We start from the raw sequence: 72,089 nt of genomic DNA, 5'->3' as shown, positions 1-72,089 counted from the left end.
TAATGTAATATTTATTCAATTCGTTTCATAAGAATAAACAGAGAAGCCATCCTCGGATCGTAGCGGCATGAGATAAACGGTTCAATTTCCATCATGAGTTTAATGAATTATATTTCATACGTAACGCGGCGTGGAATACATTGCTGAGAACACCTATTGAATCATGTTGCTTAATAACACCCCGGGGTATGGAATCTTCGAATTCAGCCTTCAGACTGTCATCAATATTCTTGAAGAATTGAACAAAATACCTACTACTACCAATAAAAAAATAATAAAATACTACCTTCAATGGTGTTGCTTTGAAGGCTTTAACTGTGTTTAGTGACTATATTTAAATCTTTTTAAGAAGAGTTTAAATTTAGAATGGTGTTGCTTTGAAGGCGTTAACCTTGTTTAGTGACTATATTTAAATCTTTTTAAGAAGATTTTAAATTTAGAATGGTGTTGCTTTGAAGGCGTTAACCTTGTTTAGTGACTATATTTAAATCTTTTTAAGAAGATTTTAAATTTAGAATAGTGTTGATTTGAAGTCTTTAACTTTGTTTAGTGACTATATTTAAATCTTTTTAAGAAGAGTTTAAATTTAGAATGGTTTCATTCGTGGGCTATGGAGCTGTGAAATACAAAAATTAAGACAAGATGTCATATTTCTACTATTTCGACGTCACTACACAATATAGGGATACGATGAACGTGTAAATTCCGGTAATAAAATTAGATATTTACTAAAATGCAATAGTGTTCAAATCATCTAAGACTTCAACACATTGCTGAATCGGCATTTTGTCTAATTAGTATTGTTGTAATTTGGTTTAATGCTAAGGTGACATTTAATTTTTAAAAAATTCTAAGCATAATTTTGCTTTTTATAGTATTATTACGCTAATGTCTGCCGTACCCACTTGCTCCGCGCCCGGATGCCAACAGATGTGGCGCCACCTATAATTTAAAAAAATAAGTTTTCATAAAATATTATAGTATTATGTAGAGTGACAATGTTCTGTAGGAATGGATTATCTGATTACTGATTAGGTGGGAGATGAAATCGATTCTAAAGTTAAAATGTCAAATTTCTAGGGCCATATGGAAATTCTTAAGTTCTTAAACGATTTGGTTCATCTCCGATCGTCTCATTCCTTGTACAATGTACACTACTAAACAGCAAGCCAAAAAGAAAAAGATGAACGGCGATGATGTGTGGCACGAGATAGATTTTAACGTGTTTTAACCCTTTCAGACCGTGTGTATATTCGAAAGTACATAGATTTCAAAAATTTTTCCTCACTATATTGAGCGAATTAAAATTGTCAGTTTTCGTTTTCTTCACGGAAAAAAATTATCTTGTTAAAAAGTGATGCAAAAGCATGCCAATTTAAACTATTAGTCATTCGAAATATACCGATAATACGTGTTCTTTTCCTAGTAAATATCATGAGGGAATGCGGGAATGTCAGTATGTCGTTATCAATATCAGTACACGTGTTCCGCCGTCCTTATCTCTCGCTTTTAACTGATACTTTATTGCTGCAGTCCCGCTTTTAACAGAAAAAAATAATAATTATACCAGATTTGAAAAAAATGAATAGTATTTTAAATCGGTAAGTTTTCTCCATATAATTGCTGGCATAACTGGCTTTGCACACTATTTTGTTAATGGATTTTAGCTACTAGTTCAGTTGGTAGCCAATTTTATATTATTTCAGATTTTTCTCACGATTTTTTTGTGATTGATGGTATTTTTTTAATGTTTTATTTTTACGTTTATTTAAATTTAATAAAATGTTATATTTTTGGTAAACAATTTAAGATTTGTCATTTTATGTGAAACATACCTATCCTCTGAAACCTGATTTTTTTTTAAATGAAAGAACAATTACTTCTAAGCTTTTAAATAAAATAACCTGAAATATTCCAATAATATCTACCAATTATTATCAGGCATCAAAACTGTTCTACCATTGCCAGTTTTAATTCAGGTCTGAAAGGGTTAAAGTCTCAAATTTGTACCACGACCCAGCCTCTTAATCTGAAATCAATACCCCAAATCCTTTGATACAAATGTGCCGTATCATTAAGTCTATGAAACCTATCAATGATTCGATCGTATTTCCTCTATAGACAATGAATAATTGTTTCTATAGTAGCAAATTTAGTTTGTAACGTACGTGATCCAGATATTATTTAATGATGCAAAGTCTTATTATTTCTAAATGGGAACTCACACGGAGACTAAAATCATAACTGCGGGAGATGTGTGAATGAAAAAGAAATAATTTTGAAAGCATTGATTTGATTGATCATTCATCAGTTGCGATCAATGATCAATAAATAAAATTTTATAAAAATTAAAATGTAATTATTATTTCGTAGAGCGCAGTTCAGTAATTAAATCTCCCCAAAGGCGCTTTCCATTGTTTTGCTCTCGTGTAAGTCGTGTAATGATTGTGATATATATATGAAGAATATAATTGTTAGTAAAAAATGTTTTTGTTTTAACAAAGATGATTCGCTCATATTTACAAGCATTCTTCTTTAGGATCGGGTTATTTTTATATAATTGAGCTTGCAGAGCCATCCTTAATTATTGGTGTCCTTAATTAGCAGGCGGTAATAATAATAGTTCTGACCTTGGTGGTAACGGTATTTATCTTTATCTATTTCATCAACAGCTCTTCTTTACTGTTACAAAAGTCATCTGGTAATATCTTCTCAAACTAATATCTAGGATACCAATGCGATTTAGTTAATTTCTGTTAGTACGTACCTTAACAGAATATCTATATATATTGCTATCATTGAAGAATAAGATAATACTAATAAATCTAAACAAAACATGAATATAGAACAAGACACAGAAAAATTAAAAGATAACGATCACAACTAGGAATCGAACCCTCTCTGATCTCTCGTCTTACCGGGACTTATTTGGGACCTATTTATTAAACTTTATATTTGTCATTAATTTATTTTGTTTAATTTAAATTTAATAAGAATAGTACAGTATTAAAAAGTCACAACTGGATTCGTATAAATACGTCATCTATAAGTGGCCTAATCATAATTTTAAAATACTTTGAACGCCCACAGCTGCCATAAAAGCATTACTCCAACCAGCAGAACCCAATGAAAACATTTACTGATTTACTAAAACAATTACAAAACGTGCTTAAGACTATACATTTTTAAGTGGTATTACACCATAAATTATTGAGAAAAATGGAAATATTAAAACATTTATTAACAAAACTGCAAAAAAACTTTTGAATTATTATTTTCAATAACTAAACAAACTTAATCACATATATATTTGATGATAACATAACTTATTTGATACATTATGCTGTCGAACCGATATCCATTATAAATTCCAAATAAAATTCTTCTACTCGATAATATACAGAGCCCGCACTCGTTGACAATGGCTTATTTAAATAAATTATGGAAATCGGGATAAAGGTGAAATTGTACCGCCAAGAGCGAGCTATTCTATATATATATATATTACAAATATCTAATGACACAACAGCTATTCAGTATTGATTGAATTTCACATATTCTTGAGAGAATCAGGCTAACGATTTTGGGTAGAACTTTATCTACGTGAATATGAAATCTGCTTCAGCATTATATTTTTTAATAGTAATTATGTTAATAACCTAACCAATCAACCAGAATCTGTTTTTCTGTCCTTGCACAATCACATACTCCTCGCTTCATCAAAATCAAACATCGTGCATCGTCTTATCCATTCGATTCAATCTATCGTACCATGTCTTTTTCGGGTGCCTCCGACTTCTTCTGCCGAATACGAGTATATTATTCTACGTATTACATATTTACAGTTGTACCAATTTCAACGTCTTGCCAAAACATCCAGTCATTGTCCTGTTGATTATTTTTGCAATCATAATTATACTGAAATTCTAGAATCAAGTAACTAAATTTATCCGTGTTTCCCCAATTAATATAGGACCGCTTGTCTATAGCTTCGTCCAGACAATCAACACACACACATGAGCCATCCCCAACTATCAAATTCATAATTAACCAGTCAAAAGGACAAAATGAAGTATATGAAATCAATTGTGACTATAATAATGTAATTGGGCCTTTCCATCAATGTTCAGGGTTTCATTAATCTTAGACATTGTGTAGAGTGTCTGGATGAAGTGTATGAATAACAGAGTTCTAAGAGAACATGCAACTTATCTTGATCGGTGGTACAAAAATGTTGCATTGAAAAATTTGGATTAATTGAACAGTACAATTCGGGAGGCGGCTATGGGTACCGACTCGTCGGGAATTATTTATTTGAAACAAACGCCTCTGCCGTAGGTCGCCCCAAGTGGTTCGCTACGTTTGGGGAGTTAGCAGGAGTTCTCGTGTTCATGGAGTGAGGTTTTCTAGGTCTTGGCGGGGAATGTGTCTGCCATGCTGCGTGACGGGCTGAATCGGGAGAGACTGGTTGAGGGAAACCATTTGACCTCTCCATCAGGATTCTCTCGTACCTTTTTCCTTCCCTAAACTACTTCTCCTACCTTTCCTTGAAAACATCCTCCACACAGCATCCCCAAAGATGACATAGGCTCTGATTAAAATTATTTTACTGGTTGCCCTTGAAAAGGTGAGATATGAGATATGACGGGAGATCGATTGTTAAAATTTATTTTTGTAAAAATTAGTGTTATGTTTGCATTGAACACTTTTTCACAATAATCGGCCTTATATATTACAGACGATTATAATACATCCAAGCAACAGGGAACCCTTTATCCAAAAGTGAATGAGTAAAAAAATGTGATCTCGACATTGAAACTAGCGCAGAGTCAGGTGAGCATTGAGTTGAAAAGATAGATAATGTGGGTTCTCATCAACCAATGTCACAGAATAACTTCCAAATATTACAACATGAAACCTCCAAATGTGACTCGTTGGGCATGTGAACTAGCGCCAAGTCAGGCGAGAACTAACACTGTGATGAAAAGCTTGAAAGTTTGATACGAACCTTAGCAACCTATAATTTCACTGAGTTACCTCCAAATGGGACTTCATGACTAGTTTTGAACATAAACTTTAGTATTCTTCAAAATACAACCCAAAAACATAGTTACAGAGGCAAATAGACACCTCAATCAATCCACAATAGACTCGGTAAAACCTTCACACGTCCAGCACAGTAATCAATTATTCCACCAGAGGTAGTGACTCGCCCCCCCAGGCAACAACTATATTAGTTTAGCGTATTTTAGTGCCGGGCCCAGACGGAGTCACGGAGTGAGTGAGTACGGTAGTCAAAGGTCGGAGGCTAACGCAGGTAACACGAGAACACTGTAACAAACATAGGTAACGAACGTCTAGCGGCTGCCTAGCTGCCCGGTTGGTTATAATATCTCCATAAGGTGCTCGCGTACAAAAGAACACTGGTGTGTGACGGGGCAAGTCAACACATAAATTTAAAAAAAATATATGTTAAAACGTTTTTATGTTAAATCGATGACGGGTGTGGGGAGCAAATGGGCGACAGTTTCTGTCTGGGTAATTTTAAACTTCGAAAACTCGGCTAAAAATTGATATATCGCTGTCATCTTAGTCTCTTTTTAAATAAGATAGGTAAAACTTTGCTCTACTACTTATCTTACATTCGTGGCGGTGGAAGGTCGACAACTGCGCACGCGCAAAGCGAATCCACGATTTTCGACTTACGGATTCGACACGTATCCATAAATAGGTTGATAATTATCATTTTGTGTTACATTCATCTTGATTCTTCTTTTTACATTTGTCTGAAGAATGTTGAATAATTATTAGATATGATTTTTTCCAAAAAATTAAGTTAGTTTTACAATAATCTGAAATAAAATATTCAGAAGTCGGGGACGCCCGAGGAAGACATGGCACGATCAAGTGAATCAGATACTCGAGTCGGGCCATGTCAAGAGTCAGAATAATAGAAGAGTATGTATGAGACGATGTATGAATGTGAATGAGGCAAGGAGTGTGTGCCAAGACCGAGTTGTTTGGCGGTCCGTCCTCTCTGCCTACCCCTGCGGGGAAACGGCGTGATGGTTAGTTAGTTAGTTAGTTAGTTAAGTCGAATAAAAAAAATCAAGGGCGTGAACCGCTACAATCCAGCGCATTCTTACAACAATCCGTAATTATAACGAGATAAATCTCGGAAGTGTTACCTCTCACATAATTACATAACATTATCATCGCCAAGGGTCGGAGGTCAAATTGGATTGAATTTGAAACAAAGGGGGGATTGTCCCGTCGCGGAAGTCTGAGCGGGAATCTCTGGCTTTTGTAGTTCGACTTTCTACCTTTGTGGTTTGGCTTCGGGTCATTTGGCAAAAGGGGTGGGAAGTCGTGACCGCTTTCTGAATTTATGGAATGTGCCATTTATAATATAATTTATAATATAGGACTCTGTGCGAGATTGTAATCGGTTGTAAATGCGATGAACAGATGGTTATCGTGTGTACAATAGATTGTTAATTAAGGTTAATCGCTATTCCAGAGCTGTACCGTCCTTGGTTCGAAAGTTGAGGTTAAAATCTTTTTTTGTTTTTTTTTGTTTTAGGCATTTCACCCTGAAAAGAGTGCTTTGTGCCGGTAACAGTTAAAGTGGATAAAAAAATTCGGTTAATCTATTGGGAGAATAATAAAACAAATTAAATATTGGACTCATTTAGATCACTAAAACAAATTAAATGTTGAATTCATTCAGGTTAATAAACTTACTTAAAGCTATATGAACACGAGAATTGTTAAGAGATAAAAGGTATGAAATGTTAAGGGGGGACTGGTGTGTGATTTTAATAAGCCGGCGGTATATGTTCTTGAAAGATGAATGGTTTTTACAGTTGAAGAAAACGTGGTCGAGGGTTTCCTCTTCCACACCGCACTGGCAGACCGGATCATCCAAAACTCTAATTCTAGCCAAGTGAGATGCAATTGAACAGTGACCAATTCTCATTCTCCAAATACATGAAATGAATCGTTTTGGAAGTTTTTTACCATGAAATCATGGCTTAGCAGGGATATGGTTTTGAATTCCAGCAAAGAAAGATCCAGTTCTTATTTTGGAGACTGCCCAATTTTCTTCCCAGGCACGGGTCATGTTGGATTTAAGATTCGGGAAAACATCGGAGATAGGAATTCTAAAATTTAGTGGGATAGTTCCGGAATCTGAACCAGATTTGGCGAGAGAATCGGCCATCTCATTACCCTCGATACCCAAATGGGCAGGGACCTAGGCCAATATCGTCTCAAACCCAGATTCACTTAGAGAATTGAGAAGATTTTTTATTTTACATATAGTATTGTCTTCCGGATAACATAGAATATTTGACATAATTTTAGTTAGAGCACTTGGCGAATCAGTACATAGTAAGGCTCGATGAATGTTGAGAACCTGGATTTGATTTAGCGCTTGTTCAATTGCAAAGCATTCAGCTGTAAATATGGAAACTTCTTTCGGTAATTTATAAGTGAGATTGATGTTGAATTCTAGACTATATATATCGATGCTCCACAACTTTTATTTTCAAATTTGGAACCATCTGTGTAAAGGATGGAAAATCCAGGGAATTTTGAAGCCACAATGCTTTTAAAACAGTCATCCACATTTTGAAATTTATTTGGGGAAGATAAAATATTCTTCCGAAAGACTGATGTTATTGTGTTCGGCATAAAAGTGATTGCCTTAAATGGAATATTGTATATAGGAAGATTGGGAACTTCTTGAAGATATTGGAGGGAAGATGACAGAGAATTATAGAGATGAAAACTTTTAATTAAGAGAGGAAAACATATTTTTCACTCGATCTTTTGTTAGAATTCAAATTAACACTTAACCGATTAAGAGGTTAAAATCTTAAATATCCTTGATATTAGTGTAAGAGCTCACCCGAAGATGGCGCTTTCTGGACATGTGAAATATTTCATTTATAATATAATGTGTAATGCAGGACTCTGTACGAGATTGTAATCCGTCGTAAATGCGATTAACAGATGGTTATCATGTGTACAATAGAGGTCAACCGCCATTCCAGAACAATACCGTCCTTGGTTCGAAAGTTGAAGGTTCAAATCGGCAATATCATTGATATTAATGGAAGAGCTCACCCACAGATGGCAGTAGATGTTAGTGTATTAGGTTACCTATTGATAACATTTAGCTGTCGAGTATTGTAGGGACATACTCTATAATAAATATGGTGGGAACCTCAAGGTCGTGTCTACATTATTTCAAATCACCTGCTATTGAAGATATCAGAGCCCATTGTCAATCTATCACATTAAAGTTAAAGTATTTTGATGTGATTAAAAGAGTATATGAGAAAACCCGGAGATACAAGAAAAGGTATTAAGGAAACGCCCTTAATATAACATTATGCTGGAGTAGATTGCTCAGGATTCCATAGACAGCCTGTTAATCAATCCATCCTGGAAGAGCTTGCATCTGCTAGATAAGCTACCATAATATATTTCAATGATGGGAGAAAAGATAAATCAAATATTAACAGGTTATTCGTAGCACGGAATGTTTGCGTGACTTTTTTCAAACTAATAAAAAAATTGCTGTTTTTCGTTGCTGGAAATTTGCTAAATTATCAAAGTGTATCTAATTATGCATATTGCAGTACCTGCGTTGAAAAATTACTTTATCTTCTTCTAAAATTGACCCATCTCAGCATTCCTTGTTAATCTCTATCTGCATCTCCAGCCAGTGGACCATGATGGATGGCTAAAGAGCCTGGGCGTTCCTATTGCTGAACAACAATGAACCGCTGACAGTTAACAGATAAAACGTCATGTTCATTTCATGCTTACCTGCTGCTTATTCTTGTATTAAGGGGGTCTTTTAGTGAGAAGAGAGAGGGAGGTATCAATAATTATGTTCTTTGATAAATCGCAAAGTTTCCATTAAAAGCCATTTTTTAATAAAAGATTTTAAATTTGTTGTAGAATCTAAAAGGTATTCCTCTAGCAAAAAACAGCTTTCGCCCAGCGACACTTCTCTTATATTGATTGTTCCCAAATATTCAACTCGCTGATTATCAATACCGGGAAATGTATATTTGCTCAATTACATTTTTTTTGTAACTTGGCAACGTATTTACAAAGCCTATAACAGTTCGGTCACGGTGACTGATGTGTAACATTGTTTGGGCAAAATCAGTTAGGAAGCCTAATACCGTACATTTCATTGGCGGCTTCACGTGGTGGACACTTTGTTTAAACCACTATTTAGCTTAGATTAGCTTTTGTTTGTGCAAACTAATCTAACTTAAATAGACTGAATCAGACTAGACTTGGCTATCATTATTTAGTAACTTTAGATCATATTATTAAAAGACTGTGTGTTGCATCGAAACTGCTCACGAATTACAACTTTAGGTAAACATTAATGTGAACTGTAAATTAATTAAAACGAGAAGAAATGAATTGGTTTTTTCTGGAATTGGGTGATAGTACATGTAGGAATGAACAATGTACAGAAAGAAGGAAAACAGGATAACCAATCATTTACCAATATATCTCTGCAAAGGAGCACACAAACCCAATCACAATATCTCGAAGTAGTTATCACCACAACAAAACTAATGAGTACTTAAAATGATATTAAGCACTTACAAAATAGTTTATTTACTTTACAACGAGATTATTTATGTGCACGAAAAACACCAACATCTTGTTTCTCAGGTATTCCCAATCCTTCTTCAGTTTTCAAAACAAATGCGCTCGAATTTGCACTATGTTCTTGCCAGTGTTTCAAATTTTAAATACTTTTCCAGCAAGGTGTTGGTTAGGAATGGGTAGGAACTAGATAAATGACATCCCGGTAGGAACTAAGCATATTCTCATTTAAAAACCAAACACTATTGATAACAGAAATCAATGGATCTTTCAAAAACCAAACCTATTATATTATAGTCGTCAATCGTTACCGTGACTGAAATGATTTATAGGCTTTGCAAATGATTTTGCAGGAACATAGCTACTCGTCGTCAGCGTGACTATAATGGTAATTGAGGCTTTGTAAAAAAACCTGCAAGTTAAAGCTGCGCTATCATATTCGTCACTGTGACCGAACTAGTAATGGCTTCGTAAATACGTAACCACAGGAGGTGGACAGCTAAATGCAGTTAACCCTTTCAGACCGTGTGTATATTTGAAAATATATTAATTTCAGAATTTTTTCCTCACTATCTAGAGCGAATAAAAATTGTCTGTTTTCGTTTCCAATTGTTGGTATGACTGTCCTTGCACGCTAATTTTTTTATTGTATTTTAGCTACCAGTTCAGGCGGTAGTCATTTGCATATTTTGAAAGATGATTTCGTGTTTACTCTCGACTGAATTTAATATCCCGTTTTTTGTGAATTATCAATATCTTTTTTTTATTATTGTATTAAATGATATATTTTTGGAATACAGAGTAAAAATTGCCATTTTATGTGAAACACACCCTCTGAGAACCAAATGTTCTTTCAAATTAATGTAACAATACCTTCTAAACTATTGAAAGCCTTGACATTAATAAGGCGAATATCCGGGGTTCAATTTCTAAAGCGACCATACCTTTTTCTGATTTATCTGTTTCAAATTATTTATAATACTGTATCCATTATTTAACTACTTACTTTAGTGACAGTCATCGAAATAAGATCTTTAACCCTTAACTTGATGTTGTTCACTGTGGTAAACTTTCTGAATAATGTTTTTGTGGGAATTTTTTAAATAATGTTTATTTATCCTTGAAAGTTCGTGAGTAAAAAATCTTGTTAGTTACAACTCTTTTAACTATCATTCCGAAAGCACAATGTTTGCTCGCCGCAGGTCATCTGTTCTTAGCAAAGTATTTTTTTTTTTTTGTCATTAAAATGTGTTTTTGTTTCAAATGTTGGTTTTGTTTTACTAAATTACGTTTGTTTAGTGGTTGTAAAATAGTTATAGATATTTTACATTTATATGATTTTCGGGTGTATAAACACTTATAAAGTTGTTTGTTGATCACTATAAACACTGTCAAATCCCTATAAAACAACCTCAGACTCGATATGTTCACTGTGGTCAACATTGCCATATGGTGTACACTCTGGTGCTTAGATTATTTTTTTCAACTGGACATTTAACATAAGGACGGGCCGCGAAAACATTAGACCTTGTATCAAGAGAGCATGCGCTATCGGAAACTGGGAATATTTCCGATGCTGACAATGAAAATTAATTGCATGGCCCTCTTTCTTAACTTTTCTTCTACTTCACGTTCTCTTAAATATTTTATGTAACGTCTTCTTCTACTCAGCAGTTCCGACTTTGATTTATGTTCCAGATGACCAAATTTATTATTATGACATTCAAGACGAGCCAAAAAATCAAACCAAAGCCGTTCCAGTGACTACAATTTTATAGATAATTTTACCCTAGGGCCATAACCCAATTATGATCATGTTCCTAAACTGTTATCTTAACCATCTCTTACATCCTTATCTTCTCAGGCTGAGACACCAGTAGGGGAGACCTGTCCAAAACCGTATAGCTAAGGCAGAAGCTCTGTAGTTCAGTAATTAAAAATAAGGTAAGGTTGATAGTAATTATTTTTATTGATGAATTTAATAAGGAACAAAACATAATAGGAAGTTTTACGAAAATCTTATTCGTAAATGTATTTAAAAAAAAAAACAAAACCTCTAATTTTTCCGGTTTTGCCCCGGGGGGTGGGTAAAACCGTATACCATATACAGTTTCTTAGTTTTGTTGAAATTATGCAATATTTTGTTGGATTCCGCCAACTCGAATGCTAAGCTTCGAGGATCTTTGTAAGTTATCCCAAATAGGCGACGTTCCATGGTAAGAACGTGATCAACGAGTGATTTCGGCACTCCGTAGATTTCCGATGCTTTTAGGTAACCCATAGTTTCTTGGACGACACTCTTAATGGCTTTCCTAATTTTTTCCGTATTCTAGTCTTGGCTTGTAGTTTTTCTTTGGTAATTACGAGGCATGATGATAACGTCTGTAAACACATAAAAAAATTCTTCAACGAAAATACTCCTGGTCAAAATCGTATACTGGCCGGTTTTACCCCGTACGGTTCTGCCCGAGAAATTTTTATTCACAAATTCTTTCACAAATGTTAAACTTTTAACGAAAATCACCCAAATGTTTTACTTAATCAAATTTAAAATATACATAATTATAGTATGTGATATGTCACTCACCTGGAAATGATATAAACTTCACTATTAATTATTTCAATAACCGTAAAATTAGATCAGATCACCGAAAAACTTAATAAGCGTATTATCTCGCCAGCGGGCAGGCTTGTTTTGACAAGTTTCTGCTGACTTGCGTTGATTTGGGAGCTTAACATAGGCGGAATGTGTGGCGGGAATATTTAAAAAAATAAAGCTTTTATAGAGAAATACGGTTTTACCCCGGTATACGGTTTTGTACAGGTCTCCCCTACCAGTTATACAATCAGCAAGGAAAACAAGATCCAGGAAGAAGATTACTTCGGCCAAAAGAACAAAAAATTCTGAATAACGTAATAATTCGGTGAACATTGTTTTTCTAAAAATGCCAGATTTTTAGAAAAAATTTCCGCTACTGTTTTGAGACCGCAAACCCAATTAAACAGTCAAATTTTTGACATCCTTGGAAAACTAAAGGTTAAGCATATATTCATAAAATACGGAAAAAACGCACGTTTAACAGTCTTCAATATAACAGTTTATTATATTATTTCATTTTATTTACATCAGCTTATAAAAATTTTTAACATTAAAACAACTATTTTCATTAAAAAAAAATCGTAACAGAACGAACAAAATAAAATAACAAAACACAATAACAAAACAAAAAACAACAAAACAAAACTGTAACAAAATAAAATCTCTAGAGTCCCTAAAGTTAAACAAACTAAAAACAGTAAAAAAAACTAATACATTTATATTGTTTTATATTATTTTGCGTTTCAACCTAATTCATTCAGATATTTTTATTTATTTTAGAACTATTTAAAATGGTTTTATATGACCAGATCTGAGTAATCAGATATTTCCCAAGCTTCCATTACTCCTTACATCTCTTCTACATTTTCTTTAGCATTACAAAATTCTCATAAAAAGCCGTTCGCATAAGGTCTCCCATTTCAAAATTTTAAAAAGCATTTCTTAGAAAAAAATTACAATGGGATAGCTGAAAACCTATTTAGAATTGGTAAACAAAGAAACACTCTTAATGATTGAAAAAACAAAACAAACAAACAAAACATTGACATGAAAAACATGGTAAGTACTTGACAATTATGAAACGACATCTAAATTATTATAGAGGCTTGTTAAAAGTATTAAAAAAGACAAAATATTTATTGGGAACTTAAGTAAGAGTATTATTGCACTTTCGGCCATTGGGATGTCATATTATTTACAGATTACGTTATCCGATAAAGCTAAAACTATTGATTACACTAACTCGACGAAACTGTGTAAGTTTCTAAACATATATTCTGTATATAAATCTTTCTACAAACCTAATAAAAAACATCGGTTATTTACAGAAACAATGCAATATCTTGAAAAAGATACTCGTTCATAAAAAAAGATTTTCACTTGATGAATAACTATGAATATACACATTATTAATCGTTTTTGTGTATAATTCGTAGAACTAGTATTTATTTATTTTTAAAAATTTGATGTAAATCAAAACAATTTTTTTTATAATTTAAAACTTGTTGTCTACGTTGAGGTGACTTTTTTATATGATTCCACTAACCCCGTCCAATTTCAATTTTGATGATGTTTGAACTGATTTATTACCCCTTATACTGATTTACTGAGAAGGTATCTTTTTAGAAAATGAAAATTGAAATTGGGCGGGAGTAAATAGAATCATATAAATAAGTTGTCTCAACACCGTAACAACAATATCAACTTCGTGATAACAACTACAATACTTACAGAACTTAAGAATAAAATTATTAAATTTGATTTTCATTAAATTAAAAAAAAAACTTTAATATTGTTAAAAACCAAACATTATTCATGGGAAAAAGCGGTATGTTGAAAAGTGAGTTTTAGATATCAACCAATTTTCACCTACTATGCGATTTTCTATGAAAAGTGCATGATTGGTTTTGCTGAGGAAATTTCAGATGCATTTCCAGAACATCAATAATATAGATCTTGACGAGGTGTCGTAAATCAATTACTTTTAATTTGCTGAAAGTAGCGTTCTGAAGAACTCTGTTTTCTAAATAACCCCATATAATGGTAGAAAGAGCAGAAACATTTTAAAAAAGGGTTTAAAATAAATCCTTTAGAAACTTTCAACAGTAAAATTGTGTCTCGAATGGTGAGTAATTTCTTTATAGAAAAATATTTTCACTTCTTCTAACTCAGCAAACTTATTTTGTGGCACCATTTTAATTAAAAATTAATAAAATACTTCGTTTTAACCACTTTTATTGTTTAATTACCAACATGTTTCATGAGCAACGCTCACTTCTTCAGGGTTTTTGATAAAACTTTGCTTTAAAGGGTTGCTCATGAAACATGTTGGTAATTAAACAATAAAAGTGGTTAAAACGAAGTATTTTATTAATTTTTAAGAAAAATATTGTCTATTGATTAGAACTTAGTATGTCATATTATACTATTAGCAATTTTACTACCCGTGTATCATCCTCTGGAAAACGTTTCATCATGAATGGTTTTGCAATAATTTGTAATACTACTACTTGATATTGTTTAAATGTATCTACCGATATATATATGAGTATTATTACGCAAACTATGAATTATACATTATGATCTTTGAGTAGAACAACATAATAACACCTATTTATAGTGGATAAGTTAGTATATTATGCCACAATAAGTATGCAGGTTGGAGATACTTTTTTTGTTCTAGTTGGTAAAAAGGTACGCTCAAATTCTCACAATATAAATCTGATGTGTTCACGAAAAAGTAAATTTTATTTACAATATATCTAAGTACCTACTCTGCATTTTAGCAATAACATCAAACTAAACATGTTGACAGAACACTTGGTACAGTTGTAATAAATTCAATATTGATATTATTTTCGATTCTTATCATTAATTTATAACTAATAGGGGCTTAATACATTTCTGAAAAGGAAATCGTATTTTATAAGTCATCAAGGGCGGCTAATCTTCCACGTGGAGAAATGATTGAGATGACGCTTCTCAGTTCCTTTTCTTCTTCTGTTCTTGCCAAAGTATCGTTGCTATACTCAGAATAGTCCTCTTTACCCATTTTCTCTTGCAATCTCTTCAATGCTGAAACTCTCCTAAAACTCCCGAAGAAAACCGAATTAGTTTCGATGCTTTCTCCTCCCGATTCGCTCCTTGCATCTCCCAAAGATTCAAGATCATCTGTATCGGTCACAGTTTCTTTTGCAGTTTCTCTGACTTGCAGGACGAATCTACTCTTCTGTCTAGACTCGTTTGAATCTGAACTCAAATATCCCGAGTCTTCCGTTTTATGGTGTTTCGTTTGCTGACCTCTCTTTTGCCTAGTTCTTGTCGACCTTCGAAGTGGTCTTTTCATGCTGAAGTTACTGTCTCTATCTTTAGATTGTTTGGGACTCTTACCTACACTTTCATCAGCTTCTTCAATTGATCTACATGATTTTGATAGGTAAACTTCATCATATTTTGAGTAGTTTTCATAATTGGGATCAGATGGAGTGTAAATTGGTTCTTCTGGTCTGTTATAGGAATAGTCTAAGCTGGCAAACGTTGTATAATTTCGTATTGTTTGTTTTGGTTTCGCTAAATGGGTCTTCGGAAAGTATTGACTGTCTTCTCTCACGTTATTGTTTTTTAGCGGTGGTTCTGATCTCGTTATTCTAAAATTCATTCCTGCAGTACTTATGGCTTTATTGTTATTGTAGTTACTGTTTTGATGATCTCTGCTAGGCAAATGCACTCTGTATGTATTTTGAGTATTCCAAAGGCAATTGTTTTGTTTTCCAACAACTGTTTTAGGGGGAAGAGAAGGCTTGACTTCTTCCTTGCGTTCTAGGAATATTTCACTCAAAGATCGTAAACTTTTTGTATTTTTACTTTCAGAATTCACAACACAGTTTTCATAATTGACATCTAGTTTATCTGAAAATGTGCTGTACCTGCTACTATTTGATTTGGAATACGGAACCGATTTGTAAGTTAAATTTGTAATGACTTCGTGTGATGGGCGATTGTTCCTCAAGTCAAGAAAACTTTGAGTGAATCCTTTTTCGTTTGCACAATCTTCAAATCCAGTTAAAGATTTGGTTTTAAAACTGCCAGCAGATTTCAAGAATAACTTGTTAATACTCTTTGAGTTTGGTTCACTATAATTCATCTGAATATTACAGTGTATTTTAAGTTTCTCCGGTTTTCTGTCTAAAGTGTCTGCGTCAAAGTCGTCACAAATCTTATCCATTCTTCTTTCTACGGGATTGTCTACTTCTATAACCAATTGTCCTGGCCTCGATTCTGGTTCCGCATATTTAATCTTAACACTTTTATTTGACACAGACATATCAGAATCGCTTGCTGAAGACATTGTATTGACATAATCATTAATGTAAACCTCACTGACTAAATTGGTTCTTTGAATTGCATAGCTTTTACAATTGCTTTTACTATTGTCTTCTTCCAAAATTCTTTTCTTTATATTTTCTAAAGCATCGCTTGTGGAATCAATACCTTGGTAACTCCTCGATAATCGAGAATTCATTTCATAGATTTTTTTCATTGGTTCTAATTCTTCCATGGCAATTATTGATGATCTTCTTTTGTGATTACGATGAGCCTCGGGTTTGACTTCAACAAAATCCAAATTTGAAAGGGAAGCCCGTCTTTTGGATCCACTTCTTTCTAAACTGTCAGCTTCAAAATTGCCTTTATATCCCAAGAACTGAAGTCTTGTTTTAATTTGGCCATCTTCAGGTAATCTTGAAAAGGGTTGCGCATCACCCTCGTTTCTGGAAGAGTCGGGCATTATGACTTTTGGAGTTACAGGAATTACTAATTTAGGTAAGAAAGGAGTTACTACTTCTGAAACAGGAGAACAAATACTCGGTAAAATTGGATCAACCCTCCGGAATTTCGAAAGCTCATTTATAACAGCGTTCATCTTTTGCTTCAGCTCTGGAGGTATTAGTATGACCACAGCATCTTCGTCCTTTTTTTTAATTTCTGTTGATGTCCTATTGCGGGATTCTTCTTCCTTTGGTAATTGAGAAGTATCTGCAAGCACTGAGCTAAGTCTTTGGGGAGGAGCTGGTGGAGGAGGCATTTTCTTCCGACTCTTTATGGGTTTTGTTTTTTCAGGCACAGTTTTGGAAACATTAATTTCAACCTCTATTCTGTTTTCCACCGCATTACTATTATCTGATTTATTTGTTGGTTCAATGGATTTTGGAGTACCATGAATCTTTGAAACAGATATATTAGGTAATCTATATGAATCATCTTCAATATTTTCTGTTATAGGAACATCGTCTAGCCATTTTTTGACAATGTTTTGTTTAAGATTGCCAGATTTGCAGGATTTGCAGAAATTTTTTTCTGATAGTGTTTTTAGGTATATATTATTGTATTTCGTAGACATACAGCCAGGACATCCGCTGCAATAACTTTTTCTTCTGCTGTTTTCTCGTTTTAGACTAAATGCTGTGTACTTGGGGTTGAAGATATCATCTGAGAGATTGAAGTCGATGGCATGACAAGAATGTTCTTCAGTAATCGTAGGAAGTATTTGCACAAAGCGTTTGGTCTTCATCTTCTCCGTTGCAATAGTGATGACTTCTCTTATTTTGGTCAGGAATTCTACGGCAGCTGGCGGAGGAATCTGAAAATATTATTTAACGAACTTTGAATAAATATAAAAAAATTAACGAAAAAAATAAGAGCACGTATTGCTATTTAATGCCATTAAAACTGAATTTAAATAAATAGAGATAAATAGGAATCAATTTAACATATTTTACATTACGCATTTACAATTTTATCAACAACATACTAAAATTTGATAATAAAACTGGTCACAAATTTATTTAAAGTAAATCTTGGTTATTCGTTGAAATATAACTCAACGAATTATCTTCGAAAAGTTACTAGTGCTAGTGATACCTACCACGGAGTTACATCAAAAGTTTTGAAACAAGTGAAACTTTACTATTGCTTTAGCGCCGTTCAGAAATTAAATATGCATATTTGCAATTATTTTTTCTGTGTTTTGAATGCTTTCATTTTCAATTACACTCTCCCACAAAAAAAAATTATAAGTATTAATCGACACCGAACAAATATTGAACATGTGTGACGTGCTAGATATACGCCAATTATACTTACAAATACAACTAAACTACATTTTGACTAAAAAAAGAAACAAATTTCACCAAACCATCATTAATAGAACAGTTAGACAAGAGTATAAAAAAAAATTTAAAAACTCTTACGGTAAACACAAGCTTTGGACAAAGACACCACAAATACCACACAATAAAAGCATTTAATAGGCTTTCACTCGATACAAAAAGCGAGGGAAACACAAACAAATTTTAAAAAAAAAAACAAAAATGAAAGATGGATTATAAAACAAATAGGCATTATTATAAAAAATCTTGTAACGTAAAAGAATAAAAAATTATAAGTAATTCACAATAATATTTGCTGATTTTTTTTCATCACCGCCTTTATTATTATATTTTATTTCATCTCACTTTTTAATTTAATTTATTATTCCATATTATCTTTTTATTAAATTCTAAAATGTGGACCTCAGCACGGGTTAAGCGAAGGGTCACATTATCAACAACATTTTATTTTTAAATATTTATAAGGTGTTGTGAACAAATACTAACGAGTAAAAAAACGTTACAAGTTAGGAAATCGGAATTAACTGACTGGTGATGAGGCAGACACCGCATCTCTAGGTGAAGGGAAATTGAGGAAAACAGCCTAGATACTTTCAAATGTGTCCGATGTAGGAGATGAAATTTTTTTTAAATAAAACAAAATATTACCTTCAACATCTGCGGTTCCAAAAATGCTGGATTAAAATATAGCTTCTTCCTTATGTTGCCCGGAGGGGGTAGGGCCGAGACCCTTTCGACCTTGGTGTTTTCGGCCTCGTCCAATATGGCCACATGCAGCTCTGGCCTGCGCTCCACCAGCGTCTGCTGGGTGATGTGCAGAGGCCCAGGGTGCAGTGAGGCCGCGGTCACTCGGTGGACGGTTACAGCTGTGGTAGATGACTGAAAATACAACAAACTTTTAAAATTGTTTAATTTTCAAAATGACTTCAGAACAGTTTCGAGTATGTAAACTCGGCCATCCTGATAAATCGGAAATTACCGAGCATTTAATTGAAACCGGCCATTATTTCAGATTGGTTCCTGAAATCTGGAGAAAACCCAAAACGCACGGAGCACGCTTAAATAGGAGACAATTGAAATTGATAAAAATCCCATCACAAATTAATACATTTGACGGGACTAAGCTCAATAGTACTTAGGATCTAGTAATTGATGGCTATACCAAAACTAAAATCAGAAAACCATTTTTTTATATTGTAATACATCCTCTTAGAGGATTGAAGCTGATAATGCGGTATAGCATCTACATACATACGTACACATTTCACCACAATCTTCGATATGAGGTTTTTTATCCAGTTAAGAATTTTTCCTCATAAAACTCATTAATGTAACGTAAAATCAGTCAAGTAAATACATATATCAGATGGTAATTAGGCAAAATTAGCCGCAGTACTAGTTAGTTAGAAATATGAAAGGGTATTGTTATAAGCCCTAGCTAGTTAGAGGATTACGAAAAAATCCATAAAATCAAAAAAAAAAACACATCTGCCCAGATGATGGACACTGCAATGTTGTCCGAAACGTTGGCTAAAGAAGGAGTTAGCGCAACACGGCATAACACCCCAAAAACAAATAACAAAAATATTCATTAAATGTATTTGTATTTATTGCTTATTACCGGTTGAACTGATTTTTTAAAATATTTTACTGATAACAGACCAAATACGGTTATGAATATCTGGCATATTAATAATCAAATATTTACTCTTTTTTAAATATAAAATCGAACTACTAAATGCTTCTGACCCTGCTGATGAGTATCAACAACCATTCTATAATATAATCACTCTCTTTTCAGTACGCAAGTAAATTTCCTATATAAAATGCTGTATCGAATCGCAACTTTTTAGCATCAATTTAATCAAATGCAAATCTCTCAATCTTTTGCATTTATACAGCCTTTTTTTCTACTATTAATCATTATTATTTCAGGTTTAATAGCGGTCCAAACTAGCATCCATGAGATATTCCGTTTTAAAATGATACGAATTTTTTGCATTGTGTTTTTTTGTTTTATTATTATAACAGTAGTGCATAAATGTCTGAAAATAATCTAATACAGTTCCTGGAGGAAATGTTTAACTGGATAAAAAGCCGTTTGGGAATGAACCCACGTTGGATATCAATAAGCACGTTTCTTAGCTTATTTACCGGTCTCGAACATATTAGTTTACATCGTGTCATAAATAAACAACTCACCATCGTGTTCCAAACAATAAAGTAGGTAAAAACTAGTTATTCTCGTTTGCAGTTCAAATGATTAACTGGATATTTTCATGGTTATATTTCGGAACAGTTACATTTTTTTGACCGAGCGTAGCGTAGTCCTGTGTTATCTCAACCGTTTTGTATTTCGTAAGTAGTTAGGAACGTTAGTACCTACTTACAAATCTTACGATTACAATGGAAATTTTTGTTTTTATTTATTAGAATAGAGAAAATTATAAATATACTTTTTGACGCGAGGTCTACTGTTCACAGAACAGCTATTAAAAAGGTCATAATGCATTTAAAAACATTGAACTGACGTTCATAAAAAGCATGAATCATAAATCATAGTTCATTAATCATATGCATGAGGTCACCCGCGCAAACTCAATAATAGATTATACTAAAAATAAAATCCTTTTGTAATAAATGTTGGACAAGATTTTCGCAAAATCATAATGTAGATATTTTTGACAAATATGTTGATTATATGATACGGCACAAGAGCCTCAACTCCCCAAAGTCAGTAGAAAAGTTGCATTTCAATGTTGATAATGTTCTGTGGCTGATAGAAGTGAGGAGGTAAAGGAGAAGGCGCTATGTTAGGAAGAAATGATGTATAATCGTGATTAATTTTTGGGTAACTATGCCGGGTTGCGTTTTTTCCTTATTTAGCCTGGACCGTTCTGGACAGCGTTACTGTATACATAATCAGGGCAGATGGATAGAGTGAATACTAAAAATGAAATTGACGTGGTTTTCGACGATTAATTTTGGTGTTACCGTCAAGTATACCGGACTCGAATATTTTTTTTGTGATTTTTTTAAATTTCAATTGCCTCCGTGATTACCACGACTAATTAAAGTTAATTCAACTGTTCCTGTAATCTGGTTTGACCTGTGGTTAAATAGTGTGTTACAAATAAAAGGTTTTAGACTTTTAACACATTCTGTGATAAATTAGGTGATTTCAGATGCCATCGAGTAACTGAATAACCCAAGCAAATGACTTCTTCCTATACCAGTTCTCTTCAAAGAAACGAAGAAGAATAAATTGTTTGACAAATATAGAGACTTAGATGTAGTTATGATAATTTTCTGAGAACGACATGTTTCAAGGAATATAAAAACATAATAATAATTACCTTTATCTCATCGAACTGCTCAACCTCTTCTACTGCAAGATCGTCCTCGTCCTTGGTCCTCTCGTTGAGCGAGTCAGTTTTGGAGGAAGACTGCGATGAATAGGCCCTGGAGATGGAGTCATCCTTTTCGCTGAGAAGGTCGCAAGAAGATCGCCTGGACTCCGTCATGAAGGCATCCAGGGAGTGTAATGGATTAGTCTTTGTGTTGGGCTGGGAATTAAATTGAATTTTTATTTAAATAAATTAAAAAGTCAAATTCAGTAAGCAACAAAGTGGATACCCCAGTGGAAGTTACTCAGAGTCGGACCAAAGAAAAAAAGTTGACGAATTAGATGGATGAGAAGCACAGCAGGTTTGGGATGACCTGATGATTCAATACTCTAAATGGCATCAGAGGGGTATTTTCATAAATTATGGATATCGTTTAAAATCTATGGAAGATTTAAAGTTATTTTTTATGAATCTAGTTCACACGGAGAAACGGACGTTATGGCCCAGCAAAGCATGACAAGAGGTATTGTGCTGCTAAATGATACCTCTAGGTCTCTTGACATTTTCAACATTTGCCTTGAAGATTTCAAAAGTCATTTTAGGCAAGAATTCTAAAATATCGGTTACTGTAAAATGTTTCATTTAAAGCTTTGTATATTTCATGTGTATTGTAATAGGATTGCATCAATCTGTTATGCACAAAAAAAATAATATATATATCTGTAATTACAATATTTTATAGTACAATAACCAATGAGGATAATATTTGGAAGATTTGCATAGCACCGTTTTTGTTCAAAATCACCTCAAGGGCGATAACAACTCTCAAACGAAAAAAATGAAACAGTAAATCCAGGAATTGAAACCAGGATCTCAGCCTTGCTGGGGCAGAGCAAAACCCAATATTTTCATTCGTAAAAAACCATCTAAACCCCTACATTACTAAACGTTTCAAATTGGCTAAAACGTTATTATGACGTAGAAAACGCTACTGGCTAGTAAGACAGGGGTCAACAACGCAATATTTACGAACAAAAACGAGTATGTCGTTTTTGCGGTAAATCAAAAATGGCACATTTTAAATCATTGTAAAATATTTACAATAACATAAAAATACAATAAAATGCCATAATTTATTTTTGAATTTTTGCGATTGTAAAAAAATAGCGTGAAAATAACCTATTATTGAGAATTAAAAAACGAAGAAAAAATATTATAAATCTGAAATCTCAATGCGTGAAGGAATAAAAGGATGGAGCTCTCCACTCAAGTGGAAATTTGTCAAATCTATTTCTGTATGGAACTTCTAGGTATCCATTTTCAGCTCAAGACATCATTTCCATCTTGAGCGGTAAAGCATTGAACTATAAAGATTTCAGATTTTCACGTGATTTCACGTTTAGGGTATCATGCGGTATTGCGCTTCCTACTTCTAACCTCCTCATATCTGCCCCGATGATGGACACTGTAACGCTTTCCAAGACGTTGGCTAAAGAAGGAGGAAGCGCAACTCGTCTAATCTTTTAGTAAAAGAGGAATGTATTATCACGATGTAACACGTCTTCATAAAAATCATTATGTTTTCCAATTTCGTCATTATTATCAAGGTGCTGGTGCATTAACACTATTTAACCGGATTACGAATAATTTGAAGATATTTTTAATGAATCAACAATACTCATTTTTTCTCCTTGTACTTGCCAACAAAAATATTTTCAAAAAAAATGTTGATACGCGGGCTAAACCGGGTGAGAATTCATCAGAATTATGTAAAAGCGAACAGAATTATATAATGTTTACCCCAAACTCGGAAATTAATACATCTGGATTTTTTTGAATTCGTCAGTTCTTAGAAGATACAGACGACTGATGAATAGGATAACATGTTTTAAAAAGTTTAAATGTTTTAAAATCATTACTCTTAATCGGTGAAAGCCAAAATAAATAATAATACAAAATAAATTTAAAATTATTGTATTAATTTCGGTTAAGGTACGTAACGCCATTATCAATCTCCAAATAAATATTTTGTTACAACTACTGTAGACATGTAGATCTTGTGGATAACTATTTAGCATAAGTGAAATTGATTTATTGCTATATTTTAACAAACACAAGCCATTAAAGAAGACAATCGATAACGATATTGTGTAGTCTTTATAAACAACTAGACAAAACATTAGTTTCTTCGCGCCTCTAAAAATTCTGAATATTAAATATGCTTTGTTTGTGGCCATAATAGGTGATAAAGAGATAATTTCTTTCACAAATAACATATTATCAGCAGATTGTAATGATTTATTGTTTTATTGGCTGTGTGAAAATACATAATGCATTAGAACCCATGCATACTAGGCCACATTATAAAAAGTGTAATATATTTTACATTCAATTAAGCCCCCGATATTCAGAATATCTGCCAATTTATAACATATTTCTCTTGAATTTTATTATTTGTTGTTTTAACCCCTCCAGCATTTCAGGGTCATATATGACCGGGCGTTCATATTTTATAAAAGTATTTTTATCTTTTTTCTATCACGCGTAAGGAAATTTCTAGTTTGCCTCAACTTTTTATATTGAGATCTATTAATAAAATCCTGAAAATACCCAAATGAATAATTTGTATTTCGCGCCGCTATAACATTTGGTTTAACTTTAAAAATTATTTCTTATTTTTTTATTATATGAACGAGATAAAAGTGAAGGTACAGTTTTCTTACAAATTCCCCAAAAAAATGAACGTGTTTTCTAAATATAGAGTTCTCTCAATTTATCTACGATTGGAGTAAAAACTTAATAAAAAATGTGGTTAGCGTTTTTGACAACATTTGTCACTTTGTTGTCAAAATTTTACTAGTTAGACATAGTAATTTAATTTTAAATATTATTTTAACTAGTTTCTAAAACATTATTAAGTAAAAAAATACGATGTATATAGCGCATTTGAAATACACAGTAAACATTGCAAACTGAACAAAATCGATGAAAGTACTGAAGATAATATCTATACATTTTTTATCTTTTCTTATTTTTATTACGGTCACACACGACATAATAAAATTATTACCATATCCATCTCAGGGTCTTCAACCAGCTTTAGCGCAACCCTAGGCGGCAACATCCGTCGCTTGGCTCTCAGATACATTAGCAATGCCCCGGCATAAAGCAGGGTTGCCACAAACGCGCACAAGAGCAGGGGCGCACCCATGCCGGGGCCGGTGACCCAAGGCGCGCGATCTACCTCGGAGGGGGCGCCACCAAAGGAGAAGAACATCTCAGTCATGTCTGGAAATTTAAATATAAGGTATTTTTACTTAGTGAAATATTTTACCACATTACATTACGCACTCAATAATTTGCAATCAAAAATCATCAGTGTCGAAATATTTTGAATTGAATTGAAAAGAAAAATTGCTTTTGAAGGCACCCCTCTATCGAATCCTACCTACTGCTTATCATTTTATACATTTTTTAATTATCTCGGATTGATGTGGAATTAATTAATGTACATTTTATATACACTTTCCTTGGTTCAGATTCTTTATACTATTATACTTTATCGGTTGATAATTTACTTATCTGTGATAAATATTTACAAAAAACCGTGTTCAAGGTGATTTTAGGATAGAATTTATATGAGATTTGCCTACCGCAATTTTTTTTCATTATTATTATTTTTTTATTTTATATGATTCGCCTAATGCTTATTTTTCGTCATTAATATATTTATTTATTTTATTTTTATCAAGAAAATAGATTGTAAATTAAATTTATACCTACCTGCTTTTAAACGTTGATTATAAGATTTTTCTTCAAAAAATTCTAAGTTGACAAAAATGAATTACACTCCATATCTTCCATAATGAAGTTATTACCTTTTAAAGTGGATAAAATATATGCAATGGTGTCTTGTGACGTCACACGAGGCATAATTCAAATCGTAATTCGAATCAGTACTGCCGCGCAAATATTGTGATGTCAGTATTACGATATTCAGTATTTTCCAAAAATTCATAAGTTCTGTATTCAGCAGACACTAATTAATAGGACATATTTGTAAAAAACATGACATTTCCTTGTGGAGACATTCTCATTAGAAACAGAAAATAAGATCGCTAAAAATTATGCATTTGAATATAAAAAGTATTTTTTACCATTCCTTGCATCAAATGACGTGCCCGAAACCCTAAAGGCTGCACAGGGCAGCAGCAAGCGCGTGCCCACCCAGCACGCCAGTCGCACCAGCACTGCTCGCCCCGTCAGACGCTCCCGGCTCACTTCGCTGCCGCGCCACTGGAAAAAGTATAATACATCCATTTAAAATATCATTACTTTTAACGATAACCTAATGTTTACAAGACAAGGTTTTTCTATGCCTCGCACAAACAATAACAAATCATTATATACAATATTTTTTAGCAAGATACACCCATACAATTTGAAAGAAATCTTCCAAGAAAAATATATCCCGCCAACGGGAATTGAACCAACAGTCCTCTGATTGCCGGGCAGTCATTTATCCACATTTGAGAAAAATTTTCAAGTGTCTCGTATCATTATTTAAAATATATATATATTTTGGCCATTTGCACATCCACGTTTACAAATGTCTAATTTATTATAACTAACTTACAAGCATTATTACATTTTGGAAAATGCATATTGACTGTATAAAGAAGTAGGAAACTGTTGTGATACAAAAATTTTGTAGGTATAACGCGTAAGAACAAAGAACTGGTAGTTAACCAGCAACGATTTTTTGAAAGTTTAATAAAAAATTACCATCAAAAAGGTTTTCCCCTCGTCTCTATACAGGCTGAAAGGAACATCATTGTCTACTTCCTCTCTCAGGTTGCTCCATCCCGTGTTAGTCAGGAACTGCGCACTGGATACTGCGCATACTGCATCTTCTATATCTGAATAAGTAGAAAATAATAATTATAAAAATAAAATGCTTTTTTAAGAAAAAAACTCGGATGCAAGCAGAATTTTTTTTTTCTACATAAGATTTTGTTCAAAGTTCTTTTTTACTATCTCACTTGGCATATTCCCGAATATGGTACTCTAAATTAAAAATGCACATTTAATTGATAATAAAAATATGAACACACCACATAAATAACTTAATAATCGTATCAAATTGCAGGATGACTTAAATAGCGTTGTTGTCTGTCGTCAAGATAACAACCTATTTTTAAATCGTTCAAAGTGTCACCACATTCTCGAGAAATGACCAAAAAAAATTACATCAATATCTGTTAAATGAAAACCAAATTTTAATCAGCTCCAATACGTGCGGTCTCAACAATAGCTCAACAAAAATTTTACATAAAAAAATAAACCATGGCAATTTCTCTCTTACTCAGTTCATATTGAACATTTGAATGAATCGGGTCAAAAGGATTCTCTTTAACGGTCGTGGCCAGTTCACGGAGAGTCGTATCCTTGAACTCGTACATTTCCCATGCTGCCTTATATGCAGAGCAAGTGGTAGTCTTTACCAGGGGCCCTGATGTGAATACAGTAATCACTCGATTTTACGAATCAATTTTTGATAACTTTTATGTTTATTTTTGCGAACACGTGCGAATTTTATGTATATTTTTAATGTTATCAATGAAATCAATATCTGTTTATTAAGTTCTGCTAAATCTTCTTAATTATATGCATAACGGCAACATTTATTTATTTGGAGATAGGTAGGCGAAACAACCATTTATTTTAAACAATAAAAAATTTTATTTGAAAAATATTAATAAGCGTAAGTGTAAGATAACTGTTCATACGTAAAAGGTTGCTAGAAATGGCTTTAGCCGTATTTGGTGACCAGATCTGAATACCCAGGTACTCTCCACCATACTTTTCCCCGTCTTCTTCTCCTTCCCACTACCTTCTGCCTCACAAAATACCACAATTGGGGATGCCATAGACTCACTGGCTCCAAATAGTTGGGAGCAGTTGGGACTCTTGTGCGATAATATTTTTATTTAGATTATTTAACTATTAATTAATTAAATTATATTTAATAGAGCGGATGGAAGAGAAAGGAGTGTAAAAAGAAGTTATGACGCGAAGGTGAATGATAGAAGAATTCGGGGGAGCCCGAGGACGACATGGCACGATCAAGCGAACTAGCGCCCTTGAGGGGATTTTTCACTAAAACGGCGCTATACAAATCATCAAAATATTATTATTTATAAAATAATTCGCGTTGTCCTAATATTTCGAGGTATAATTAGTATATGTATTAGTTAATGTTGAATATTATTTTTATTTGAAATAAGCGAGTGTCAGGTTACATATGAAATGGATAGGGCTGTGCAAATAAATAGTTAATTATTATAATTTTTAATTATATAATTAAAAATCGTTTTAAAACTATATCACAATAACCCTAGACACTATGACCTTACCTTTGGCCTTAGTTGCAAACTAGCACTTGTATTTTGACGATAGAACGTTAGTGTTGTCAGACCATAAAAAAATTCCCCGTATTTATGGAAAATATTATAATTCTAACATTCTTTTAATTTTTCAGGGAACATAAGTTAATCCGTAAAATAAGTCAATACGTCTCTAATATTATGTCCATATTGCAAAGAAGCACATTTTATATAACTTTGTTAATATTTGACATTCATATATTTTAAATTATTTTAGTTATGTTATAATCCCATGAGAATCTCAAATTTCACCTCTAAAATCTAAAATATCTAAATCGTGGATATCCGTCTGATCTAAAACTGTTCATAATTTAATATTTTTAATTTATTTTTCAACAAAATAGGGAATGTCAAGGGAAATTTCCCTTCATTAAAGGGAAAAAATCGAAATCCAGCGTTCTACGAAAACGGGCACGATTGAATATGCCATTGTTAATTTGAATTCTGAAATGTTCGTTGTAACTTCTAATTTAACGCTAGCATACACTAGGATCAAATCCATTTCAAGTTAATCTTTTGGTGGAATTTTCTTCAAAATGAGATGAGGTCAACACTAGCAACAATTTTTTAAACTATTTTACGCAATCAAATTACAAAAAAGCAGCTAAAATGCTTGGTTTCGTGATAAGATGTACAGTAGATTTCACAAACATTGTCATCAAGTGCGTATATAAAACAATATTATAATATGATATGACAATATTATATTGTCATATAAATAATAATTTGAAAGGTCCCAAAAATTTTTCGAATATATACTAGCCCTAAGACGATTTTCGAGCAATAACGGCATAATATCCCAAAAATCAAACAAATAAATACTTTCTTTTTTTTAAACTTAATGAGTAATATGAATTATACTTGTAGTATTTAATTATTGAAAACAATATTAGCGATTCCTAAACAAAAATTTGAAATAGAATATCAGATAAAGATACCGTCACATCTAGGACATGAACTCAGGACCCTTGCTTTTCTAACCATCCTAGATGTAACCGTATCTCTTTCTGTTTCAAATTTTATTGTCTTCAATATATAAATAAATATTGATCATGAAGATGCAGCTAAAGGGTTATTTTAAAACCTTTATATCGCAAGCATTTTTATGAAAGACGAAGTGCAATATAATTGCAGTTTTATCTGCATATTCCTCGAGACCGTCAAAATGACGGCGTCATTTTCAATAGTGACCGAAGAAGACCAGCAATTTACTGTGGATTTATTTATTGACGCACCGACAAGAGGATGGACCTCGAAATTACAGGGTACTTTTTAAAGCTTTCAATTATTTAACAGTTTCGCGAAGAACGATGCCTTCAAGCAAAGCTTCTCAAACTAAACTGTCTGTTTCGTTTAGATTTGTTGGCATCATCTTGTTCTTTAATGACATATTAAAAAATAGTTGTTCTAACAATAATCTGACATTTTTATATTTGGTCAGGTCCAACGTAGGTAACATTTGTAACGTACTCTAATTTGAAATTTGCGGGCTTGAACACCCTACTATAATTGCTGCACCTTTACCAAAAAAAACATTTTAAAACTCCTCACGAAAATTATAAATCTCTCACAAAGTATAAAGTGTGGCTTACGATATTTAATGAAGAGAATGTATTGGCCGTACATCCCCGGTAAAAACCACAGCACCTTCAATATTAAGGCGATGCACTACGTACTAATGCAAAATCATGTGTTTTTGGTTTGAAAATTTGGTCACCTAGAATTGTTTCAGATGCTTTAATTAAATACTGCGAGTAGAATACATCTTGGCCTTTGAAATAATCGAGTATTTTTTAGAAGCCAAAGTCTTTTTATAAGCCCAGAAAAAAATAATGTATAAGGCCTATGAAAACTGCTTTAAAGTTCAAAATCTCCTACTTACAAACCCATTTTCGGTTATGATTTTATTGTATAGTGTGGCAAATTAAGTTATTTATAAAATGATCGGAAAAAAATTAAATATTTATGCCTGAACATCCACAAAATAAAATAAAAGGCACTTTTTGGCCATAATTTTGGAATTATGGAAATATGGCCATAATTTTTGGAATTTAAACCTTATCGCCATCTACGTAAGGGTTGTTATTGATAACGGCTCGATTTAAAATATTACACGACGTAGTGCATCGCCTTAAATCACCTTCACAGACACAATGATCAGTCTCTTTTTGACATACCATCAGTATCACAGCAGAATGCCGGCCGACTATTTGCTTTCTTTATCGAATCGTGTTTTAAACAGGTGCTTTAAACTCGAGACGAAGAGTTATTTGTTATTTCGCCGGCAGATGAATAGCAACCCGTATTTTATACCACGTTTGCCGGTCATCAGTTAAGTTCCGCTAGTCTGCTGCCTACCGAATTAATTGTTATTAATCACTTCGATAAAATGGGCCTTGATTAATTTTCCTTCGATTATTTTTGGCTAGATCCGGGGAGAACTTTTACAAATCGGTTAGCAGAAAACCGTCGAAAAGCTTGAGTAAACTTTTTAAATCATTTTATTAGTTTATTTATGTTAAATATGTTACAATATACATAGTAATCATTTAAAATAAGATGTCCCAAACTAACTAAGTAACTAAGGATCACGCCAATTCCCCGTAGGAGTAGGCAGAGAGGATGGACCGCCAAACAACTCGCACACACTCCTTGCCTCATTCATATTTATACATCGTCTCATACACACTCTTCTATTATTCTGACTCTTGACATGGCCCGACTCAAGTATCTTATTCACTTGATCGTTCTATGTCGCCATAAAGATGTACGTTAGTTTCCTCACTCTGTCTTTGAGTGTGTTTATATTTGTGGACCTAGTATTATTTTTAGGTATTCTGTCCTTGTATCCCGGCGTGGGCAAGTAAATTTCATTTGATTAATTTGTGTATTTCACATTTGTTGATTCATAATAAAAAATATAAAGTATTGCTTGTGGCGGCTCGTGACTTTTGGATGTAATAGAATGCTAATATTACGTAAAACGGCATTATTGATGTTGTTGTAACTGAAAAACAGTTTGACCGTGCGGCCAAACTGAAATTTCTTTTTCAGCTATAACAACATCAATAATCCCGTTTTTTGTAATATTAGCAGTCTATTGCACCCAAAAGTCACGAGCCGCCACTACTTGTAGATTTGCTTGTCACTCTTTCAAATTGCGTTAACTATCAGTTATCATATCTAGAACCCTACAAATAAACGTGTTTTAAATTTTACACAACTGCTAAACAACCGTTTACCATACAAAAATGTTTGTGTATCAGTTGTGTTAATTTTAAAACACGTATATTAGTAAGGCCCAAAGTAAGCCCACGTATATTTGAGGGAGAAAAATAAGTGATAAAACAAATAAACATGTATGCAAGTTTTATACCAGCAGCAACAAAGCTTGCTGTTTAGATAAGGTAAACTGATTTAGTGTAAGGCCACCATTCAGAATTAAAACGTTACTTGAAATGGCTTTGGCCGTGTTTGGTGACCAGATCTGAATAGCCAGGTACTTCCCCACCTTCCTCTTCCTCACCTTCCTCCTCCCCATCTCCTTTTCCTAACCTCTACCTTCAGCCCCACAAAATACCCCGATTGGGGATGCCATAGTCTTACTGGCTCCAGACGGGTGAGAGCAGTTGGGACTCTTGGCGGTTTCACATAAAAAAATTAAATTAACTCAATCAACTCGGTTTCGAAGCACACTTCTTGCCTCATTCAAATTCATACATCGTCTCATACACCTGTTATTCTGACTCTAAGTATTTGGTTTATACGTGCCATGTCTTCCGTGGGTTCCCCGACTTATTCTACCATTTACATTCGTGTCATGTATACACTCCTTATTATTACTCATTATGCTTACATCAACCTAGCATTCTTTGTGAATTTTCACTTTTCTCACACGGTCGTACTTGGTTTTACCACAAGGTTTTCATTTCTCATAAGGTACACTTTTAAATACATAAAAACATCTAATAAATTCTTACATGAATTAATAATCAAATTTTTATTCGGTAATAATGACTTATTTTCATTAATTTTTCTGAATCGATTAATTAATTTTGCCATTTATTCTTTAAAATATTATAAGAAACCTATGTACCACCTTCAATGGTTGGTTGATTTTTTAATAAAATTATTTGAATTTTAATGTTGGCACCACTTTGGGTGTAACAACGTAAGAAGAACGAAGACTTTAACCAGTCAATCGTATATCAGAATAAAAGTTTCTGAGTTCTGAAAGCGCTCTTCGTTATACTTGCCTCTTAAAATGCGATTACCAAAAAATTTTCTCACAAACTATCTGAAATAATTAATTGTTGTAAAGCGACTGCGCGCAAACGATAAATAAAAGATAGGTACCAAATTCAGGGGTGTACGAAACATGACCCGGACCAATTTCCAATTTCTCACGCGTGAATCACCGACCCGCCGCTCTCTTTATCCACCGTCAGGTGACAGTGTAATGCCTGTTGATGGCATCACCACGTAATAACTGTTCGATCTTTGGCGGGCAGCCCATAAAGCTATCGACAGCTAAATGGAAGATCGAGCTATGGAGGAGTGGTCACAAGTTCTTGATCCTTTGTTACGTAGCTGAACATCATAAATTTTCGAATGTTCATTAGTTATTATTTTTAGGATCTCAATATCAGTTAATCTCAATAGTTTCATCGTGATAAATGATTCTATATACCTACCAACACCTCACATAGGTATTACCATAATAAACTATAAAAAATGGAAAATGTAACCGTTGACACAGAACAGAAATACATTTATCAATTTATAATTTACTTCATCGAATATCATAAAATTTCGATATGATGCTAGACTAGCTACATATGTATTATTATTGCGCTATAATAGCTGTATACAGAGTATTAAGAGACGTACATGACTTGCTCTAACCAATTACGTAGTAAAAATGTAGGTAAATGAAGTTTTGGCCTCCGGTGATATTTTAAATCAATTGTCCAATAACTACTATTTTTTAACGATTTCGATAGGAAAAAAAATACTTAGTGACCCCAGTGGTTAAAATTAGTCAGATATGTATGTAGATTGTGTTAGATATACAATGTAGCTATGTATATTATACAGCGTGCTAGATTTACAGAAAATAGAACAACGAAATCTTGACCTCATTACAAAACGTGCAAATCTAGTTAACTCATTTTCCAAGGAAGATTGATGTAATACCCAACAATAATGATGATGACAAACCTCCGGTATGACAAAACGCGACAAGAATGTTAAGAAAAAAATAGAAGCGCTGATAAATCATGTAAACGATCATCATAACTTAAAATATAAAAATAAACAAAATTTTGGTAATTACTTTATTTAATCATGATGCTGCATCTTCGATGGTTAAATTATTAAAGTTACGAGCTCGTAAACTCGATAAGCTCGACACTTCGCCATTTTCGCAACCCTGCGTTTCCGAGAAAATCACTTACAAAATGGCGGGGTGCTGTTATTAACGCTGTATCTAGTTTCTGTATCGAATTTCACTGAAATTATACATTTATTCCGAGCGCATCAGTCGGGGAATCTGCCATAAAACGTAATTAACCATTAACATGGTGTATTGCAATTTAAACGACGGTGTTTTAATTTGCACCCAAATATTATGTGGAAATGGGCTTTGATTCCTTCATTTATTCATTTATTTAACAGTTAGGGCTTGGCATAGTGGTAATCGGAAATGCCAAAGCTTTTAAAATTACGTGTGAGGAACCGACTTACGATATGATTTGAGATTTTCACGGCCAAAAGTATTATAGTGATTTAACTAACTAACTAACCATCACGCCGTTTCCCCGCAGGGGTTGGCAGAGAGGACGGACCGCCAAACAATTCGGTCTTGGCACACACTCCTTGCCTCATTCACATTCATACATCGTCTCATATATACTCTTCTATTATTCTGACTCTTGACATGGTCCGACTCAAGTATCTGATTCACTTGGTCGTGCCATGTCTTCCTCGGGCGTCCCCGCCTCCCGCTACCATTCATACATGGTACGAACATACATGGTTTTACCACACATACGCCTCAGGGATCTCATTTCTACAGCATTCAGTCTACTTTCATCCTTTCTCTGCCAGTTCCATGATTAATTTAGTGATATATTTTTGGGATATTATGCCATGTTGCGCTTCTTCCTTATTTAAAGTTTTCTACCTCCTTCTTTCTGAAACGTTGGCTAAAATACCCCAAAAATAAATTAATTTAAAACCGAATTATATCTAAGCTTTCGTTTTATGTGTTTTACCAAATCGTTCTTCCGGACTTGGTTTTTCTGAACAGTTACATTCTAACGACAGTTCTGTTTGTTAAAAAAGTCTACGGACTTCTAAAAAACTATTTAAGGATTCACAACGTTTCTGAAAGAAAACACTAAATTTACTTCTAATAACAGTACAGAAAATTGTTCGCATTATGTACTACAAAATCGTATATGCTAATTTCTTAAAAGTAGCGGCTACACCTGTGTACACACGTCTTTTTCTCTGAAGATTGATGAATTGATATATTTAAACAATCATTCATTATCTGTAATCTGTCTATACAACAATGGAGGTATACAAATACATTATATTTTGCTCAGAATGTTTGTCAGCTTTTTATTTTACTTTCAATGATCAATCACACAAAATGATATTAGCAACCTTTAACAATTTCTGTTTTTAATTTATAGATTTGTCTTTAAGTTTTTTGTGTTTTTCGTTTTAATATACCTAGTCCGTAGACAATAGTTTATTATGTATGGGCAACCATTGATATAATTAGTTTTGTTTTTTATTAATAAAACATGTTGTACACACTTAATATTACTAGAAACTCACTTATTTTCTTTAAGTTTTAACCCAACCTATCCTAACCTAACATAACCTAAACATTAGACTGGTTTTGGCTAATTCATTTTGTATTTCATCTTAACCTTTTACAACTTATCAAATGTATATTATATGTGCAATGCGGTAGGACAGCTAGAAAATCATGGGATATCATAATTGGAAGATTTATGAAGCTGAAAGTATTTAAATATTTGCGTTCATATATTGTCAATTTTTTATTACATAATTATATTTTTGTTGAAAAATTGGAGATTACACGCTATGTAATTAACTTTCGAATAAACACCGTTTACCAACATGAAAAATAACAAAATCAAAAATTTAAAGAAAGGAAACACAAATTTCAAAAAAAAAGAATCATTAAGTAAATGCTAATTAAAATAAAATTTATATTGGTGCTTGCTTTATCGCTTGTCTGAATCATTCTTCACACCACGGATTCCAATTTTGAAAATGAAATTTAAATTCAAATCAAATTTTCGCGAAAGAATAATTCACCCAGGAATAACTAACGCACATTATCACAGACAACCGACTTTTGTATGTTTGATGATAACAGAAAAAAAACAGTACTAACTCCATAACTGAGTTTATGCGAAATTCATTTCAATTCAAATGCACATTTTCACATTAAATATAACAAATATATAAAATATAATATTACAGAATTAAACATAATCCAGCACTTCGTTGAATCCTACAAATTAGAATAGCGTTGGTAATGTAGTTTTGGTGTTTTGTCTTATGTGTAGTATTGTTCTAATTTCTATTTTCTTTTATTTTACTCTTACGTTTTACTAATATTGTTTCATATTTAGTTTTTTTTAAATTATTTATTTAATATAGATATAAGTGGGTACAGTGGTATTATATAAATTACATATCGCTACAAAATATATTTATAATCGCAATCTCACCAAAGAAGAAACTGATAATAAATATAAAGAAAGGGAAAGATGGGCAATTATTTATTTTATTATTCCTGACAAGTAAAACTTCAGTTCGAATTTTAGTTATTTTTTAATGTATTATCATTATACTTGTAATCACAATTTTACATTTGTGTATTCATAGATCTATTTTGTACCTACTTTTTAAGGGATTACATCTATCTACTGTTATAATATTACCTATATAATACAGATATTCTCCTACGTACACTGTATCATGTATCATTTTTATGTAAAATCCTTTTTAGGCGTAAAAATAAATAAATAATTGTAATTGATTTCTTAACCACTTACCTGGAAAGTTAATTTCCTTGGAGGGGTGGATGATTTGTCCGTTAAGGGGAAGAAATACCATCGGAACCTTACTGGCCCCATCACCACTGCCAAACTCTGCCACCGGACACTCTGTTGACATAAAGCAAAATAATAATAATGATTGGATCATTTGTATAGCGCCGTTTTCGTGAGAAAATCACCTCAATAGCATTTAATTACTTTATGAACATATAACTCCGAGGCCTAGTGGCAAAACGATTCTTTATATATCCTAGGGATACCGTACCCAGGGTACAAACAAATAAATTTCGTGTACTTTTTATGGTACATAAAACTTTCAATTTTCTTGGAACACTTAACGATGGCACTATAAATTTAGGATGACAACCGTGCTTAAAGATTCTCATAATACGCATGCGCGAAGTCATTGCTCTATGGAATAAATATTGTTGCCAAATTTAAAATACATGGTTAAAGATATTTTTTATTAGTACCAACTCGAATATAAACGTTTACAGTATTTATACAATGTGTAATAAAAACACAGTTTAAAAGATGTGAAGTAGTTTTCCTTTAGTAAATCTAAAACTCTTTATGTTTTAATCTATTTTTTTCTCTTTTTATTTTCTTTTCTTCTCTTTAGTTGTAGAAAATATGTATGTCAATTTATGTAAATTTTGCCTTCCCCAAGGGAATTTCTCCTAGCTGGACAGACAAAACGTTTTACAAATGTATATTTACCTGTACTAAATAAAATTAAATAATAAATTTAAAATATACCAAGTGAGAAAAATAAATGGGTTTGCAATTTCAGACCACTCCGATAGGATCAATCAAAATAGCTAAAGTCGCAAATTTGTTTCAGTGTTATTTTACTAGGGCGATACTAACAGCATCACCTATTTTGATATTACCGCGACTACCATAGCGATATTATGACTATACATACTCAGTAGAGACCAATATTATTGTTGGACAACAACATCTTCCCTCTTCAAATCACGTTATAATTATTGAAAATAACTTTACAAAGGAAACCGCGAACGGTTATTTATACAAATTTTAACAAAAATATACGTAGAACACGCACATTAAGAAAGTAAACAAACACCTCAATAATTGATCAATAACATATGAATGTACGATTATCACATTAAAAACATTAACATACACCTCCAAAATAGTTATTTCAATATCGATGTTTGCTCGACAGCGTCTAAATACATGCTTGGAGTAAATATTATCACTACGATATGGAGCGCGTGGATAATCTATTTGCATAAAACCAAAATAAATATTAGAAAATATCGGAGAAAGGTAATTACTTCTTACCTCATCAGAGTTACCTCATATAGAACGATTTCAAGACAAATTTCTTAGGTACATAAATTTTAAACTCAAAATTACAATAAGACATCTGCCCTGATGACGGACACTGCAATGCTGTCCGAAACGTTGGCTAAAGAAGGAGTTAGCGCAACACGGCATAATACCCCAAAAACAAATAACAAAAATTAATAGTGTCAGTTTTATGAATCAATTGCATCTAAAATAACACTGTCTGGATTATTAGAATTAGAATTATTTCAGACTGGTTGTGTTACACAGTCATTAACAACTCAATTGACAGCCCTGCCATGGTCGCCACTATTAAATTCTATGTGCTGACTCGAAACACAAGACAAAATGTAACATTATTCTTCAATATAGACATAAACAATCAGTGGCTAAGTTGACATCGCGTTTGGATCCCACGAACGCTTTGCGTGTTCAGTTCCTAAGACAACATAACCTAACCTAACCAATAAGATGCATGATCTGGACAACAAGTTTGGGGGCAATATATGTATTTATTTATGTATTCTGTGCCCATACATATATTAATAATAGTTTAGTACAACAGTAATCAAGAAATGAAAGTTTTCTATTAGTTAGTCAGATATTCTTATACATTGTACTTAGATTAGTTATTAATATTATTGAGGTATGTTACTATAGTCTTCTTGTTACTATATTCCGTGCAATTAAACACATCTACAATTTCTGCGAAATTATTTCTAACTGCATGTAATCTAGGTACAATAATGACTCAGTCCTGATATTGTTATTGTAATTAAAAATAATATAATTTGGTATGTTGTAGGTGATTAGGCTCAATAAATCACGGATGTCTATAATTTCACTAAAAATTTTAAAAATAAAAGACAAGTCGGAAATGAGTCTTCTTTCTCTGAAAGATTTAATTTTAATTGTTTCATCGAGTGGTTGTAAGTTATAGTTTCTCTTTGTACTAACAATTTTGCAGACCGGGTGTGAAATAGTGGTAAAATTAATATTTAATTGAATTACAATAGTTCGTTATTACAATTAACTAACCGTAACGCTAAATAAAACAGAATGGAAAATATGCGACAAATTTTCTAAATAATTAAACCAATTATTGAACTTGGTCGTTCATTTATTCAGTTATCCACAACAATCAGATGAAGATGATAACAGAACGGTAATTTTCAATAAACAATTTACATCCGAACTTGAATCTACGTACTGCCTAAATTCGTCACAGAGTTTTTGAATAAATTCTGAATAAGATATTAACTCCTTCGACCAAATAGATGATTAACTCTTATGAATAGACGTGACTAACTCAATGACCCCTATCACGGTCTTCACAATATTTCCAATAATGATCATTCATTAATCAATGCGTTTGGTGCAGGATACTTAGCTTTGATTAAAGATGATCGTGTATCTATCATAAATCATTTTCTCTTCCAACACCGTTTTGATTGATCTTCCCGCACATGGTTGGCTAAGTATCATTCTCATCGTGTCATTAATAGTGGTTAATGAAAAATAAAAACTCTTAACTGTGAAAAGGACTAAATAATACAAATACTTACTTAGTATTTCTTAACTTTACCTAACCCAACCTAACATAAATTATTGATTTATTTGTTTGTTGTGAAAAACAGTGAACCCAATTACATCGTCATGATATAATGTCAACTTGCAATTGCCTTTGTAATCTATCATAATAAATCATTACGAAAAATCTCTTAATTTACTAAAAGATTCAATCAGGAAACCTATTCATTCATTCGTTAAAGGCCTGTTAACCGGGGTTTTTAACCGGATTACAAATAATTTGAAGAGATTCTTAATAAATTAGCAATACTCATGTTTTGCGGCATGGGTACTTAAGTACCTACCTACTTACAAATCTTATGCTCAAACTTTGGTTTTGACTTATTAAATAAAAGAAATTAGAATTATTTTGGATGCGAGGTCTCCTGTACGCAGAACTACTAGTTTTCTACACTATTTAATTGTTTTTTAAACAGTATTCACTATGTTCTAATTGTTGCTCGTTTTATAGGAATAAACAATTATTAAATACAATTTCACCAAAAGTCTAAAAGTATTGCACAGGTTGTTCAAAATTATTATACATGTTGTCCAAAAGTATTATACAGGGTTCCTCTAAAATTATTATTTGAGCTTCGAAATATTTCTATTGTGTTCCGGGAGTGTGATTGATTTTATGAGTATGTGTTTATTGTTGTTGTACTTTATCAAGTACCCATTTCATATAATATTGCCAGCTCTGTCTTTGAACAATTTACATGAATGAACTAGCTCTGTACCTATTATTACTTATCTAATAAGTTAAATTATTTTTAATTATTAATCTTATGTTTTCTACGTTTAATAACTATTATATTATTTAATTTTTTTTTTTTAAGTTTGTAATTACCTTTCATATTTTATTAGTTATATTATATTATTTGAATTTATCAACTATGGTTTATAATTATTTGTTAATTATTTTGTACCTTAATTGATGAAATTTTACACCTGTGATGAAAGGCTTTAAATCACAGTGAAAAAAAAAACAGATAAACCATAGCTGCAAAAAAATATGCAAATTATTTATGAAAACGGACATGCTAACGACATCTGGCGGAGAAAGAATTGATCCAGCTTGCTTGCAGTAGACACCTGTAATAGTTGGAATTAAATCAAGGTTCCGGGACGAAAGCAGAGAGGTCGTAAAATCGTCTAGCACGAGAAAGAAACCCCCTTTTCTAGGCCTAAAAATAAATATTGAATTTTGTCAACCAATAGATCTGAACAAAGAGCTATAAAATTTTGAGTAACCAATCAGTGAACGGAGGGGCGTGTGTCTACGAAAGACAAAGGAATGAACTATGGACCCGACATTAAAATAGATAATTAACGACATTTCGATTCCCACAGAAATTAGAGGTGAACGCACTTTAGGGTAAGCATCGACTTTCAAGGTGACAAACTCCTGGGAATGTTTACAATAACTGAGAAATTTAGGAGGTAGCGAACCATTGTAATCGAGTGCTTTGAAGTTTTCATGTTGGAAAAACACACACACGAAAATGCAATGAAAAAAATTATAAACGTGATAGTATAAAAAAGGACGGGAGAAGCGAAGGAAAGTTACTGGCGGAATTTTCAACTGTAGTGCAATTATTTATGATAGAAGTAGGGTGTCGAGTTCGAAAAAATCGTACTAAAGAGAGGTGAGAGTTTTGGAAACAATGGAAATTAATCGTTATCAATTTAAGATGAAACGGACATATTGGTAAATCAATTTTGAATGAAAATCTCGCAAAAAAATAGACATTTTAGAAAAGTGCGGCGACCGAATGGAAGGATAATACAGAGATTTTTGAACTGCTACAAAGGTCCTAGGGACATGAAAATTGAGTATCAGAATAAGACAGTAAAACTAAACATATAGCGATAGATTAGATTCAGGAAAAGTAGACATTTTACATAATTATTAGGTTAGATAGATATTAGAGCTACACAAGATTACAGAGGGATCAAAACAAGATAAAAGGTTGACGGTCTCATGTGTATTTTGGAATATAAACAATCGAAATCCGAACATGATTTTTATTTACGTTAAGGTAATAAACGATTGGAGAGACGATTAATTTTAACGTGGACCTTATGGAATGTTTATTTAAAGCGAAAGAGATTAAAACTAATGGCTCTAAAATTAAACTAAATTTACGGCCGTAGTACATAAAATCTGAGACGTAAACATATGTCCAGACGTATAATTTATGTGAAATCTTGTAAGTGAGGGATGGAGAATGGGCGGAGATTGGGTCAGACAATAAAAGTGACAGATATCCCAGAGTCAAATTAGGTATATCTCTCATAGAAGTGTGGAAAATTATATATTAATTAATAATAGATGAAGTATGAAATTTTCCTGGAGACCACACACATCGGGAAAAGTGGAGAAAAGATAAAAGAAAGGGTAAAGAACGGAGATAAAGAATAATCCAAGTGGAGAAAAGTGATACAATTCAAATTTATCCGTGAAATAAATAAATACGACTTGGAAAATAATTAATTATAGAGTTATGAGAAATAACATAAGAATAAAGAAGACATTGTGCAAGAAAACGTCGCGGATAAAAGAAAATCCAAAAAGATAAGGAAAAACTCAAATCTGCGACATAAAGATAGAAAGTACGGGTGGAAATGGAAAAGCTCATATAAGTGACAATAAAATTAAGTAGAATTTAAACAAATCGAAATTCAAAAATGCGTAGTAAAGATTTCGACATGGATTTAAACAATTTTCGCACGAGATGCATGAAATTGAGATCTATATATATGTTATTGAGGATGGACCTATCGCGAATTGAGAAAAAAAAGGAACGCAAAATCATGAGATTTTAACTACATTTTGTATGAACGGAGGACAAAGGAAGCTTGGGCGACTAACGCGGACTTACCCGATTCGGACCCTATCGATTTAGAGTTGTGAGATGGAAATTGACCACCGCCCAGAGCCGGAAAGCAGAACATCTTATGGAAGCACAATCGATATTGATGGCAGGGATGTTCGGATTTGCGAGTTGGTAAAAGATGGAATCGATCATCAGAGGAAATTCAGATACGTCTTTTGGAATCTGAGAAGGGTATAAAATATAGGTACACACCAGTTTTGGGACAGTCAGTCGAGATTTTGAAAACGGAGTTTACGTCGCAGTACTACGTCTATTGGTAAAATTCTAGTGAAATAATCTAAGTGTTAAATTTTGAAAAAGTCTAAGTTTAAATTCTGAACAAGTCCCTGGACTTAGGAAGTTTTGTGAAAAGTTAAAAATTTTAAATTCAGTTTAAATTCCTTTGAAAATCCCATCAGTGAAGTTTTGTTGAGTCAGTTTAATTTGGTTAAACAGTGAAAATAAATATAATTTAAACTCAGTGCTTAAAAAGTGTTTAGTGAAGTGCAAAAAAGTGATTACTGAATTAAAAATTAAATCAAAATTTAAAAATAATTATTTCATTCAAAGTGAAGTTTAAAATTCGATTGAGAGTTTTGTCGTTCATTTAGAGTGGATGTGCTCGTGAATTGAAATTTAAAAATAGATTATAATTTAACATCAATTTGAAAGAAAATAAAATAATAATAGTAATAAACATTTACATCTTAGTTTAAAATAAACACAATTTAAACAGTTCGAAAAAGAAATAACAACAAATGCACAAACCTTTGTTCTAAAAGTAAAAGTTCGAAAAAAATCTAATTTATTAAGAATCGAGTTAATTAAAAGGTTGCGCAATTCGGAAAAATTTTCGTATAAATTTATATAAAAGAAATTTAGAATCAATAAATTGATCGATTAAAACCCATCGTGCGCATAGCGACCGTGTTAAAAGTGTTTGTCGTTCTAATCGGAATTTTAAACATCAAGCCATTATTTCGAAAAAGAATTTGAGATAGCTATCACTCAAAGCCTAAACTAGAAAGGTGTTATTAAATCAACGGGTTTTCTGGATTAGGATTTCGTTCGGAAGAAAAATCAATTATCAGCAAATTTATATGATTCAAGCAAGAATAAAATATTAAATAGGAATAAATAGTCGAAAAGATTTATTTTGAAATTAGTTGGAAAATTCAGTTAATTAGGTAGGATTTTCTTCGGCAAGATTTGTTGTGTGGCACCCAACCGGAAAAATCTTGTAGAGGGTGAGTTTTCCTTTTATAAATGATTTTCAGGCCCAAGGAGTGAGGAGGCACAGCTGATCAATGGTATATCATTTAAATTATTAAAACAACAAAACAAAGAATTACACATTAAAATACGTATATTGTGTATTTGTGTATATATATATAAATATAAAATAATATATTGTATATAAAGAATATATATATGAGTAGTGTAATTATATATATGTATTTTATTTTTTTTTTTTTTTTTTTTTACAGTATTACCGCACAAGAGTCCCAACTGCTCCCGTCTGGAGCCAGTGAGACTATGGCATCCCCAATTGGGGTATGTTGTGAGGCTGAGGGTATTGGGGAGGGGAGGGAGATGGGGAAGAGGAAGGTGGGGAAGTACCTGGCTATTCAGATCTGGTCACCAAACACGGCTAAAGCCATTTCAAGCAACGTTTCAATTCTGAATGGTGGTCTTACACCAGGGCGATACTGAGAGTATCTTCCACTCTGGAACGTGCCGCAAATATACTATATATTATTTTAAATGAATTAATTGTGAAATAACACAAATTAATCAAATAAAATTTATTTGCGCACGCCGGGTTCGAACCCGCGACCTTCGGATCTGTAGTCGAAAGCGTATACCACTAGACCACGCCGGCCGTCATTAATTAATCGAAGCATCGAAATGGTAGCGATTTTTAATACCTACCCGAGGACATATCTATATTATTGAAAAAGAAAATATGTATTTATTAATATTCCAGACTATGTAGAATCATATATTTTATATTTATTTATTAATATATGTACTCTTTTTTTTAACATATTTTGACAATCGAGATATGTGTACTTATATATATATATATATATATATATATATTTATTCTTCAATTAAACTCTAGTAAATTTACTAAATTCGGAAAATGAAAAATAGTTTAACTTCAATAATAATTTTTATTTTAATGTTGTTTTTCTTTTATTTTTTTTAAATGTATAAATTCTTAAATTATAAAATGGGGGCCTCAGCACGGGTAAACAACCCAGTGAGGCCAACATTACTAAATTGAAATATGAAATATTGTAAAAAAAATGTATCAACAATAAAAAAAAAAATAAAAAAAAATAAAGGAATTAAAAATATTTAAATTAACTATGCACAGTGAACGGTGGCATAACTGAATCACAAGGAGAGCGCGAGATATTTTAAAATAAACAATCTCACATCTGGGTTAGTGGGTCAGATGAGATGTTTACATTGTTCAATTTGTTGATAAAACAAAGCATACACTGAAGAATTGGGTCAGTCAACTGCATAGTTTGAAAACGACCTTGGCCATAACTAGATAATTTGTCAGGGTTATAAGGATAATTACCAGGATGTCATTGTACAATATGCAGCGATTTTTGCGTATTCACAAATACCTATCATTCACAAACAACAATTGAAAATCACGGGTTAGCAAGATTTATATCGAAAAATTACATGAAACATTTAAATATCATTGATTAGATAGTCGCATAGATTTTATTAGTTACCTGAAACAGCTGAAAGCTGCGTGCTTACAAATACTTATCATTCACAATCAACAATTGGAAAATCACGGGTTAGTAGGATTATATCGAATAATTATACAAAACATTTGAATGTTATTGATTGGGTGCTCATACAAAACCCCATCAGTTGCCTGAGACATTTGAGAGTCGAGTACTCTCTAATGTGGCAACCAACTACTTGAAACAATTGGAAAATCACGGGATAGGATGAACAAAATTAATGTTGAAACCTGGAGGTAAAATTTAAAACAAATACAGTTCATCAAACAGGAGGCAGTGGTCGCTCCTACAACAAGACCATTAACCAAACCAAATAGAGATGACGATTCTCTTAAATAAAAACGTCAAAACCAAACAAAAAGCCTGGAGTTCGATAGCTCTCCAAAACAAACTATCAATAAGACCTTATTCTACTAGTATTTATTAGTATAACCTTATTCTTACGTATATATTCGGTTACCAATCCTAGAGTTTCGCAGAACTCTTCGTGCGAGATCCGAGCTTGGAATGCGAGGTAGATAGCCTCGTATTGCGAGTTATAAACCTTTCACAAACTGTATGTATACATATATTTATTCGTATGTACTGTTTACTGGAGGATGCGGACCTGCATACAGCTTGCATTTTAGGTCTTCTGGACCACTCTCGCATCTTCTTTTAAACGTGGAATGAGGATTCACGACCCGTAAGTCCACACCAACCGTGAGTATATGATTGTATATAGGACGAAACCGGTTCGCCCTAAGTAAATTGTAGTCCAAGGAGGGGTCGGAATTTGGGGGTATCGGGACTCGAGGGGAAACTTGAAGGCAGTGCATGATGACGTGGAAGGCTTTTTGGGACGCGATAACTTAGGTATCAATCAAAGAGCCGTGTCAAAGGATTGTGCGAATTTCTTGTTGACTCACGATCATCTCGTTTACTTGCAGGAGGATTTGGAGCCAAATTATGCCAGCAAATGGGCTATTCCGAGTTCGTCAAATATGCAATTAACTAATTACATTAACCTACTAAATCAATCTTTACATGTACCTTATAGCAGCAGAATCATAAAGGAGTGGCGCCAAACAGACACAAGAGTTTACCAAAATCAAATTTACTAACAATTAACCATTTGAGTTATATTCAATTACCTGTCCAAATAAACATGTATAATATCTTTTATCAGCGTTTAACTACGATTTTGTTAGGGTGCAGGGAATCAGGATAATTACAATAGGAAAGTTAGCTCATTCAGGGAATTCATTTAAGTCTAGGTTTGCAATGGAAAGGCCAATTAATTTGTGAAACTCAACGCCTCGATCAGAACCAAGGGGGTTACCACAAAAATGAAGGTAATTAAAATCCTATATCATAAATCAAAAAATTACACAACGTTTGATGGAATTTAATTACGATATAAATACGGAAATATTTGCGTTCAAGTTCGTAAATAACGTATTAATTAGTTAAGTACATATGTCTATAAAGATATATAGTACAAGAGAGCTTTAAGTAGCTTTCTGTAGATATCAAAGAAAAGGGTCCAATTTTCATGGAGGCTTATGTGTTGTCGGGGAGGAATTTTCCATCCCTGCGAACACATATGCAAAGCCTTAGAGAAAAAATTAAATATCGGTCATAGCCAAGAGAGAAGAAAATTTTATATTGTTTTAAACAAATAAAAGAATGGCGAAAGAAGAGAGAAATATTACACACCTTATAAACCATTATAACGTCACTCCCCAATTCGATCACGAGAAATAATTTCTCAAATGAGTTGAGAAGTTTTCGTTAAAAAAATAACATATTTTCGCAATAAGCATCGAATTATCTTCATTTATAAATTATTGTACTGTGTTTGTATATTTAATAAAAAAAATTACTTTTGGAGTAATTATTTGGACTTTTATGTTTTATTATGTTATTAAAATAAAAGTCAATACCATGGAAGTTGCCTTTTTGGACAAACTTGTATAGATTAGTTTTTGAGTTATTATGCCATGTTACGTTTTCTTCTTCTTTATCCGACTTTTCAAACAGTATGTTGAAGTGACATCGTTTTGCAAGTGTTAAACTTTCGTTAAACGTATTCAAGTTTAATTTGTAGAACTCCATACTAATTAGTATATGTACATATGTACAGTTAGATAATGCCTTTGGAAGGTGAAACAGCTGTCACGCATAATATAAATAATTACACAGCAGAACTTGTTTATAAACAAACAGTTTATTTTTACAAATTATATAAAAAATATTATGGAAAAAACAAAACTTACTGTTAGTTTTGGCGAAACCAATCATTATTGTCAATTTGTTAGATGGCCGTGAGACTATCAAAATAATGGAAATTTCAATTCAAATGAACTCAATTTATTAATTTTAAAAAGTTTACAAAATTAATAATTTTGTTTTTTTAATAAGAATTATTACATAAATATAGATAGTGGATATATCAACTAAACTAGTATTAAAAGAACTTGCCTTTTAAAGGCAACTTCATTGATACTAAAAATGTAGATATCATAAATGATTCTGTTTAGTAGCAAGATTGATCTGCCCACAGACACGAACATTGGCAAGTTAGTCCTACAGGCCGGGAGGTAGAACAGTCTATGTTGTTGGTGATGGAGATAACCATCGGGAACATAGAAATGAATGCTCTCCATATTAACCGTATTATCAAACCAATCATAAATCAGCCCAAAGAAATGTGTAGCAATGTATTCATCCATACAGCATACCCTCAAAGTTGGGAGGATTGAGTCACGGGTAGTAGCCATACTCATAAATCTCAGGAATTTCTTCTGAACTCTATCCAACATGAGGTAATGCTTTACCTGGTGTGGATTCCATAATTAGGAATTTTTAGCGATACAATAATTTAACTAAAAGAAAGATGAAGAGAAAAGTTGGTGATTTTCTTAATAATCAGGATTCTATACTAATGCGAAAATTAGTTTTAAAAAAATCATCATTTTGTGTTTGGAACCCACGATCTCTCGACCCAATGCTACCAAATATCTATACTATGGGATTCGTGAGAGAAAATATTTTTTAGGCACATTTAGTGACTACATCGAGAAGGCTAGATATTCACTACTTATTTTAAGTCCGTTAATTTAATTTATCAATGTTTCTCACGACAGCCATAAAACAATCAATACCACAATGCTGACGGCTGACAGCTGAGAGCGAATGGACAAAAAATCAATGAGTATGTGTTATTAGATATTTTCTCGGCTAAATTGTTTATTTTCATTAAATAACTACAATTGACGATCTCTAACTCGCAAAGGTCATGGGTTCAAACCATGGCGTTGTGCAAAATGCTTTAAAAATGTACACGGTGTTCGGAAACTCGACACGGAGAAAAATGAGTTTTGCTATTTTAAAGAATCTCTTAAAATTAATGGTAATCCGGTTATAAACGGGATTACAGGCAGTTTCCAGATAAACTTTTAGTGAGTTCCTAATATTTCGGAACACGTGTTGATGCACCTGCGTTTGACTCGATAATATATAATGACCAAATGCGAAAATATTAGGATTTTCATGATTAAATATTAGGTATTCCAGTAACGTATATTCCTGTTTTACTAATACTTTATCAGGAAATCTATTAATTCATTATATAAGAGCCTGCAATCCCGTTTTTAACCAGATTACTAATAATTTGAAGAGATTCTTAATAAATTAGTAATACTCATTTTTCAATACCAGTTTCCCGGTTGCATCACATTTGCATTCCATTTTTAATTCCATTTTAGCTCTTTAATGTTTTTTAACATGCGTCAAAGAGTAGAACTAACGGCTCCAAAAAAATTTTTAACCCTTTAATAGCCGAAAAAAAATTGACATACTCAGATAAAAAAAATATCTGTGTGTTTTTTTGTTTTTTTTTGTTTTTTTTTTTTTTTTTGTTTTTGGGGTGTTATGTCGTGTTGCGCTAACTCCTTCTTTAGCCGACGTTTCGGACAGCGTTGCAGTGTCCATCATCAGGGCAGATCCGGTAGATCCGAAGATGTGTAAATTTTAGCTAAACGCAAATAACATGTCTAAAATTCACCACAAGATGGCGCCACTTCCGTTGGCATTTCGCACTTGGATGGGCCCCAGGCTATCATGAATACTGTGCTTTCAGAATTCGCCACAAGATGTCGCCACTTCCGTTGGCATTTCGCACTTGGACGGGCCCAGGCCACAAATAAATAAGCACAAACTCGACAACCAAAATTTACACATCTTCGGATCTACCGGATCTGCCCTGATGATGGACACTGCAACGCTGTCCGAAACGTCGGCTAAAGAAGGAGTTAGCGCAACACGGCATAACACCCCAAAAACAAACAACAAAAATGCTTTTGGCCGTGAGAATCTAAAAACTTATCTGTGTGTTGTCGATTATTTATATTATATATTATTATAGCTTTTACTACGAGTTTCCAGATACCGTGTATTTGAAACACGTTCCAGGATGTAAGGTAATATCACTATCGCCCAAAAAATGGCTTAGAAAACATATTTTTAAATGTGCCATTTTTATGAATCATCTCTATGCTAGATGCAAGCAAAGCTTCAGTGTGAGTACTGTGTTGGTCTTAACTCTGCTTACGATACCTTTGAGTCATAGTCTATTCAAAATGTACCTACTTTCGAAAGAAAGTACGAATATTTGTAAGTAAAAAATTTAATTTGAATGAGCAATTCATTGAGAAGAAAACGAGACCATTTTAAACCGGCATATGTTTCGAATACTGACCTCAACCACTTTCAGGCCAGAACACAGGTAGATACTTACTTATATAAATTATATTATTAATTACTTCTTCATCAGCTGATGTTTTTAGGCGAAAGTGTTGGAATTGCTTTTATATCCATTCCCATCATATTTGACCATACATACGCCGTTGGCGCTAACAAAAAGTCCAAAGAAGCGAAGTTAGCAGTCCACAACGGAGTGCTGGTACCTACCTTGATGTATGGAAGTGAGGCATGGAACTGGCAAAGAAAGGATGAAAGTAGATTAAATGCTGTTGAAATGAGATCCCTGAGGCGTATGTGTGGTAAAACCATGTTTGATCGTGTGAGGAATGTGGAGATCCACAAAGAGTGCAAGGCTGATCTAAGCGTAATGAGTAAGATTAAGAAAGGGACGCTTAGATGGTTTGGGCATGTAGAGCGAATGAGCGAATATAGGAGTGTAAGGAGGATATATGATGCAAATGCGAATGGTAGCAGAAGTCGGGGACGCCCGAGGAAGACATACATGTCAAGAATAATAGAAGAGTATGTATGAGATGATGTATGAATGTGAAGGCAAGAAGTGTGTGCCAAGACCGAGTTGTTTGGCGGTCGGCCCCCTCTGCCTACCCTTGCGGAGAAACGGCGTGATGGTTAGTTAGTTAGTTAGTTAGTTATAACGAGCTTGAATGGATACGGTATACATTTAAAAATAAAATACAACACAAAATGCGTATCTTGCCCATTTTGTGCAATTGATTATTATCATCTGACAAAGGTACTGAATTATTGTATACTACAGAAATAAATCGTGTAAATTAACCTGGGAAACTCACTTTTATATTAGGTCGTAAAGAAGCTGAAATCTTAAAAATAAATGTTTGCCTTGAATTAATAAAATATTATAATATTTCACTTTATTTTGCACTCTATGTTTTATCGTTTCTTTTTCCCGTATGGTCTTAATAGTATTTTAACAATGTAAGTGTGTCTCACTGGTGAACATATTAAACTCCGTATTATTTGTACTATAGTAAGTTTGCCAGGGCCGCTGCATCCCCACCTGTAATGTGATTGACGCACTAGGGCGGCTGAACCAAGAGGGGTCTCGCGAATTTGTGTGAGGTATCCGGCCGCCACTTGATTACGAACTCTGAGCGATAGAAATTCTGCAGTATGTTCAGAAATAATTCATTTATTTAATCGAATGCGTAGATGCATGAATGAGATTCCAGATGTTCCAAGCTTTAAAGATCTTGCGGTAATAGTATATAATCACTATATGGGGTAGTTTTTATTACCAAAACGGAGCTTTTAAAATCATCTAATTTAATTCAGGCATTTTCTTTCTTATGAAAGGTTGTGAAACTATTACAAAACAAATATTATTATTTTTATTTATTTATTTTAAAAACTTTACAAATATAAGTCCCGATAAACCACTTTTTAGCAGTTTGTCTACGGGTTTTTTAGATTAAAATTCTTATTATAGTGAGTTTACAGTTACATTTTTACAATTATATAAAACAAAAAATTAGAAATTTTAGAGAAATATAGCAAAATAAAATTATGAAAAACATAAATAACAATTTTAAAAGTCTTTAGAATAATATATCATTGTGAGCTAATACAAATCAATTCTCTCATTGAGCCAAGTCTTCAGTAAGTTCAGCAATTGTTTGTTTTGGGCACAGTTTTTAATTTCAGCAGGTAACCATATTAAAACAACTAGGAATCATATAGTTTAACGTTCTTTGTCCATATTTATTTGTATGCTTAGGAACAATAAGTCCTTCATTAAAGTTAAAACTAGTATTATGATTGTGTTCTAGACTGTTTATAAATAAAGGGTTATTTATGTGTTGAAATATAATTTTCTACGACAGAATTGCTCTCATTGAAAGAATTTTGAGTCTCTGATGGAATATTATGCCTTTCTTCGTATAAAATTTTTTCAGCTAATAATTTAACCAATGAATTTTGCACGGATTGAACATGGTCGATATCAATTATAATTATAATTCTAGTGTGAATTACAAAATCTCTAAAACACATCAGTAGATATTTCCTTACGTTGTTAATTACGTTACGACCGATGTCAGGTCTTGATTTATATTTTGATCTCAATCGCAATTCCGTCACACAAGGCTTTATTGTATTTTGAAAATATGTAAAAAATTGATAAAGAATTGGGAAGTCATGAAAATGTTAGATTTTTCGATACCGGCGTGAATTCAAGAAATCACCCCTTGTCTCTGCCGCCCGTGTGCGCCAAAAGCTTTGCATGTAATGATGCGGTGACCCTGTTTGTAATCTTGTTGATCACCCAGTAAACCAGATCTCTTTCCAGCAAGTCAGTTAGTTATCTATTAGGTGCGTGCTTATTAACTGAAGTGACTGCAGAACAAACAATGCGGACGACACTGTTCCCACTTCAAGTTTTCTCAAGTCATCGTTAAATTGAGTCGAAGAGATGTAAAACCCGCTCAGAAAATTTCTGTTGGTTCTGATACATTCACAAAAAGTACTTGTACGATGAATAGTACGATGCAACACATCGTGTAATATTTGGAACCGGGCCGCTAACAATAACACTCCAGGACCCTTGCCTTTCCCCGACACCAGGAAAGACAAGGGTCCTGGGTTCGTGTCCTAGATGTGACCGTATCCTTTTCTGATTTTTCTATTTCAGATTTTCGTTTAGAAATCGCTAATATTTTCTTCAATAATTAAATATTACAATTTGAGGTTTTACTCAATAAAGTTATTCCGAAAAATAAGGTTTAAATTCCCGCTGCCTGTTTTGATTTGTGCCAAAAAAAATTGCAAAAAGTGTGTTTTATTTTATTTCGTGAAGTGTAGTCTTTTCTACAGAAATTAACTTGCCATATTGTACAATAAAAATATAACCGAAATGGGGTTCGTAAGTAGAATATTTTTAACTTTTAGGCAGTTTTTATAGGCGTGATATTTTTTGTTTTCTGAGCTTATAAAAAAACTTGATAATTTCAAAGGTCAAGATGTGTTCTGCTCGCAGTATTTAATTAAAGCACCTAAAATCTTTTTAAGCCATCAAATTATTTTAGATTTTTTTAATGTATTTACCCAATGTTCTTTGCCAAAGGATATTTTAATCCATTTTGAGTGTTCGTTAAACAAAACGATCACCATTTTCTTCAAATTTACGTTATCCGTGGTTTGTACGTAAATTTGCATGTTATACTGATTCCAACATACTACCTAAGAATACATAGTCAGCCTTCATAACCACTAAAGTACTAAGCTCGTTACAATAATTATATGATGATATGTTTCAAGTCGGTATATCTATCACGTGCATCAGTGTGAAATGACGTGCTGATGCACTCTGCTGTAAAATTGCATCCACTTACTATCGCATCACGTAATGCGAAGAATACCGACAATTTCACACCTACGTTCACAAATTTCTTTTTATCTTACGACTTTTCTATCTCTATTACTAATGACATTTTAAAATGTCATGAACACTCAATTTACTACAAAATGTTTATGTTCAAATTAAAAGTAACTCCTGTCAAACACGTTTTGTTTGCATTCAGAATTTCATAATTTACGGTGTCCGGGATCGGGAAATCTGTGAATCTGCGTCACGTAGAGAACCCAACAAAACTTCTTTTTTTTCGAAGTAAGCCTTTCGATTTGGATTTTATTTCTATTTTTTTAGGCAAAAGCCTATTTTTTAGTTAAAAAAATAGGCTTTTGATGCCAGATCTACTCTTCGACGCCATTTAAAACTGATATTAACCCCCTAGTAACCAAGTTTTTTCAGAGTTTTCTTAAAAATTCCAACTTTCAACTCGATTTATTCGAAAACCAAAGCTCAAAAAAAAGTTGTATCACAAAATCGACTCTGTAATGTGTTTGTGAAAGAGGATGTGTGCAACCAAGAAAGAATGCTTTAACAGTTTATACATATAAATGAATGCGTATCTTAATCTCTCTCCTACATTATCTGCTCCCGAATAAATATCTCGATAAAACGTACCCACACACTTAATTACAATACCTCACAGACTCCAAATATGACGTAGATTTGCAAATTTCCTGTTTGTACTGCAAGTTTCCGAACACAGTAAAACTAACAAATAAATTATTTAATTCATTTAAAAAACAAGTACATATCAAATTAAATAATTCAAATTAATTTAACCTAAGAATAACAATAATTTCCCCAAAAGCCTTTTCTAACCCCATCCACAGCAGAATAAAATATCGGATTGTACTGACCGGTGATATCACTGGTGCAGGAGAGCTTGTCCTCGCGGAAGAGCGGCAGGCCAGGGCGGCAACTGCAGGCGCAGGGCCCCGAGGCTCCGGGTGGCCGTGAGCTGAGGGCCGTGCCGCCACTGGTCTCTCCGCAACGCGTCACGCCGCACTCATCTCCTAGAAATTGAGAAATGGCATTTATTGTATTAAAAGTTAAATTGCAGTTTTCATTTAACGCTTTATCATTTTATTAGTCTTCTTGTCAACAGCCAACCAGGACAGACCCATCTCACCCTTATTCCAGCACTTTCTCAGTCTTTCGTTCACCCATTTTCTATTTCTATTTGTAGATATTTTATAAAGAGTAAGAATAGTTAACAATTATTCAAAGAATTCAAAAAGCTATAAGGAATAGTTGAAAATATAGTTCACACTGAAATCTGCCAAATGTCATATTATGGAAAATATTCACAACGTTGTATCCGAGGTAAATAACTAACCTAGAAAGTCTTCGCAGGACATCAAAGTTGGTAAGTCCAGTCCTTATTGACATCCCATTAATATCTAATAGGAATCAATAAATCTCAATCATCATCACTGCGCACAGTAATTCTTCCTACACAAGCTAGATGATCTGAGTCATTTTTAGTTCTTACACGCTGAGGTCATTTGGTGGTATTACCATAGAGACAATGTGATAAATGCACGCTTACATGGGGAAGTTAATGTTGCACCAGAGTCCGAAAGTCAGATAATTTATTTTTGAAATTTTTAGTTCCACTTTTAATCGCTTCTTACAGCACGACGCATAAGGTTGTTTAGTGAGTTTGGTTTTATTTCGGTTCTGAAAAAAATTAGGCTTATTGTTAAGGAATGTAGTAGAGCTCTACTGTAAGATATAGCTACATCCCAGGGTGGAATTAGATCCTATGCTAGCAGTCCGTAGTCACTTGTCTTCAGTTTTTCCACCTTCCCATTTTGCTACAATCTTTATCCACGTAGTTTATCCATCTTTTCTTTAATCTTCCTCTGCATCGCGCCCATTGGTCATAATTTCTAGGTACTCTTAAAAAAAAGTCATGATAAAATAATATGTTGTTATTTAGTTACCTGTGATGAAGAACACATCTCCGCCATCTATCCTGGTGATGTTGAGCACCTGGTCGAGCGCCGCGGGCGCGCTGCGTGCGGGGCACAGAGCGGCCAGCAATACCAGCGCTAGCGCCAGCAGGGGCGGGAGGCGAGCGGCGGCCCCGCTGCCCATCCCCAAGCCCACTCACATCACTGCACTGCGCAAGCTGAGGATGTTATTTAGTTACCTGTGATGAAGAACACATCTCCGCCATCTATCCTGGTGATGTTGAGCACCTGGTCGAGCGCCGCGGGCGCGCTGCGTGCGGGGCACAGAGCGGCCAGCAATACCAGCGCTAGCGCCAGCAGGGGCGGGAGGCGAGCGGCGGCCCCGCTGCCCATCCCCAAGCCCACTCACATCACTGCACTGCGCAAGCTGAGGATGTTATTTAGTTACCTGTGATGAAGAACACATCTCCGCCATCTATCCTGGTGATGTTGAGCACCTGGTCGAGCGCCGCGGGCGCGCTGCGTGCGGGGCACAGAGCGGCCAGCAATACCAGCGCTAGCGCCAGCAGGGGCGGGAGGCGAGCGGCGGCCCCGCTGCCCATCCCCAAGCCCACTCACATCACTGCACTGCGCAAGCTGAGGATGTTATTTAGTTACCTGTGATGAAGAACACATCTCCGCCATCTATCCTGGTGATGTTGAGCACCTGGTCGAGCGCCGCGGGCGCGCTGCGTGCGGGGCACAGAGCGGCCAGCAATACCAGCGCTAGCGCCAGCAGGGGCGGGAGGCGAGCGGCGGCCCCGCTGCCCATCCCCAAGCCCACTCACATCACTGCACTGCGCAAGCTGAGGATGTTATTTAGTTACCTGTGATGAAGAACACATCTCCGCCATCTATCCTGGTGATGTTGAGCACCTGGTCGAGCGCCGCGGGCGCGCTGCGTGCGGGGCACAGAGCGGCCAGCAATACCAGCGCTAGCGCCAGCAGGGGCGGGAGGCGAGCGGCGGCCCCGCTGCCCATCCCCAAGCCCACTCACATCACTGCACTGCGCAAGCTGAGGATGTTATTTAGTTACCTGTGATGAAGAACACATCTCCGCCATCTATCCTGGTGATGTTGAGCACCTGGTCGAGCGCCGCGGGCGCGCTGCGTGCGGGGCACAGAGCGGCCAGCAATACCAGCGCTAGCGCCAGCAGGGGCGGGAGGCGAGCGGCGGCCCCGCTGCCCATCCCCAAGCCCACTCACATCACTGCACTGCGCAAGCTGAGGATTTTATTTAGTTACTTGTGATGAAGAACACATCTCCGCCATCTATCCTGGTGATGTTGAGCACCTGGTCGAGCGCCGCGGGCGCGCTGCGTGCGGGGCACAGAGCGGCCAGCAATACCAGCGCTAGCGCCAGCAGGGGCGGGAGGCGAGCGGCGGCCCCGCTGCCCATCCCCAAGCCCACTCACATCACTGCACTGCGCAAGCTGAGGATGTTATTTAGTTACCTGTGATGAAGAACACATCTCCGCCATCTATCCTGGTGATGTTGAGCACCTGGTCGAGCGCCGCGGGCGCGCTGCGTGCGGGGCACAGAGCGGCCAGCAATACCAGCGCTAGCGCCAGCAGGGGCGGGAGGCGAGCGGCGGCCCCGCTGCCCATCCCCAAGCCCACTCACATCACTGCACTGCGCAAGCTGAGGATGTTATTTAGTTACCTGTGATGAAGAACACATCTCCGCCATCTATCCTGGTGATGTTGAGCACCTGGTCGAGCGCCGCGGGCGCGCTGCGTGCGGGGCACAGAGCGGCCAGCAATACCAGCGCTAGCGCCAGCAGGGGCGGGAGGCGAGCGGCGGCCCCGCTGCCCATCCCCAAGCCCACTCACATCACTGCACTGCGCAAGCTGAGGATGTTATTTAGTTACCTGTGATGAAGAACACATCTCCGCCATCTATCCTGGTGATGTTGAGCACCTGGTCGAGCGCCGCGGGCGCGCTGCGTGCGGGGCACAGAGCGGCCAGCAATACCAGCGCTAGCGCCAGCAGGGGCAAGAGGCGAGCGGCGGCCCCGCTGCCCATCCCCAAGCCCACTCACATCACTGCACTGCGCAAGCTGAGGATGTTATTTAGTTACCTGTGATGAAGAACACATCTCCGCCATCTATCCTGGTGATGTTGAGCACCTGGTCGAGCGCCGCGGGCGCGCTGCGTGCGGGGCACAGAGCGGCCAGCAATACCAGCGCTAGCGCCAGCAGGGGCGGGAGGCGAGCGGCGGCCCCGCTGCCCATCCCCAAGCCCACTCACATCACTGCACTGCGCAAGCTGAGGATGTTATTTAGTTACCTGTGATGAAGAACACATCTCCGCCATCTATCCTGGTGATGTTGAGCACCTGGTCGAGCGCCGCGGGCGCGCTGCGTGCGGGGCACAGAGCGGCCAGCAATACCAGCGCTAGCGCCAGCAGGGGCGGGAGGCGAGCGGCGGCCCCGCTGCCCATCCCCAAGCCCACTCACATCACTGCACTGCGCAAGCTGAGGATGTTATTTAGTTACCTGTGATGAAGAACACATCTCCGCCATCTATCCTGGTGATGTTGAGCACCTGGTCGAGCGCCGCGGGCGCGCTGCGTGCGGGGCACAGAGCGGCCAGCAATACCAGCGCTAGCGCCAGCAGGGGCGGGAGGCGAGCGGCGGCCCCGCTGCCCATCCCCAAGCCCACTCACATCACTGCACTGCGCAAGCTGAGGATGTTATTTAGTTACCTGTGATGAAGAACACATCTCCGCCATCTATCCTGGTGATGTTGAGCACCTGGTCGAGCGCCGCGGGCGCGCTGCGTGCGGGGCACAGAGCGGCCAGCAATACCAGCGCTAGCGCCAGCAGGGGCGGGAGGCGAGCGGCGGCCCCGCTGCCCATCCCCAAGCCCACTCACATCACTGCACTGCGCAAGCTGAGGATGTTATTTAGTTACCTGTGATGAAGAACACATCTCCGCCATCTATCCTGGTGATGTTGAGCACCTGGTCGAGCGCCGCGGGCGCGCTGCGTGCGGGGCACAGAGCGGCCAGCAATACCAGCGCTAGCGCCAGCAGGGGCGGGAGGCGAGCGGCGGCCCCGCTGCCCATCCCCAAGCCCACTCACATCACTGCACTGCGCAAGCTGAGGATGTTATTTAGTTACCTGTGATGAAGAACACATCTCCGCCATCTATCCTGGTGATGTTGAGCACCTGGTCGAGCGCCGCGGGCGCGCTGCGTGCGGGGCACAGAGCGGCCAGCAATACCAGCGCTAGCGCCAGCAGGGGCGGGAGGCGAGCGGCGGCCCCGCTGCCCATCCCCAAGCCCACTCACATCACTGCACTGCGCAAGCTGAGGATGTTATTTAGTTACCTGTGATGAAGAACACATCTCCGCCATCTATCCTGGTGATGTTGAGCACCTGGTCGAGCGCCGCGGGCGCGCTGCGTGCGGGGCACAGAGCGGCCAGCAATACCAGCGCTAGCGCCAGCAGGGGCGGGAGGCGAGCGGCGGCCCCGCTGCCCATCCCCAAGCCCACTCACATCACTGCACTGCGCAAGCTGAGGATGTTATTTAGTTACCTGTGATGAAGAACACATCTCCGCCATCTATCCTGGTGATGTTGAGCACCTGGTCGAGCGCCGCGGGCGCGCTGCGTGCGGGGCACAGAGCGGCCAGCAATACCAGCGCTAGCGCCAGCAGGGGCAAGAGGCGAGCGGCGGCCCCGCTGCCCATCCCCAAGCCCACTCACATCACTGCACTGCGCAAGCTGAGGATGTTATTTAGTTACCTGTGATGAAGAACACATCTCCGCCATCTATCCTGGTGATGTTGAGCACCTGGTCGAGCGCCGCGGGCGCGCTGCGTGCGGGGCACAGAGCGGCCAGCAATACCAGCGCTAGCGCCAGCAGGGGCGGGAGGCGAGCGGCGGCCCCGCTGCCCATCCCCAAGCCCACTCACATCACTGCACTGCGCAAGCTGAGGATGTTATTTAGTTACCTGTGATGAAGAACACATCTCCGCCATCTATCCTGGTGATGTTGAGCACCTGGTCGAGCGCCGCGGGCGCGCTGCGTGCGGGGCACAGAGCGGCCAGCAATACCAGCGCTAGCGCCAGCAGGGGCGGGAGGCGAGCGGCGGCCCCGCTGCCCATCCCCAAGCCCACTCACATCACTGCACTGCGCAAGCTGAGGATGTTATTTAGTTACCTGTGATGAAGAACACATCTCCGCCATCTATCCTGGTGATGTTGAGCACCTGGTCGAGCGCCGCGGGCGCGCTGCGTGCGGGGCACAGAGCGGCCAGCAATACCAGCGCTAGCGCCAGCAGGGGCAAGAGGCGAGCGGCGGCCCCGCTGCCCATCCCCAAGCCCACTCACATCACTGCACTGCGCAAGCTGAGGATGTTATTTAGTTACCTGTGATGAAGAACACATCTCCGCCATCTATCCTGGTGATGTTGAGCACCTGGTCGAGCGCCGCGGGCGCGCTGCGTGCGGGGCACAGAGCGGCCAGCAATACCAGCGCTAGCGCCAGCAGGGGCGGGAGGCGAGCGGCGGCCCCGCTGCCCATCCCCAAGCCCACTCACATCACTGCACTGCGCAAGCTGAGGATGTTATTTAGTTACCTGTGATGAAGAACACATCTCCGCCATCTATCCTGGTGATGTTGAGCACCTGGTCGAGCGCCGCGGGCGCGCTGCGTGCGGGGCACAGAGCGGCCAGCAATACCAGCGCTAGCGCCAGCAGGGGCGGGAGGCGAGCGGCGGCCCCGCTGCCCATCCCCAAGCCCACTCACATCACTGCACTGCGCAAGCTGAGGATGTTATTTAGTTACCTGTGATGAAGAACACATCTCCGCCATCTATCCTGGTGATGTTGAGCACCTGGTCGAGCGCCGCGGGCGCGCTGCGTGCGGGGCACAGAGCGGCCAGCAATACCAGCGCTAGCGCCAGCAGGGGCGGGAGGCGAGCGGCGGCCCCGCTGCCCATCCCCAAGCCCACTCACATCACTGCACTGCGCAAGCTGAGGATGTTATTTAGTTACCTGTGATGAAGAACACATCTCCGCCATCTATCCTGGTGATGTTGAGCACCTGGTCGAGCGCCGCGGGCGCGCTGCGTGCGGGGCACAGAGCGGCCAGCAATACCAGCGCTAGCGCCAGCAGGGGCGGGAGGCGAGCGGCGGCCCCGCTGCCCATCCCCAAGCCCACTCACATCACTGCACTGCGCAAGCTGAGGATGTTATTTAGTTACCTGTGATGAAGAACACATCTCCGCCATCTATCCTGGTGATGTTGAGCACCTGGTCGAGCGCCGCGGGCGCGCTGCGTGCGGGGCACAGAGCGGCCAGCAATACCAGCGCTAGCGCCAGCAGGGGCGGGAGGCGAGCGGCGGCCCCGCTGCCCATCCCCAAGCCCACTCACATCACTGCACTGCGCAAGCTGAGGATGTTATTTAGTTACCTGTGATGAAGAACACATCTCCGCCATCTATCCTGGTGATGTTGAGCACCTGGTCGAGCGCCGCGGGCGCGCTGCGTGCGGGGCACAGAGCGGCCAGCAATACCAGCGCTAGCGCCAGCAGGGGCGGGAGGCGAGCGGCGGCCCCGCTGCCCATCCCCAAGCCCACTCACATCACTGCACTGCGCAAGCTGAGGATGTTATTTAGTTACCTGTGATGAAGAACACATCTCCGCCATCTATCCTGGTGATGTTGAGCACCTGGTCGAGCGCCGCGGGCGCGCTGCGTGCGGGGCACAGAGCGGCCAGCAATACCAGCGCTAGCGCCAGCAGGGGCGGGAGGCGAGCGGCGGCCCCGCTGCCCATCCCCAAGCCCACTCACATCACTGCACTGCGCAAGCTGAGGATGTTATTTAGTTACCTGTGATGAAGAACACATCTCCGCCATCTATCCTGGTGATGTTGAGCACCTGGTCGAGCGCCGCGGGCGCGCTGCGTGCGGGGCACAGAGCGGCCAGCAATACCAGCGCTAGCGCCAGCAGGGGCGGGAGGCGAGCGGCGGCCCCGCTGCCCATCCCCAAGCCCACTCACATCACTGCACTGCGCAAGCTGAGGATGTTATTTAGTTACCTGTGATGAAGAACACATCTCCGCCATCTATCCTGGTGATGTTGAGCACCTGGTCGAGCGCCGCGGGCGCGCTGCGTGCGGGGCACAGAGCGGCCAGCAATACCAGCGCTAGCGCCAGCAGGGGCGGGAGGCGAGCGGCGGCCCCGCTGCCCATCCCCAAGCCCACTCACATCACTGCACTGCGCAAGCTGAGGATGTTATTTAGTTACCTGTGATGAAGAACACATCTCCGCCATCTATCCTGGTGATGTTGAGCACCTGGTCGAGCGCCGCGGGCGCGCTGCGTGCGGGGCACAGAGCGGCCAGCAATACCAGCGCTAGCGCCAGCAGGGGCAAGAGGCGAGCGGCGGCCCCGCTGCCCATCCCCAAGCCCACTCACATCACTGCACTGCGCAAGCTGAGGATGTTATTTAGTTACCTGTGATGAAGAACACATCTCCGCCATCTATCCTGGTGATGTTGAGCACCTGGTCGAGCGCCGCGGGCGCGCTGCGTGCGGGGCACAGAGCGGCCAGCAATACCAGCGCTAGCGCCAGCAGGGGCGGGAGGCGAGCGGCGGCCCCGCTGCCCATCCCCAAGCCCACTCACATCACTGCACTGCGCAAGCTGAGGATGTTATTTAGTTACCTGTGATGAAGAACACATCTCCGCCATCTATCCTGGTGATGTTGAGCACCTGGTCGAGCGCCGCGGGCGCGCTGCGTGCGGGGCACAGAGCGGCCAGCAATACCAGCGCTAGCGCCAGCAGGGGCGGGAGGCGAGCGGCGGCCCCGCTGCCCATCCCCAAGCCCACTCACATCACTGCACTGCGCAAGCTGAGGATGTTATTTAGTTACCTGTGATGAAGAACACATCTCCGCCATCTATCCTGGTGATGTTGAGCACCTGGTCGAGCGCCGCGGGCGCGCTGCGTGCGGGGCACAGAGCGGCCAGCAATACCAGCGCTAGCGCCAGCAGGGGCGGGAGGCGAGCGGCGGCCCCGCTGCCCATCCCCAAGCCCACTCACATCACTGCACTGCGCAAGCTGAGGATGTTATTTAGTTACCTGTGATGAAGAACACATCTCCGCCATCTATCCTGGTGATGTTGAGCACCTGGTCGAGCGCCGCGGGCGCGCTGCGTGCGGGGCACAGAGCGGCCAGCAATACCAGCGCTAGCGCCAGCAGGGGCGGGAGGCGAGCGGCGGCCCCGCTGCCCATCCCCAAGCCCACTCACATCACTGCACTGCGCAAGCTGAGGATGTTATTTAGTTACCTGTGATGAAGAACACATCTCCGCCATCTATCCTGGTGATGTTGAGCACCTGGTCGAGCGCCGCGGGCGCGCTGCGTGCGGGGCACAGAGCGGCCAGCAATACCAGCGCTAGCGCCAGCAGGGGCGGGAGGCGAGCGGCGGCCCCGCTGCCCATCCCCAAGCCCACTCACATCACTGCACTGCGCAAGCTGAAGATGCGCCACTGGAGACAGGCACGATTCATATTGAAGAAAGATCTGAAAATGAAATATCACGTTGTTAGTTAACTTGTGAGCATTTTCGGAAACGCGAAATGAAGTCATCTTCAAATGTGATTTATAATTCCACTGGCCAATAGTATTATGTACGTTGTTGAATTTGTCTTGTCTTGCAGTTTGCATCATCAGGAAAGATGTGACACAGCGATAATTACGAGTAAAAGAGCCCAGTTCTGGGTGAAAGCAAAATACAAGACGTCTTGCCTGTTTCAATCTATAACAAGAAAAACACTTTTTAGTCGCTGTTATGATGCACAAAAAGTTTACGGGAGGTTTTTTTGAACCACCTGGTCGATAGGCCTAATTTTTATTAAATATTATATTGTTTAAAAGCCACTACGGCGACTTATATTATAACATTCTTAATTTATGTAAACTGAAAATCACTGACGTAATTATGTCAAAAAACAACAAAAACATTCTTAGTTTGAAAACAAAGTTATCAAAAAGTGTTGTATAGGTTTGCTCTCACCATAAAATAATGTTGGTGCTCTTGTGTGTTAAAGTAATATATAGTTCTAAGTTCATTTTCAAACTTTGTAAAACTTACGTACAAATAATAATTCAGTTCAATTATTCCAGCATTCTGTTAATTTAATACTTTAGTAATTAAATTTTCAACTACTTAAATACTCGTACACTAAGCTAAAATAAGATGCTTTTTTATAAAACTCTGCACTATTTTAAATTATTTTTAACTATTTGCACAAGTCTACCGACCACTCTGACGATTACACCCGTACTGCGAATTGATAAACAAATTTTCATAGTACTTACCTATAAAAAATTAATATATAAATCACGTAGTTAAAAACCTTTTTTATTTATAAAAAAAAACATATAATTACAAACTTCACTCATCTAAATGAAACTACATTTTATAAGATCTTCAAGTAAAAGTCTAGCAAAAAAATAATCGATTACCCCGAGATTAATTCTTTCGGATAAAGAACGCAATTTTTTTATCCACTTTTCATTATAAAAATGAAACCGATCTGCGAGTAAAAGTTCATTAAAAAAACTATTGACTAGGCCTCAATACTTCACAAACGGCGAAAGTTAAATATCTGCATCAGTAAAGCCTCCTATCATATAAAAATGATTGAGTTAACAATTTTTTTTTCATATATTCAAAGTAACTCACCGTTTTAATAGACAGTCAAAAATTCAATAAGAACTCCACACGCTTTTAGCCTCCATAATAATGGGCTGAATTGGACGTTAAAAAAAGATGGACAGTTTTTTTGTAGTATCAGAAATCCAAGAGTATTATAAGTATTTAACACTGACAGTGCAAAAAACATGATTATCAGAGGTACTCGCGTCCGTCAAGTTGACATGGTTATAATGACCGACACCCCTTTTTCGGTCAGTGAATTAAAATGATCATCATTCAAAATTTTCGATAAGGACGGTTGCATAGCATTAGGATTTTTCACAGGTACTCGGTGTATAGTGTAGGTACACTATAATTTTTAAAATCTATATGAATATCGATTTTGATTTTGTGAAGGAATGAATTCAAATCTTTTAAGTGGAAATTAACCCACTTCCCGATATCCGATCGAGCTGAAACTTTGCAGATAGACTTGTCGTTGATGACAATACATTCTATCAACTTTTGGTGGCAATCACGCATATACGAATTTCTTTAAAATTGTACGATATTGCAGCTGTGAACACACAAAATAAATACATTATTATTATAAATCATAAATCCTACCCAATCGGGATTTGGCTAAGTTGAAAGGTTTAATCATCAGTCAAAACAAAAAAAAATATTTAAGATTATAAGATACTCTGAAATGTTGCTAAAAATAGCTTTAAATGAATTTATATTGTTCTCCATTCGTAGCCAAGGATATGTTCCTAATTACGCGTTATTATGAAGAAACCTTTCAGATATTCGAGCGACGCTCTCTTCAAGGAATTTAATATACTAGATGTCCGACAGTGCTATATAAAAAAATTGTATCTTCAAAAAAATAAAAGCAAAATGAAAACAGCCGAACACAAACATGAAACCAGAAGTGAGGGAAGGAATGACCTTTCCGTTCCAACAAGCAACAGAGCGGCTTCAAAAAATATTCTCATATCTCGGTCCTCAAATATATAATAAAATCCCCTCTCAGGTGAAACTGTGTGAATTGTCATCCTTCGTTCCAACGTTCGACTGATTCTGAAATGATACTAAAAATGTAATTTGAAATCACAAATGCCTCTATGTATCTTTATGTATCTTTTTTATGTATCTTTTTATGTATCTTCGTTTTAACATACTTATTTTAGCTAGTCTTAAATCCTGTATTCGTCTAAGATAACTTGAAACCTGTAAATTTGACTATCCTGAAACGGGAATCCTTCCTAGTTGGACAGTCAAAATCATAAAATGTAATAAATATTATAAAAAAATAAATAAGTAAATACCTATCCTCATCATTTCAGCCTTGGCACAAACCACACTCGCTCCATTCTGTCAAATTAAAAATGAGGTAGATACTAAGGAATGTCCCTAGCTAAAGATAAAGATAAATACTTCCCCCCGTCCTCCTCCCCACTAAATTCAGCCTCACAAAATATTTCAATTCGGGATGCCATTGCCTCACTGATTATGGAAATGATGACACTGTAAGCTGAAAACGATTGCGTTTACCTCGCTATTCTAAACACTGAAATCTGTTCAAATATCACAATTTTCTATTTAATTTTTCATGATGAAAGAGATTTTGTACTTCTTATTTACAGATAAACATGAAGTGATAGCCTTACTAAAAAGACAATTAATTAATTGTTGATCCGTTCTAAGTAACAATGTACCCTCCTAGCCTGGTATTACAAGTTACAAGTATGTTGAAAATTCCTTTTAAAATATTATTTTAATTTAAACGCTCTGATGGGCTTTTACGTGATACATATTTTACATGATATACTACATAATACAGTTCCAACAGATGGTTTTTATTTTTATCATTTAGGTATTTCTTATATAATGATAAACATATATATAATATGCCAATAATTTGATTTTATTTTTAAACACCCTATGCGACAACCAAGTACTTATATTAAGTTATGATATCAGATGTCAGAAGCATTAATTGATTGGAAACTTGACCCAAATTTTGTATCGCCATCGCACAAAACGTCTGGGTTTTTTAGCGCAGTGGATGAATTGCCTGACCCCACGAAGGTCTGGCTTTATGTAGGTTCGAATGATTGACGTTCTATCCGTCCCGTATACCTATATACCTGTATACCTGTACGCATACATGCTTAATTAATCATTTAGATTCCTTTGTTAGACGCTAAAACATTAATCAATCCTTTAAAGGAGGTTCTTTAACTGGAAGTTTTGATAGATACGTAGGAAATTTCATAAAATTTCTAAAGGTGAAGGGAAAAGCAAGATGATAATTTATAAAAATACATGCATAGTTATTAACAATTTTAAATTTAAACTATATCGTTGATTTCGAAAAAGACACCATCAAACACGTAATTTAGGTTGCATGTCTGCCATGTATAACTTTGGTTTAACGAACTCTGGAACTCGGTGAATTAAAGTGTCATTTTCAAAAATTGATAAAGTACCTCCATGTAATTTTAGCAGAAAATTATTTTAATTGTCATTTTCAAAATTGGAACAGATTTGTCACGAATTCAGAATATCCTATGGATCTGCGCTAATATTGTTATAAATTATTAAAACTGGGCATAAGTAAATTATAAGCATTCAGACATCACGAGGGAAAGAATATTGCTTCGAGAGCAGCTGGTCATAATTACTGAGCTATCGATGTAAACTTTATGCATACCTGCTAGGAATATGCAATACCAACCTACATGAAACTTAGGTATATCTTTTCTTAAATTAGTATGAAGTCAAAAAATGATTCTGATTAAATGTGTGAACGAATACGTCATAAAAAGAATCATGTTTTTTTCCCCCTATATGCAACGTAACATTTTAGATTTCCAATCAATTTTATTTAAAACAGATATAAATTTAAATGTATCCCAATTCGAAAATTTTATGTTCAGATAAATTACCTGAACCGAATTTCCGAGTTGCACCGAACGAATTAATTGCAATTTTTCATTAAATTTGACACCAATTCGCTCGGATATCAGATGCAGCGTAATGAAGCTTTAGTCTAACTCTAAACCTTATATTACGCTATATAATTTCTGCAGTGTTAACCGAAGGTTCAATTTGACCGTACGTTAGGCGTATTTGGCATTCCTCAATCCGCATGTATATGAATTGATCCATGTCGAAGCCTGGACAGAGGTCACAAAGTACGGTTCGCGGGTCAGATCCGGTCCGTGGCAGTTAAGGCAGGTTTAGCAGCGATCACCCACTGTGCGAGACTTGAGCTTTTCTATAACTACTCTCTAATCTAATGTATAATTTTTTAAATTATAAATTAATATGTACGTCAGTCATTATGAACTACTCTATAATATATATTTTTAATAGATGTAATAAAATAAAAAAGTGTATTTTGACTGATGATTAAATCTTCCTCCCCATGGACTGACTCGTAACTGCTGTGAATTTTTAAAAATGTTTTTTCTATTTTTTTGGCTTGACTGAGGATTGAACCATAGGTTCCCCAAGGGTTGAAGTTAACCGCACTAACAACTGAACCAAATCCCAATTGAGTAGGACCGACATTTATTTCGCATATTAACTGCTACAATGCCAACCAATTTCAGAAAAATGCTTGTATTTCCACGTATTTACGTGCACGGTGAAAATGAGTATTGCTTATTTACTAAGAATATCTTCAATTTATTCGCGATTCCATTAAAACCGGGATTGCAGGTTAACCAATCAATTGATAGGTTTCCTGTTAAAATTTTAGTAAAGGAGGAATGATTTCTCACGATGTCATTAATATCTGCTCTGAATAGCCAGGTACTTCTTCTCCTTCCATCTCCTTCCCCTCTCCACTACCTTCCGGCACACAACATACCCCAATTGGGGATGACATAGTTTCAGACGGTTGATAGCAGTTGAGAAGGAAAATGCCGATGCCTGAACACGTATTCCAATATATTAGGATTTTACTAAAACTTTATCACGAAACAGCCTGAAATCCCGTATATAACCGGATTGCAAATAATTTGAAGAGATTTTTTAATAAATCAGCAATACTCACTTTCCGTCAAAATTGGTAAAATGTCTCGTCATCAACATCGAGTATATCTGCCGAGTTTCAGCTCGAAGTGGGTTCATTTCCGCTTCCAAGATTTGCAATCATCCATTACTTAATCAATGCGCGCGCACTTACAACTCTCCACTGCATAAAAGTGTATATACACATTCACTTACACGCATATACACTTATTTTTTTTTTTTTATAGTGAATACCTCACAAGAGTCCCAACTGCTTCCGTCTGGAGCCAGTGAGACTATGGCATCCCCAATTGGGGGATGTTGTGAGGCTGAAGGTAAGTGGAGAAGGGAAAGAGGAAGGTGGGGAAGTACCTGGCTATTCAGATCTAGTCACTAAACACGGCTAAAGCCATTTGGAGCAACGTTTCAATTCTGAATGGTGGTCTTACACCAGGGCGATACTGGTAGTATCTTCCACTCTGGAACGTGCCGCAAATATACTATATATTATTTTAATTAATTAATTGTGAAATAACACAAATTAATCAAATAAAATTTATTTGCGCACGCCGGGTTCGAACCCGCGACCTTCGGAATGGCAGTCCAATGCGTTACCACTGGACTATGCCGGCCGTCAAGTCCAAGGCCGTCAACTTATACATCATATACATGTTTTTTAAATATCGTTTATCTTTATCTTTACCTCAAGTCATTTCTCAGCATTAAAATGCAGGTATATAATCATTCACTTAATTATATACTATTTTTTTCTATAAGATAAAATATATAAAATTAACAGAAACAATAAAAAAGTGAAACAATAAATAACTTACAACTATTCGGATATGCACCTTCTTTATACATTTTAGTTCTTTATTTTTGCAATTTGCATATAATACCGACAAAATTTAATTTTATGCTTTCATTGTCCGGCATCTCGTCAAAAGCTTGTTTGTAATAATTATGTGTAGTTTGATGCACGTGATAATATTATTATACCTACTCGTATAACTTGAGGACGAGTTGAAATACCGCATCAAACCACAAGTTATGTAGTAGTTTTGAAGCAACGGAGTGAATCAATCTACGATAGAAATATATAGGTACGATGAAGATATTCCCTAACCGCAAACCATAATTATTAATTGAATAAATAGTTTCAGAAATATCTGAGTTGAATATGCTTGTTGAGATCGATCGAATTTTAATTTAGAGAGGTAGTTATTATCGGGAAGACACCATGAAAAAAACATAACATTTTCATTTATTCCAATTTAGCATAACTAACTACCCATTTACAATAAATAAGGTAGTCAAATATAGCGAACACTTTTAAAAGTTTTTTTTACTTTTAAATTGGTTTGTCAGAGGATTGAACCTTCCTCCCTGGGGACTGGAGTCAACCGCGCTAACAAATAACCAAACCCAATTGGGTAGAACCAACGTTTATATATCGGATGACTGCTGAATTTACATCCAAGTCCACGTGTGTATACGTGATTGCCACCAATGATAGAATGCATTGTCATCGACAACAAGTTTATCTGCCGAGTTTTAGCTTGATCAGATGTCGGGAAGTGAGTTAATTTTCACTTACAAGATTCCACTTCATTCGTACTAGATGTATTTTAAAAATACGTGTTATGGTAAATCACGGAGGGTTTCGAGTTGAATCAGCAGCTCAAAGCAGTCGCCCAGTTAGCGAAATATACCAGCTTTCAATTAATAATCTGGTTGTACAGTTCTTAATAAAAACATTCGCAAGTGATTTTACAATTCGTACATATAAATTACTGTCCTTCAAACGTTTAATCAAATTTGATTTTAAGACCAGTATTATTAGAAAGATTTTTAAATTTCGGTCCGTTCGGCGCCATAGAGCCTGAGAAAAGGGCTTTCAAAGTTCGAACCCACGCCTTGCATTTGTCCCCGTAATAATGATATTTTTTCCACAAATCCTACTTCATCGAGATTATCTCAACCATTCCACATAATTATATTTGGTACAGTAAATTAAATATTGTTGCCAAGTGTCGTAGTCTCGTCAGATCAAATAATTCATGTTGCAGTATCTCTTATTTCCCACAGCTGGTAGTTAATCAACGCATAAAAATGAATGAGAAAACTACGAGCGCGTAGAACGTTCTCAATCCTTTTTCCCACGACTTTTAAAATAGTTTGCACGGTAATAATATACTTCTAAACCTTAAGGGTTTGGCGCAGTACAATGAACGTGTCTTTATAATTCGCGTATAAATGTGTAAATAATAGCGGATAGAAAAGTCAGGGGTTTCGATTTACGTAAAATGGTGAAACAAATGCTTTTAAAGCTGTTCACACCAAATTCAAATCTCACCTAAACACATAGATCGATCTACCTAACTTTATAATTTTTTATGGAAATATAATCCCAACCATTTACTCAAAATAATCTTCATGTTTCAAAACCAATGGTTTCTTCGTCAAGATACAACATGTACACTGAAAATTAATCCATATGAAAATAATAAATTGTTTCTGCTTTCGCTTCAATGGTATTTAAAAATTTGTTCAGTTCAAAGTTCGTTTTAAATATTTTTTCTCAATAAAATCTCAATAATGTCAAGCTTTTCCAAAGACAAAGAGCATTGCTAATAAACATGGTTTAAATTTTACACAACTGACATGATATATTTACAAACATTAATGTTTTTTTTTTTTTTTTTATAGTGAATACCTCACAAGAGTCCCAACTGCTCCCGTCTGGAGCCAGTGAGACTATGGCATCCCCAATTGGGGGATTTTGTGAGGCTGAAGGTAAGTGGGGAAGGGAAAGAGGAAGGTGGGGAAGTACCTGGCTATTCAGATCTAGTCACTAAACACGGCTAAAGCCATTTGGAGCAACGTTTCAATTCTGAATGGTGGTCTTACACCAGGGCGATACTGGTAGTATCTTCCACTCTGGAACGTGCCGCAAATATACTATATATTATTTTAATTAATTAATTGTGAAATAACACAAATTAATCAAATAAAATTTATTTGCGCACGCCGGGTTCGAACCCGCGACCTTCGGAATGGCAGTCCAATGCGTTACCACTGGACTATGTGGAGTAAATGGGTGTTTATCGGTGGTGTAAAATTTAAAAAACGTGTGGCGTCTAAAAAAATCACAATTCTGTGGATTATCAAGGCTTAAGCGGCCACTTTTTCACGCCTAAATTTGAGCGAGGTATTTCATACATAGCGAAAATACGGAACGACTGATACACCGGGCTATAATCCGACTGGGTTAGGGCAGTACAGGACTTTTTATGCTCAATCGTACGTCACTTTTTTCTTGTTTTTTAGACAACTTTGAAAACAATTTATAAATAGTTCTTATTCACCCCTGTTTGAAATAATAAAATGGCAGTTCCATGCGACCAGATAACAGATTAGCATAATATCACAGCGGAGATACGCGCGTGCGCACCGGTCATGACTAATCATCTCCGCGTTAACCCCGGCTTACGGTATACTCCACCACAATGCGAACTCGAGGCAGATAAGGTTTGTATGGAACACTGTTTCCATGTTAAGTGGGGTGAAGAAACACAAGCATGTGAGATGCGGCCACATTTAAATCAAAGAGTTAAGAAAATTAAAGTGAGTGGGACACTATGAGAGAGTGACAACACTATCATGTAGAATCACCTCCTGAAGTTATTACACTTTACCCCAGGACTCCTTGTATAATATGATATTTATTTATTTTCGACTCCACAAAAAAAAATTACTCACTTTTCATGATCTCGTCACGTCGACGCTCTTTTCAAAATATCCAATGGAATAGTCTAATTCTTATTCTTGTTCAATAATATGATCACAGCGTTTGCATTCTTTTCGAAACTTATAAAAAACTAATATTATTTTACACTTAATACTATTAAACAAACCACTTTACACTTAAAATTTTAATTTTACACTTAATACTATTAAATTTTAATTTATTATTAAAAAAAATTATTTTACACTTAATACTATTAAACAAACCGATTGAAGTGTGTTATAGGGGTGACTCGTGGGCCGAAAAAAGGTTACTTTTCGTTACATCGGGTGAAAATTGATCGATCTATTTATAATAACGAAAAAATTTCCTACACGGCTAATAAATTTCATTGAATGTTTGGGGCCTAGGAGCTCCATCGCATTTCAAGGTATTATAATATTATATTTATTGAAATATATTAAAAGGTGAAAGAAAAAATTGAAATGGTTTGGCCGTGTTTGGTGACTAGATCTGAACAGCCAGGGACTCTCCACCTTCCTCTTCCCCATCTCCTTCCTTTCTCCCTTACCTTTAGCTACATAAAATACCCCAATTGGGGATGTCATAGTTTCACTGGCTTCAGACGGATGGGAGCAATTCTACACATCACCAACAACCTTGAATAAATCAAGTCTTTTTTTGTTCTGATTACAATAGCTTTCAATACTTCT

The 72,089-nt window shown here is 36.4% G+C and overlaps 1 protein-coding gene across 1 annotated transcript; it reads right to left on the bottom strand.

Moving 5' to 3' along the window:
* Window positions 1-14,625: 14,625 nt before the first annotated feature.
* Window positions 14,626-55,088, bottom strand: LOC149418341 (uncharacterized). The gene is made up of 9 exons (XM_089639099.1): window positions 54,935-55,088; window positions 53,846-54,001; window positions 36,310-36,420; window positions 26,544-26,677; window positions 25,916-26,054; window positions 24,829-25,046; window positions 21,768-21,977; window positions 19,060-19,290; window positions 14,626-17,882 (listed from the first exon to the last, which is right to left on the bottom strand). Exons 1-9 carry the CDS (start codon window positions 55,086-55,088, stop codon window positions 15,168-15,170), a joined length of 4,068 nt encoding a protein of 1,355 aa, XP_089495225.1. The 3' UTR covers window positions 14,626-15,167.
* Window positions 55,089-72,089: the final 17,001 nt, after the last annotated feature.

This window comes from Hesperophylax consimilis, chromosome 13 (genome assembly GCF_061612785.1).
Source record: "Hesperophylax consimilis isolate HC1 chromosome 13, BYU_Hcon_1.0, whole genome shotgun sequence".
NCBI lineage: Eukaryota > Metazoa > Arthropoda > Insecta > Trichoptera > Limnephilidae > Hesperophylax > Hesperophylax consimilis.
Note: the sequence above shows the minus strand (reverse complement) of the source record. Positions and strands in the feature narration are given on the sequence as shown.

Excerpts from the sequence above, each read along its gene's own strand:
- LOC149418341 (XM_089639099.1), bottom strand. The coding sequence starts at position 55,088 with ATGGGCAGCGGGGCCGCCGCTCGCCTCCCGCCCCTGCTGGCGCTAGCG. Across the intron at positions 36,421-53,845 it reads CTGCACCAGTGATATCACCG|AGTGTCCGGTGGCAGAGTTT; the intron begins GTCAGTACAATC and ends TTATGTCAACAG. Across the intron at positions 21,978-24,828 it reads AAGACCCTGAGATGGATATG|CCCAACACAAAGACTAATCC; the intron begins GTAATAATTTTA and ends TTTAATTCCCAG.